At 41.0% G+C, this 72,089-nt stretch overlaps 1 protein-coding gene and 1 long non-coding RNA gene across 2 annotated transcripts; one reads left to right on the forward strand and one right to left on the reverse strand.

Annotated features, from left to right (window-relative positions):
- Nucleotides 1-15,150: 15,150 nt before the first annotated feature.
- On the reverse strand, nucleotides 15,151-30,899 carry LOC118496529. The gene is made up of 3 exons (XR_004899095.1): nucleotides 30,888-30,899; nucleotides 26,051-26,053; nucleotides 15,151-15,229 (listed from the first exon to the last, which is right to left on the reverse strand). It is a non-coding gene; the product is annotated as an uncharacterized LOC118496529 (long non-coding RNA).
- LOC116059078 (Ig-like V-type domain-containing protein FAM187A) lies at nucleotides 21,376-34,825 on the forward strand. The gene is made up of 5 exons (XM_031312070.2): nucleotides 21,376-22,070; nucleotides 25,327-25,604; nucleotides 31,077-31,439; nucleotides 33,034-33,269; nucleotides 34,563-34,825. Exons 1-5 carry the CDS (start codon nucleotides 21,873-21,875, stop codon nucleotides 34,787-34,789), a joined length of 1,302 nt encoding a protein of 433 aa, XP_031167930.1. The 5' UTR covers nucleotides 21,376-21,872; the 3' UTR covers nucleotides 34,790-34,825.
- The last annotated feature ends 37,264 nt before the right edge of the window (nucleotides 34,826-72,089 follow it).

The following is a 72,089-nucleotide window of genomic DNA, read 5'->3' on the forward strand; positions in this document are numbered from 1 at the left end:
CTAGCCAGCCGGGAATCAGGGATGCTGCTAGCCAGCCGGGAATCTGGAAGGCTGCTGGCCAGCCGGGAATCAGGGATGCTGCTGGCCAGCCGGGAATCTGGGATGCTGCTAGCCAGCCGAGGAACTGAGAGGCTGCTAGCCAGCTGGGAATCTGGGAGGCTGCTAGCCAGCCGGAGATCTGGGGGACTGCTAGCCAGCCGCGATTCTGGGAGGCTGCTAGCCTGCTGGGATTCTGGGGGGCTGCTAAACAGCTGGGACTCTGGGGGGCTGCTAGCCTGGCGGGATTCTGGGGGTGCTGCTAAACAGCCGGGACTCTGGGGGGCTGGAAAGCTCCGGGACTCCGGACAGCCTGGGGACACTAGAAAGCTCAGGGACACTACAAAGCCCGAGAACACTACAAAGCTCGGGGACACTACAATGCTGGGGACACTGCAAAGCTCAGGGACACTACAAAGCTTGGGGACACTGGTCAGCTCGGGGACACTGGGGAGCCTGGGGACACTGGACAGCTCGGGGACACTGGGCAGCACTGGGACGCTGGACAGCTCGGGGACGCTGGGCAGCTCGGGGACGCTGGACAGCTCGGGGACGCTGGGCAGCTCGGGGACGCTGGGCAGCTCGGGGACACTGGAGAGCTTCCGACTCCATGGGGTGGAGGAGGGGCTTGAACTTCGCTGGGTCCATGTTTTGGCTGGATCGTTCTGTAACACAGAAGGACAGAACGGACCCAAATGCAAAGTTCAAACAACAAAAAGGTTTATTAAACAAAGTGGGGAAGGTGAGGGGAGGAGGACGCCAGGAATGGAGACACGTGGTCTAGGGAAGGTTGGCGAGGGATGAGAGGGCAGAGGTAGGATGGCGAAGGATGAGAGGGCAGAGGTAGGATGGAGAGGGAACTGGGAGCAAGGGTAGGATGACGAGGGCAGGTAGGATGGTGAGGGAACTGGGAGCAAGGGCAGGATGGCGAGGGAACTGGGAGCAAGGGTAGGATGGCGAAGGCAGTCAATGGCGAGGGTACTCAGGGTAGCCGTAACCGGGGAGCCGAGGGAGAGACACTGGGGGCTGGGGAGCAGAGGAAGCAAGGAGAGGCAGGATACTCTGGGGAGCGCGGGAGAGCCGTAGCCGAGGAGCCGAGGGAGAGACACTGGGGCTGGAGAGCAGAGGAAGTGAAGAGGGGAAGGCTGGAGCGGAGGCAGGGTGGAGCAGGGAGCCGGGAGAGGGGAACCGAATGGTGATGCCAGCTGACTGGAGGCGGGAGCGCGGTGTGATGACTGCATGGAGAAACACAAGGAGAGGTAAGGACAGGCACAGGATAACAACAGGTAAGTCTACAACTATTAGAAGAGAGAGCTTGTAGCGAGTGTCACCAGTATGGCGGAGACAGCGAAGATAGTGAGTGGAGCCGGGGTTGAAATACTGAGCTTGATTGTAGATGACAGGCAGGTGTGTGTGGCAGGAGAGCGGTGATGTCGGAATGATGAACTGGTGTGCATAGTCAGCTGACAGTAGCAGGCAGGAGGAGGGGAAAACACAGGAGACACAGAGGCAGGCCCAACAGAAACATACAAAATAACTAGAGAACTGGAAACAAAAACCCCAAACCACAACAATTATAGTATCAACCATTAAAGGATAGTTGTACCTCAACTTTGACATGTTGGCGCAAAGTGTCCCATGGTCCTTTGCAGACTTATCATTAAAGAAAATCTTGAAGTGGATCTAAGGCCAAAAGAAGAAAAACAAAATATAGAACCAATGAAAAAGATGGATACCTGCACAGCAGCTAAGTACACAGCAGTACAGTTCTGTCTCAGTATAATGAATAAAATACAGGTCAAATAATGAAACTGAAATTAACAATTTGACAAATCATTGATGAAATTACTGTGCTCCATTACTTACTTCAAATAACACTCTAATAACAGTAAACATGCCAGTCTTCGAACTTAAACACCATCCCTTCCAGTCTGTCCTCCTTGGTGACCCCGTCAGCAAAGGCCCACTGTAGATTTTGGCAATTGGCCTCAGTGAGGCGGTCACCTGAAGAGTCCCAATCCTTCAGGGCCTTTTGGGACATTACTACAACAATTACACGAAAAGGACAAATACCAAAAGGATAGAAATATTAGTTTTACAAACACTACAAAAGGTCATATGTAAACAGGAAAGGAGGTGTTGCCCAATGGGCCGCGAGCTAGAGGGCCTTAGAATGAAACATTTTACATATTCTATTCATTAAGCTTCAACAGGTCGTGCACCCCAACGTTTTCAAAGTTAACATTCTTTTTGAGCATGGTCAGACCTCTCAAAAGTAGTTTGTTTGGTTTGGAGGTGGGGGGTCTAATGTAAGGCCCTCTAGCTTACGGCCAACTACTTCATGCTTACTTGTTCTGTATGTGGCGAAGAACATCTATCAACTCTGTGCTTTTGTTTTCATTTTTGAAAATGAGTCCCAATGGTTACAGTAATTGGAAGAAAAGTTATGAAACATTGTATTTTACAACACGGAATGTTAGTGGTACATACAGGCATTATTAGAATATTGCTTTTAGTTCTTACATCAGTGGAAAGTTGTGCTATTTCTTCTGCATACTCGTGTGGCATGTGATGTACCACCACCTTGGAAAATGGCTTAAAAGCGGCCAGGTACCGTGTCAGGATCCGGCTTCCTAGGATGATAAACTCTCTCCTCATATTCATTTGTGTCTCCAGCCCAAGGAGAGACTTATCTAGGTCGAAGTGCAGGAGGTCTGTTAGCGGTCTGTCATTGTCCAGGTAGTGTGTGGGGATCCGGTCTTCCACGGCTATGTGGTGTACCCAGTGTATGGATGAGTTACTGCGGAGGGTGGACTGATGGTGTGTGTGCATGTAAAAGTCCAAATTTTCAAATATGACTGAATATGTAGGTGGTGGAGTCAACTGTCTGGCAGGCGATGACAGGGAAGTGAGCCTCAAATCTTCAGTCGCCTGCTCTTCGGTACTGCTTTCTATCACTTCTTCTGTTGTGATGAATCAAACAAACATAAAGACATAAGACAACATCACCCCTTGCATGTAGATGAAATAACGTGTGTGTGTGTGTGTGTGTGTGTGTGTGTGTGCGTACGTGCATGCGTGCGTGCGTGCGTGCGTGCGTGCGTGCGTCACCTGACACCTGAAGATCCTCCATGCTCTTGAAGACTTGCATTAACGTCTCATCACTTAAGGGGTCCTCCTCTTCTGACTGGCTGACAGTGTTACACTGACCTCCCAGGTTCAGAAAAGTTTCTTTCTGCCCCTTCAAAAACAATAGACTTTCCAATGGCATTTGTGTGAGTTGTTGTGATGTCAAATTTATTCAGCCTGTAATGCAGGAGAGAGTTTACATAATATGCAAATGCAGAAGGACGGGGTTGTCTTCCCCTTAGTGCAATCCAGGCAGCAGCAGGACGAGAGTCTTCACTGGCAGTTGCTATGACAGACAAGAAGAATGGTGACAGACACTGCAGATCCATCTCAAGGCTCTCAAATGAAAAGTCTTTCAGGTCTTCAGGTGATGCCCTCCAAAGCATGCAATTATTGTTGGGGTTGCAGAGTGATTTGCATTATATTCTAATTAAAACTAGAATGCCGACTTTCACCTCCTCCAAAATATCAGCATTCTTCATTATTAATTTGGCAGCCTCTTTCCATTTTTTGTTGCTGATGTGTTTGACCAGCAGTGCCTCTTCTGGACCACACACCTTCTGTGAAGGGGGGTTTAATGCACTTAGTCTATGCCTACATTAACACTGTGATGACACCGAAAACCAGTCAGTATCTGGTGTTAGGGTTTGGGTTGGGTTCATCTGTGAAGAGAACACTTCTCCAAAGTACCAGACGCCATTGAATGTGAGCATTTGCCAAGTCAAGTCGGTTACGACAACGAACTGCGTCAGGTGGAAAGAGAGAGAGAGAGAGAGAGAGAGAGAGAGAGAAAGAGAGGGATGAACCCTAACAACAGATACTGACTGGTTATTGTGGCCAGCCTAAGGCACACCTGTGCAACAATCATGCTGTCTAATCAGCATCTTGATATGCCACACCAGTGAGGTAGATGGATTTTCTCGGCAAAGGAGAAGTGCTCACTAACACAGATTTAGAGGATTTGTGAACAATATTTGAGAGAAATAAGCCTTTTGTGTTCATAGAAAAATCTTTGAGTTCAGCTCATTAAAAATGGGCAAAAACGAAAAGTGTTGTGTTTAGAATTTTGTTCAGTGTATAATAAACCATCGTATTTTCATAAACGACGTGTTTTGTGTGCAAAAATCTTAATTTGTAAAGTAACTAGTAACTAAATTGTAGTGGAGAAAAAAGTACAATATTTCTCTCAAATGTAGCAGAGTATAAAGTGGCATGACAAAACTCAAGTAAAGTACAAGTACCTCAATTTTGTACTTACGTTGAGTAAATGTACTTAGTTACATTCCACCACTGATGACTTCAATGTCTCACTCTAATGTACTCGACTTTAGTCTCTTAGCACCCCCTCCCAGAAGGTAAAGACTTTCTTTGTAAAGCTTTACTCCACCACAGTAAAAGAAAGAGGAACAGTGAGTGGCAGATATAACAGACAGAGAGAGAGAGAGATGGCTGAAGGTCAGCTGCAAATGTCTTTCTAACAGCCTCAGAGACCTCAGTGTGCCCTGAAAAGGTGACACTTGTCCAACAGTGACAATGTAATTGCCCTCTCCACACTGAGAGCTGCAGAGGAGAAAATGCCTGCTGACCTTTCTGAAAATGACATTTATGTTATGTATCGTCATTATATATCATGTGTAAATGGAATGCATTTATAGCACAGTCCTACCTTTGGCTCTCATTCAGCCATTAACATTTGTACACCAATTGTGTAAGAATGTTTTTCTTGAGGCCAAGTTTCAATAAACCTCTTCCAAGGTCCATTTTATTAAATACGAGATCAATAGGCAGCTGTGTGGAGGAGAAAAGTAAGCAGGGTTTGCAGTTCTTTCTCAAGCTCTTATATTTCTGTCACCTTTTGCGTGTGTACAGTACAAACAAATTTGATGCTATGAATGCTTTCGAATGTCTGAAAATATGCACTGTTTTTGACCTATTTGAATGATTTTGGAGTTTCGCCCCTCCCTGTGACTGCATTGACTCTGTGAAGGCTGTTAGCACTTTCAACTTAGAGGAGACACTGGGGCAGACCTAGAACATGCCAGAGGGATAAGATATATTATCCATCTGACCCGGGGATGCCTGAGTTCCCCCAGTAAAGAGGTTGAGGACGTGGAGAGGCAGAAAGGTGTTTGAGCTACCTTGCATAGCCAACCACTACAAACCAGAACCACATAAGCAAAAATGGATTGATGGATGGATCTTATTTTTCTGCACACCCTCCACCAATTTTTATTCACACTATAGACACACTAAACACCCCTTCGGTCTAAAGCAGTGTTGTACAGATGTCACAGGTTTTACTTGTTGCCCTTGCTGCCACCTTATGGCAATGCCGCGGCAACGGTAAACGCGGGGATTAAGTTTAAAATGCACTTGGTTACTGTAGACGGTAGGTGGCAGAAGAATGCTTGACTTCGGTTGACAGAATGGTTGACAGGATTTTAGGAACGATACACCCTCCGACCACAAAATGGATTACAATGGCATAGTGGCACTTTTCGTATTTCCCCTCGTTGACTTCACAGGAGAAGAAAGTAGAAGAAACTAATGTAACTTTGGAGAATACGTTTGTAACATGAATGTATTATAATGAATGAAACTCACAATACTCTCTTTTGGTAGACCTGATAATCAACTTATTTAAAAATCACATTCATTCAGCTGTGGAACCACATAGTGCATTCTGATAGATATTTCCCACCTGACAGAATGAGATTCTCTACATTTAACTACATTTATAGAGGTAGTAGTCCATTCTGAAATATATTTGCAACCTGACAGAATGAGCTAATATACTTGAACTACATTTATAGAGCTAGTAGTCCATCCTGATTATTTGCAACCTGACAGAATAAGCTAATATACTTTAATTACATTTATAGAGGAAGTTATGCATTCTGAAAGATAATTCTGACAGAGTGAGTTATCATGCTTCAAAATACATTTATAGAGGAAGTAGTCCATTCTGATAGATATTTCCTACCTGACAGAATAAGCTACCCTACTTCTAACTACACGTATGGATGAAGTAGTGCATTCTGATAATTTACCACCTGACAGAATGATATTCTCTACCTTTAACTACATTTAAAAATAAATTAGTCTTTTTTGATAGAAATGTGCTTCCTGACAGAATATGCTATCAGAATCAGAATCAGGATCAAGTATTTGTTTTATTTATTGTATTTTAACTACATTTATAGAGGAAGTAGTGCATTATGATGTATATTTCCTACCTGTCATAATGAACTACCCTACTTTTAACTACATTTATAGAGGAAGTAGTCCATTCTGATAGATATTTCCTACATGTCATAATGAGCTACCCTACTTTTACCTACATTTATGGATGAAGTAGTGCATTCTGATACATATTTCCCATCGGACAGAATGAGATTCTCTAACTTTAATATATTGACTTAGTATCCCAGAATGTAGACGAAAATTCTCTAAGTAATGAGAAACTTTAAAATATTGACTTAGAATGTCAAAATGAGAACTTATCTCAAAATATTGACTAAGTATCTCACAATATTGACAAAGCATCTCAAAATAATAACTAAGTATCTTAAAGTAATGAGAAACTTTAAAATATTGAACTAGTATTTCAAAATAACAAGCAACGTTGAAATATTGACTTTGTATCTGAAAATATTGACTTAGTATCTCAAAATAATTGCTTTATATCTCAAAATAATTAGAAAGTATCTCAAAATTTTGACTTAGTAACTCAAAATGATGAGCAACTTTGAAATATTGACTTAGTATCTTAAAATATTGATTTAGTATTTCAAAGTAATGACAGTTGTAAAATAATGAGAAACTTTAAATATTCACTTAGCATCTCCAAATATTGACTTAGTATCTTAAAATATTGACTAAGTATCTCAAAATATTGACTTTTCTCAAAATATTAACTTAGTATCTCTAAATATTGACTTAGTATCTCCGAATATCGACTTAGTATCTCAAAATATTAAGTTTATATCTCAAAATACTGACTTAGTATCTTAAAATATTGACTAAGCATCTCATTATAATGAGCAACTTTGAAATATTGACTTAGTATCTTAAAATATTGACTTTGTATCTCAAAATATTGACATAGTACCTCAAAATATTGACTAATTATCGCTAAATAATTATAAAGTATATCAAAATATTGACTTAGCATCTCAAAATATAGACTTAATTCCTCAAAATATAGACTCAGTATCTCAAAATGAGAAATTATCTCAAAATATTAACTAAGTATCTCAAAATATTGTCTAAACATCTCAAAATAATAAGTTAGTATCTTAAAATAATGAGAAACTTTACAATATTGACTTAGTATTTCAAAATAACGAGCAACTTCGAAATATTGAATTGTTATCTCAAAATATTGACATACTATTTCAAAGTATATTAGACAGAATTAAAACATCTTGATTGATTAATACAAAGTATGCAACACATAAAAGATAAATAATGAACCACAGAATCATGTAATGACCTCATATCGAGGCTTCATCCTCAGCAACGCTACACAGCCAGCAGATTATATTCCCCAAAGTGCATCTGTCCTCCATTAACCGCATAGCATCTGCAGTGAAATAAATAAGACTTTCATGATTAAACCATAAAAGCTCTCTGAGAACTGGTTTTACTCCCTGCTGCTTAATCAGTAGTCAGGAACTACCCAGTATATCCACAGTGTTCTACCATTTGTGACTGTGTTCTTGAAATTTCCAAATATTTTCCAAATCAAAAGGAGAAAGTATAATATACTCCTCTACTGTAGACTTGGTTGCCATCAAACTTGTGACACACACGTGTGTGTGTGTGTGTGTGTGTGTGTGTGTGTGTGTGTGTGTGTGTGTGTGTGTGTGTGTGTGTGTGTGTGTGTGTGTGTGTGTGTGTGTGTGTGTGTGTGTGTTTGTGTTTGTGTGTGTGCAACTGCAAGTGCTCTTGGCCCACAGTACCAGCCCAAAATGGTGTCATCCCTCCTTGGATTTCTGCCTCTTTATTACTTGGCTCCATATCTCCCATATGTGTTTGGTTGGGGTTGTGAATTGATGGCAGTGAATGGTGTAGCATAAGATTCACATCATTTTAATACCAACAGATTCTCCCTCCCAACTCATCACATATGGCCGCTTGGTAAGGACCCCTTGGTGTTCCATTTTTGAAGCTCTGGGTACCCTTTGGCGTCATTTTTCTATGCAAATAGACTGTATTTATATAGCACTTTTCTAGTCTTAAAACTGTCTGGTCTTCAGATAAACATTATACACATTCAACACCGATGGCGCAGCAATTTGAGTTTCAGTGTTTTGCCCAAGGACACTTCGACATAGGACTGCAGGGGCCAGGGATCAAACCACTTACTTCCAATTGGTAGGCGACTGCTCTACCACTAAGCCACAGCCACCGTGCAGGGTAGCGTTATGTTTCCTCCATTAATTAAGATAAGCTGGTGTTAGAATCATTATATTATCAAGAATAGACAGAGACCACTGAAGATATAAAAGATATTAAAGTTAATTTTACTTGAAAACCCAACAAGGAGGCCTTTTCCTCACTAGAGAATAGTACAGACAATGACCTAACGAAAAGCTCTCTACAGTAGCTTATTTATGTGTGAAATACAATCATGAGACAGGGTTTGATGTCGTCAGTTTTTATCTTGTCAGAGTCGATGATGTCTCCCTTATCTAGTCAGGGAGCGCCTGTTCTTTCCTCAGCATCACACCGTGCTCAGACAAGGACAAGTCAGTGGCTCCCATGTTATCTTGTTTAGAGTATTCAGCAGTGATGGGAATAATGGCGTTATAAATAACGGCGTTACTAACGGCGTTACTTTTTATCAGTAACGAGTAATCTAAGTGATTACTCTTCCCATCTTCATAACACTGTTACCATTACTGCCAAAAAATGCGGCGCGTTACTATATTTGAAGCTCTTTTTTTCATCAGACCAACTAGATCTCTGAGTCTGAGCCAAAAGGCAAATACTTTTTTTTACTGTTCTTCCTTGGTTAGTGGGCAGTGCACGACGCAAGCGCATAAATGCTGACGATTGGCTGAGGTTGAGTAAAATGTCATGGTAAGCCAATCAGAGGTAGAGTTGGGCGAGTGTTCAAAAGCACGCATAGTCGGACACACAAGAACAACACAAGCGAGTCAGTCAACGAGAGAGAGACAGGTATGGCGTTATGAAATCAAGGAGAGGGTTAACTTTTCCTGCTACAGATTTTCCACCGTGGTCAGAAAGAACAGGGGAGACACATTGTTTCTCTTACTATGACTCTAGAACCGCTACTCGCTCGAAAGCTAATCACCGTCACTCTCTCACTTCTCTCTCGCTCTATCACCCACTCTCCACACACACACACACACACACACACACATGCCGGCTCGACGCACACACCAGCGCACAAGTATAAACATCAGGCCACTTACGTTATTTGCACTACAAAGAGTGTATATATTTGTTATTTATTTTTGGTATAGTGCTTAACAAGCATAATTTAATTTTGCCCAGTTGTGGCCTGTTGAGGTGTTGTTTATTTGTATCGATCCACTATATCTGCATACCCAGACCTCTGATTGACTGTTTACATCCCGTAAACACTCCCACAAGCACACTGACCAGACACACTCTCCCAAAGTCAATAATCAGAGATACAGCGCTACACGCCCCTCTGTGCTCCCTTCAGAGCAATCACCCATTCATAATCCCATAACCACCGTGTCCCCCGACTGAGACCGTTTAAACAAAACACTAACAAAAGAGGTGCTATACTAAACAACCTAATTGGAATTAAAACAACCACTGCAACGATAGAACAGAATAGGAAAATCAAATGTGGACTATTAAATATTAGATCTCTGTCATCGAAAGCATTATTGGTAAACAAATTGATATCAGATAACCACATTGATTTACTCTGCCTCACCGAAACCTGGCTGGGCCATGACGAATATGTTAGTTTAAACGAAGCCACTCCTCCCAGTCATAATAATACCCAAATTCCACGAGGCTCAGGCCGAGGAGGGGGAGTTGCAGCCATATTTGACTCGAGCCTGTTAATTAATCCTAAACCTAAACTAAATTATAACTCGTTTGAAAGCCTTGCTCTTAATCTTCAACACCCAACATGGAAAACAGCACAGACAATTATATTCGTTGTTGTTTACCGAGCACCAGGTCCATATTCTGAGTTTTTATCTGATTCTCAGAGTTTTTATCATGCGTAGTCCTTCAATCAGACAAAGTACTTATTGTAGGTGATTTTAATATCCATGTGGACGTTGACAGCAATAGCCTTAGTACTGCTTTCAATTCACTGCTAGATTCTATTGGTTTCAGTCAGAGGGTGCATAAGGCCACGCACTGTTTTAACCACACCCTCGACCTTGTGCTAGAATATGGCATCAAAATTGACGATTTAATAGTATTTCCGCAGAATCCTTTATTATCAGACCATTTTTTTAATAACTTTCGAATTCCTACTACCAGACTATACGAAATTAAATAAAAGTTTCTACACTAGATGCTTATCTGACAGTGCTATAGCTAAATTTAAGGAAGATATTCCAACAGCACTTAACTCAATGTCATGCCTTAATATAACAGAGGACCGTTATGTTAACTTTAGTCCCTCCCAACTTGATAACTTTGTAGACGCTGCTACGGCCTGCCTACGGACTACTTTAGACTTGGTTGCTCCTATCAAAAAGAAGATGATGAAGGAAAGGAAACTAGCACCTTGGTATAACTCCCAAACTCGCAAATTAAAACAAATCTCACGAAAACTTGAAAGTAAATGGCGTTCCACCAAACTGGAAGAATCTCGTGTAGATTGGCAAGATAGTCTAAAAAATTATAGGAGGGCCCTCAGAAATGCCAGATCAGACTATTACTCAATACTAATAGAAGAAAATAAGAACAACCCAAGGTTTCTTTTCAGCACTGTAGCCAGGCTGACAGAGAGTCATAGCTCTGTTGAGCCATCTATTCCTATAGCTCTGAGCAGTGATGACTTCATGACCTTTTTTAATGATAAAATTATAACAATTAGAGAAAAAATTCATCACCTTCTGCCCACAGCTTCTAACGACTCACCATTGGGCGCAGGAGGGCTAAAGAGAACGATAAGACCTGATACATATTTAGACGGCTTTTATCCTTTAGACCTCCAACAATTAATGTTAAGGGTCTCTTCAGCTAAGCCAACTACCTGTCTCTTAGACCCCATTCCAACGAGGCTACTTAAAGAAGCACTACCCGTGGTCAATACCACATTACTAGATACGATCAATATGTCCTTATTAACGGGTCACGTACCGCAGTCTTTTAAAGTAGCTGTGATAAAACCTATTCTGAAAAAACCCACCCTCGACCCTGAGGTCTTAGCCAACTATAGACCTATATCTAACCTCCCGTTTCTCTCCAAAATCCTTGAGAAGGTAGTCGCTAATCAATTCTGTGACTTTCTGCATAGGAATAGTCTATTTGAAGACTTTCAGTCAGGATTTAGAATGCATCATAGCACAGAGACGGCACTGGTGAAAATCACTAACGACCTTCTAACTGCTGCTGACAAAGGACTTGTTTCCATACTTGTCTTATTGGATCTTAGTGCTGCATTCGACACTATCGACCATACCATCCTGTTACAGAGACTGGAACATCTAGTTGGCATTAAAGGAATCGCACTAAGCTGGTTTAAGTCCTATTTTTCTGAGCGATCCCAATTTGTTAATATTAACGATAAACCATCCAAATACGCTAAAGTTAGCCATGGCGTTCCTCAAGGCTCAGTGCTTGGACCAATTCTATTCTCTTTATATATGCTTCCTCTAGGCAATATTATTAGGAAACACTCAATTAACTTTCACTGTTACGCAGACGACACCCAATTATATCTGTCAATTAAGCCAGACGAAAGCGGTCAGTTAGCTAAACTTCAAGCGTGCATTAAAGATATAAAATCCTGGATGACCCACAATTTTCTGATGTTAAACTCAAACAAAACGGAAGTTATTGTGCTGGGACCCAAGCACCACCGAACTTCATTATCTAAAGATATAGCTACCCTAGATGGTATTGCCCTGGCCTCCAGCACTACTGTCAGAAATCTAGGAATCATTTTTGACCAGGATCTATCCTTTAACGCCCACTTAAAACAAACCTCAAGAACAGTCTTTTTCCATCTTCGTAACATTGCCAAAATCAGGAACATCCTCTCGCAAAACGATGCTGAAAAACTAGTCCATGCATTTGTTACTTCCCGGCTGGACTACTGTAATTCTTTACTATCAGGCTGCTCAAATAAGTCCCTCAAGACCCTCCAGCTGATCCAGAATGCTGCAGCACGTGTTCTGACAAGAACTAACAAAAGAGATCACATTTCTCCTGTATTAGCTTCTCTGCATTGGCTTCCTGTAAAATCCAGGATTGAATTTAAAATCCTTCTCCTGACCTACAAAGCACTAAATGGTCAGGCACCATCATACATAGAAGAGCTCTTAGTACCTTATTGTCCCACTAGAGCACTGCGCTCCCAGAACTCAGAGCTACTTGTGGTTCCTAGAGTCTCTAAAAGTAGAATGGGAGCCAGAGCCTTCAGCTACCAGGCTCCTCTCCTGTGGAACCAGCTCCCAACTTGGGTTCGGGGGGCTGACACCGTCGCCACATTTAAGAATAAACTGAAAACCATCATCTTTGATAAAGCTTATAGTTAGGGAGTGAGGAGTTGCAGCATAGTAGAGTAGAGTAGAGGGAGGCAGGAAGTACAAGCCCGTTCCGGCAGGGGAGAGTATGAGCCCGGTCCAGGGCCCCTCTCTTTAGCCTGCCTCTCTTAGTTATGCTATTATAACTCTAGACTGCTGTCGGAAGCTCCTTCCAAGGACACAATGAGCTGCTCCCTCCTCTCTCTTTTCACTTGTCTCCTTTTGTGTGCATCTTAGTCCCAGAAATGCTTGTTACTAACCTAGCTCTGGGGAGTTTTCTCCCCGGAGTCCCTTTGCTTCTTCTTCACCCAGAACATCGCCTTGGAATTGGGTGGCACCTACACCGGGGTCCTGGGTGCAGCTGACGCTATGGACTTACTACACCCTGCTACGCTCTGCGATTCCCCGCAGTGTCCGACTGCGTCCTGCTGCGTCCAACCGCGTCCACCCAGGCTGCTGAGCCACACTACACCCCGTAACGCCCTGCTGTACCCTACTATGACATGAACTACTACGACTACCATTGTGATCACTGTTTCACTATCTTTATTATGACTATTATTGCCACCATTCACCACTCCCCCAACTGGTGCCATCAGACACCGCCTACCAAGAGTCTGGGTCTGTCCGAGGTTTCTTCCTAACAAAAAAGGGAGTTTTTCCTTGCCACTGTCGCAATAGCTACTGCTAATGCTTGCTCTTGAGGCAACCACTGTAATAGTTGGGGCTTCGTAAACTACAGAGTGTGGTCTAGACCTACTCTATCTGTAAAGTGTCTCGAGATAACTCTTGTTATGATTTGATACTATAAATAAAATTGAATTGAATTGAATTATATAAACATAATATCTACATACATGGCATTTGATTGGAGGCTAGTCTCACTTTGTCCCACAGCAACATTAAAATAGTTTAGATTTGTGTACATTGTTTCTGTTAATAATGTATTGTATTAAGTGTCCATTTCATTATAATATTCAGATTTATCATAAATAAATGAACATGCACATGTATTTTAAGTTCCATTAAAGAGGGGTAGGTGGAGGTGGGGGTCACATTTGAGCATTTAAAAATGTATTGAAAGTAACGCAATAGTTACTTTCTGAAGTAACTAGTTACTTTTGTGGGAAACCAGCTGATTTGTACATGTGGTCATGTGACCTGTTGCCAATCAGGAAGTGATAAAAAAGCTTATCAGGTTCAGTCATTAGTCCCTTACCTCTCGCTGAGCGCACTGCGTTGTGTGGATTCTCCTGTCGTGCAGGGTGATAGCCAGGCGCAAGTTCCCATCCTTCACGGAGTGAACTGGAGCTAATTGACGTTTACCACTGACGTGACTAATGAGCTGCTGTGGCTGTAGAGCTCTGGAAAATACTGCTTTGGAAATTCCCTCCTCCTGCATTAACTGTGCTATAGGAGTTTGTTGTGTTCTTGCAAAGGGGACCAGTCCAGTCACTGTTTTCTACGGTTATTTTACCATTTTGTGTCTTTTGTTTATTTGCCTTGGTCGATTAATTTTTGTGATTTCATTTACAAGTGGTCTGTAGAGATATTGTTGATGGAAGTTTTAACGTAGGTTGCTCTCCTCGATTTGTGTATATTCACAGCTTGATCCAGGCTGGGTCCATGTCAACACACTGCCTCCTCGTGGTGAGACTGCACTGGGTGACACTCTGTTGCGGTGTGTATGTAGCCTTAACACTGTATATTTTGTAGTGACTAGCCTGATAGTTTGTAGTGAATCTTGCATTATATTTTGTAGTGAATCGTGTAGAAATAAGTGTGTAGTGCATGTCCTTGTCGGTGCTGGGCCTTCTGTCTCCTCTTTCTGTCTCCCACAGTCGTCTCCCGGAGAAGTGTTCGCATGCTGACCCGACCTTCCTACTTTGAGGAGAGTAAGACCACATGTATCTGCCATCTAATTTATTATTTTATTAATCTGCCCTTGCTATTTTAATTGGGATTCTTTTAAACTTTTTGTAATAAAACCAAACGTATTTTTTTACAATATTTGCCTTCAGTTAATTGTTCCTGTTAGGGGAGAACTAGAGTTGGTCACACGACACACTAATTAACATAGTAAAGGGTTCAAAGGGTTCCTCCTGACCCTCAATAGGAGGTGGCGTTGTCAGGTCTGAAAGGTTTTATGTGCTCTGGCACTACACTTTCCTAATTTGTAACTGAATAACTAATTTAGTTACTTTTTGGAAGAAGTAACTAGTAACTGTAACTAATTACTTTTTTAAAAGTAACTTGCCCAACACTGGTATTCAGTATAATATTATTCTATGCAAACTGTTTAATAATAACAAGAGGGAAAGTATGCATCATAATTTCCCTAACAGCTGGGAAATGGTTAAGTGTGGAGAATGAATGAGCACCTCCTCCTCCAACAGAACCTCTTCTCACCGGCCTTTGATCAAAGCAGCTTAAGGGGTATTTTTATTTATTTTTTGTTCAACATGGACCCCATTTCCCCATGCATTTATGTCTAATAGACGAATGTGACCAAAAGTCTTTGAAATTGGTCTAGTATTGAGCGAGATCGCAGTGACCGGCCGGCGCATGACCGGCTGGCGCAAACCGAGCTGAAATGTAACCGAATGGGGCAATTGTGCACCCTCGATTTTTATCCACTAAGAGTGATTATTTTTGCCACTGACAGGCTCAGATTGTAATTAAAAGTGTCTGAAAACAACATCGATCTCATGAGGTGACTTCTTGTCCGAAGACAGCGGTATGGAGTGAGTCAAGGAAAAAGGCAATCCAGTAGTTTTTTGTTTTGGGCTAGGCAACAGAAAATTATAGGTTTGTGTTGTTATGAATACAGGTGGTCATCGAACTATAATGAAAACCAGTTACAGTTACATTGTCGAAATCATTTAAATATTGAACCACAGCACTGAAAATCTTCAGGACAACAGGAGCTTATAATATCTGTAACCTACTCCAAAACAACAGACCCCCTGAATGCCTTTTCCCCGACTGCTCCAATACTGGACCAATTTCAAATATTTTTCAGTCTATTAGACACACATGCATGGGGAAATGGGGTCCAGGTTGAATAAAACAAAGATATACTGAAATAATAGAAGAGGTTCTGCTGCACAGATTTTGATACTAAAATCAACTCCACACAGGTTTTAGGTTTTTACAAAGTTACAGAGGCGAAATAGGGAAAGGGTGAGGGTTCAGCTCAATACAAAATCATACCAAAGGCAGGACTATGAAAAAAACATCTAATATTGATCAGTCCGGGTTTCTCTGGACACGTCCTGCTAGAAGGACGGTCGTATTGATCTTTAAAAAATTGTTTTTGCATGCAGATCAGATGTCCTGCCCTTCCAGTACCCAACACCAGAATTTAAATTCAGCAAACAAAGTTCTCCATTTATGAGGCTAAAAGTAGTGCTGCTTTAAAGGTAATGCAGCATTGTCTGAGACCTCCTGATTGCATCTGTTTGAGTTCTCTGAGTTTGTTGTCAGGCTCCCTTTATTGAATCTTTAAAGAACAGCTGGAGGTAATAAACAAAAGGCAGAGGGCGGAGAGATCAATAAATAAAGTCTGGCGGTCCAATCCAAAATCTAATCAAACCCTGCACTGAATGCACACTCACAGACATGTGAGTGGTTGAGCAAACTCTCTCATGAATAAAATGTGCAGACAAGAGCAAGTTTAATGGAAGGCAACTTTAAACCGCAAAATTATCCAGTAGAAGGTCCCTAGTTTACATTCGGGAAAGCTTTGAAGATTTTAATGCACAGGAACAGGAAATGACAGGTGGTTATGTTTTAGGATTTTCAGTTTTCTTTTCCTCCCTAGATAACACTGAAAGAACAACACCAGTGGTACCTTATATTCTTAAATTGATTTTCTACATTGATGCAGCCGTTGGTTTTGCTTTATTTCAGAAGGCTGTGAAAATCATCATGCAGAGCTTTGAAATTCGCTGGAGATGATGAAAGCCTTGTCATCCTCTTCCTCCACGACCATAGAAACAGCATCACTTGTTCCAGCACAAATCCCCGGGCCATAGGAATTTTGACTCTTGTCGGTCGGGAGCAAAGGAAGGAGTTGGGTGACATTCTTCAGAGTGACAAAGTCCACAGAGGATGGTCAGCGTGGATGGGTGGGTCGACAAAACGTCAGATTTAAACACAGAATGCCTATGTTTGCATCCCTTTTCCTACAAACGGTCAACTGTTTCTTTAACCATGACAGTGGTTGTTACCAAACCTTAAAGTTACAATTTTGAAGACCCTGTTTCATTATTTTTAGGGGCACCATATGACATGAAGCGATACTTTCACTTGTTTTTTTAAGTTTCATCGTCTATTGTGATCTTTTTGTTTGGCCCAGTGTTCCAGTCGAGTCACCTACTGTACAATCAGAGTCAAGCCTCAAGTCCCCAGTGTTTGAGTCTGAGTCACCAATAAAGTGTTTATATAAAGCAATAAAGTCCAGGCCACTTATGGTCAATTTTGGCACGTCTGCAATTTAATGTTCCTAGAAATGAATTGAAGTCAGTGGCTGTCTGGAAGAAATTAAATCAATCTAAAAACTGATGGTATGAATTAAACATGGTCTGCAATAATGTTGTAAGAATGAGATTTGTAGGGAATAGGTTACATAATTCAAATTAGAGAGAAGGCAGAAGGTACTAAAGTCATTTTTCAAAAAGAAAATGTTTGTTTCGCTGAACTGACATTCAACTTAATTGTGAAATCCAACAGGGAGCAGGAGGAGAAACCAGTGCAAGGTGAGAAGGCTGCATATTAGATGTAATTAGATTAAACTTTAACAGTGGAGTAAATGTCAGTTATATAAACATGTCTGAATGTCATGTAGAGTTTACAGGGTGTAGCCTACACAGGATGGTGCAGAAGAGTAAGAGGTTTAGAGGGAGATAAATATAGGAAGGAAAACATTTTATGCTTCAATGAATTCTGTGATTTCATGGTTGAGATGATGGGAGAAGAACAAGTTGGGCTGAAGTGTTATGGTACCTGATATTGGACAATTTGTAGCTAGCGGTCAGACCTAACACGCTGGTGCAGGGTACAGAGGTAAAAACATGCAGTCTTCATGTTGTCCTTGGATTATGTTAACTTCCGTCTTTATGGAAGATTTATTTTAAAAAGAAATCAAACAAAGAAAGAAAGTGAAATACAATGCAATGTTATATGTATTTTATATTTCTGTTAGCCTTAACTATGTCATAATTCAATGAAAACTATGTAGGACAATTATTTACTTTTTTAGAACAGCTCAAACCTGCCAATACTAAATGCAAAGCAGTGCTCACACAGTGAAGACACACACACACACACACACACACACACACACACACACTTAGACTTATAATCAGGGTTAATGCTAATAAATAACTTTTCTAACTAATCCAGGTCACTCTACCTGAAAAGCAACAGTTACAACTTAATACCATATTAGAAAGTACAGGTAAGCAGAAAAGGTTCCCTTACTTTAACAAAACAATATAATAATATAATAAAATAGTTAAACCTAAACCATGACAAAACCTAGCCTTAGCAAAGTCATTTCTGTCCCTACACTAAACCAAAACCTAACATAGCAGTGATCCTGCTGATAGGGGCGTCAGAGCAGAATACACTTGCATGTCTTGTTTGCTTGCATTTTGTCATTTTATTTTGAGTAAATTTGTTGCATAAGTATAGTGCAGACACACAGGGATGTGTGTATGTGTATAGTGCAGACACACAGGGATGTGTGCGTGCCTGTATACATCCCATTGTGGGGACAACAGTCTGTTCACACAGTCACATTGCAGGGACTCACCTCCCGTGTGACTGGTCCCCACACGGCAAACCACTTTTATTTGAGTACGGTTAAAGTGGATTAAAGTAGATTTCTTTTCCATAATAAAATATAAAATTTGAATTTGACAACAAATTACAAAGTGTCTGTCCTGGTCTATTGTTTCCTGGACACTAGTGTTTGCATGTGTTTCTGATCTACAAACTCGATGCAGAAACAAACTATTGCTAGAAACAAAATAACAAAATAGCAGGTGCAAATTCTGAACTCCTGTTTAGGATGTCACTATTATGCAATTTTAATTAATTTTAAGCTCAATCTTATAAGATTGAACATTAATCTGGGGAGTATGCTCTGTATTTTCTCTGCACAAAAGGCGTGATCAACGGGTATAGTTCAAATGACTCTGTACACAATTGGATAGTCCTTCAACCAATCAGACCAACGATCCGGGTGACGTAGCAGTGACAGCGTCATCAACGGGTTGCTGTGCTTCGGTGGCCGGCTTGTTGAATGTAAACAAAAAGCTGCTTGGTCGCTTCTCTATCGTCATTGTGTTAAACCCAAAGGTTCATGTTTTTGTTACATTATATACATTTGATCCGGTTAGTTTTGGTGTCACATAGCAGTTATACAAGTGCACTGAAGAACTATACATGACATAACTACGTCCTGTCATCATCACATACATGAGCTGCGTCTCCTGATACTTGTAATTGATTGGTTTGAAGACGGGCTTCGCCGTCCTCTCGTATCGTCTCTCTGCTGCTGGTCTCCCCGTGCTACCTCAGCTCTTTTTGTTTTGTTGTGTTGTTGAGAAGCAAGACACGGATACTTGGGTTTTGAGGAGCTGCAGCATTTATTCAGAGACAAACTGAAACCTACACTGTACATTTACTACCACTTAACAAGTAAACTGCTAATTTATTCTCTGCTCTGATAGCTGACAGCTGTCTGCTCTGAGGGCATCCACTGTCACTCTCTTGCTCAACCACACACTAAATATAATGGACTGTATTTATATAGCGCTTTTCTAGTCTTAACGAATACTTAAAGTGCTCTAACATAGTACAGGCACCATTCACTATTCACACACATTCATACACTGTGGCCGAGGCTGCCATACAAGGTACCACCTGCTTATCATATAAACATTCACACACATTCACACTCTGATGGCGCAGCATCAGGAGCAATTTGGGGTTCAGTGTCATGCCCAAGGACACTTCGACATGGGACTGCAGGGCCATGGACCGAACCACCAACCTTCCGATTGGTAGGCGACCGCTCTACCACCATGTACACACTAAGCACTGAGCTGTTCCTGAAAGGAGCTATGCTTCGCTTATAACGCGACGATAGCCTGCCAGAACTTCCTGTATTTAGTCCGAAAGTCCGAACCATCCAAAAAAATGCTTTCACATTGGAAATGAACCGGACCATAGTTTGGTTTGATCTGGAACGAGACCACCTCATTTCATCGGATCAAATTTAGTCTGTTTGGTCCAGACTGTGGTCCGGGGGAGGTTTCACACCTGTAATTTTGGGTCAGATAAAAATTAAAAGTCTGAAAGTCTGGACAAAAAGACGTAGGTGTAAAAGGACCCCATTTTTTTATTTGTTGTTGTGTGACTGCAACATTTTGTTTCAAAAGGAGACATTAGTTAAAACAAAGGACATTTGTTAGCTAGAAAAATATACCTGAAACACTACTGATGGCGATTACCAAATGAAGCATGTGCTTGTCAAAAATAGACTGGGTCCGACACAGGCCATGTGATTTTTGTTGTTTTGGAAATGAATTAAATTCAATTTTGTTAATGGAAAACAGGTAGTTGTCATCTGAAGTGTTTACCCCTCTGAACACACACTTAGTCATCCTGCTGCCCTGTCACATTCTCTATAGTTCGGAAAATTCCACCCTGAAACTATTGTACCCAATGTTTACACACGCACACACACACTCCCGCAGTAAAAGCATCTCTCAGTGCATGCCTTCAGCCAAGGCTGCCAGCTTGCATCATACGAGTCTTGTTTGTGTCTTCAGGTGGTGAAGTTGGTCAGAAGTGTGTTGTGTTCAGTCATTTTGCCAGAGGCCTGATGACACACAGACTCTGCAGCTCAGCAGGGAGCCGCTTCATTGCACTCATTTATTTCTTCTCTATAATATTACAGCATCACCCTCCTGCAGCTTAACTCCTGCAGCAGTGTTGTGAAGACGTGCAGGATGAATTAAGTGTATGAAACAGAACTCACCTCACACCAACAAACTGAAGTGTGGCTTATGAGCTGTGTGTAGCTCTGGCACAATGGCTTTTCCTGAGGCAAACTATGTTTGTTTTTTTCATGGCAATGCTGCAGACTATAACATCTCTACAGGATGCTGTAGAGATATTTCATTCTGGACAAAACTGGTGGACTGACCGACCCAGAGTCATCCCTAGAGCTTAACACCAAAAGACAATAAGAAGCATATCGTGTTTGTCCAACAGGTCCGAAAAAAGTAGCACCTTTTTATAATAAACTAGCATGATGTGACAGAGACAAAGCATGACTGTGCAACATTTACAAACTGTGATTGTATGTAGCTTTGCAGAGTTGTTGTGGTTCATTTATGCTTCTGTGACAATTTTTAACCAACAGAACTATTATAATGCAAGTTCCATGTTGTAACCATAGCAACCAACCGCCAAGCCCAGCTAAGGTTTGTCTACATAGACCTGTTTTGACCAAATTGGTCTATTCCATCAAAAAAACAGCAGGAAGAGAATAAAGATGTTTAATTTTATTGAGAGGAAGAAAGGAAAAGCAAATTTAGTCAGAATGGCCTCAGAACAAAGGAGATACAAGCAGGATTGTTGCTTCTAATGTAGCCAACACAGGACATAAAGACAATATAAATCTTTGAGAACATCTCACTAGAGTTTGTGCTATGTCAGAAAGTGGAATAAGACTGGCCTTTGACATCAAGATGTTTGCGTTGACAACAGAAGACGAGTCCTTCGTGAGCTCATCAGATTCCATCAAAGCTGTTGTGTTTTGAAAGTAACTTTGTTCCACTTTTATTCTTCAGATGTGAAATAAGACAGACCAAACACACTGGAGATTTGTCTGTGTTTGTGCTGAAATACTTTATTGAAGTCCTGACTTTTGTAACTTGTAAGAACCTTCTTAATCCTCAGTGAAGCCGAATGCCTCCTCCATCCTCCTCTCCCATCCTCCTTCCCCTCTTCCTCCTCCTGTGTCCTGATGTGTGGAGCTATGAGGCTCCCGAGGATAAGCAGGATGTGTTTGCTAGAAAAGCGTGCCCTGCCTTCCTGACTTTCACCAACGCTGCCTACCTGTCCGGAGTCACTGTGGAGCTGCCATGCCAATGCAAACCACAAGAGGTCAGTGATGTGCTAGTATATATTGACATAGATTAATTTAGGGGATTGCTCCGGTGCCGCCAGAAATTCCACCGGATGTCCCTCATTTTCGGCCGGATGTCCATCACCTTCCTCTTTCTTTGTGTTGGCGTTCTAAACTCGGGTGGATTTATGAGGACTATGGTTAACTGCTCCTCAGATCTCTGCAGTGTAAATCGAGACAACTAGACTATCTGTCCAATCTGAGCTTTCTGTTGCAACGTACACATGTTCCACTAAAATAAGCTCTTTCCTGAGGCTATTTTGCAGAGGCACCGTTATTGCTTAGCGCCGCCGTGTTTTACGCTCAATGAACAGCTAAACACTTTCGATAAAATTTGTTTTTTGAGACTACATTTATGTCTGTGTAATGCTTCTTTAATCTTTCGGCTACCTCTGATCCAGGGACAACCGCTCGCTTTTTGAAAGCACATTTAATTATTCATTCATGCTTGAAACAAAGTGATTCACTAAAATATAATTGGTCAGATATACAGTTTTGGACTGATAGCTTGTTGAATGAGTACTGTCCTTGAAAATAATCCCAGTAAGAATTGGTTTGGTGAATTGCAGGTCAAAGAATGTCGTACAGTAGTTCATTGAAATGCATTGATGTGCTGTTGGAGAGTTCAAGTATCATTTTGTAGGGACATGCTCTGACAATTTTTGTTCTATCAGAATATCAGTTCAAATGAGTATGAATTATCTTGTAATGTTTACAATTCATTTAATGTCAAACTAAAGTGTAACTTTTACCTTCTAAAGGAATATCTTTTTAACATAATATCATTTACTTTTAACGCTACCTGAGCGTCGCCCAAGCCTTCTGCTTTCTCTCATCAAAGTATCATCATATACTAATCTGACATGTAAATGTTCATGTACATATATGAAAATCCACACGTAGATTCTTAGATGTGTATAGATTACGTTTATTTGCACTTCTGGGGCGATTCTGGGCCAGAAAAAGCACCGCGAAAAGACCGAAAAACTGCATAAGACCAGATATGTCTGGATATTACGGTGGCCGACAGGGGCAAACGCCTTGAAACTTAAGAAAAAACATGCAAATATACGATACACAAGCAAATGAAGAAAACAACTTCATTAATGCGCACTGCAAATAAAAAACGATGCAAAAAGAAAAGCACACAAACCCCGAAAAAAGAAGCGATGCAAAAAGAAAAACAACTTAATTAATTTGACAACACATACGCAGCATTCAGCAAACGCGCTGCAAATACCACAACACAACCAAATACATAAACGCGCTGCAAATACACACAACACAACCAAATACATAAACGCGCTGCAAATAAAAAACTATGCAAAAAGAAAAGCACACAAACCCTGAAAACAAAGGCAACAAAAAAACGCTGCATCCAGATTACACAACGGAAGTTCTCCAGGCCTCTAGAGGGAGCAGCTAAGTGGAACAGCTTGATTTTCGACCCCACGGGGAGAGAGAGAGAGAGAGAGAGAGACAGAGAGAGAGCCCGGACACGTTCAATCTCAGAACGGTGTGCACCGTTGTGAAACGGTGTGCAACTGCTTTGAGATCATAGACTGTAAATATTAAGTCTATGTTTGAGATATGTTTTCTCTTGTTTGGTGGGTGTGTCTCGGCTCAGGTCACAGGTGATGCTCAATCAGCAGAGACGTCTGTAAACTCGTGGTGATAAAACATTTAAAACTGCATCAGCGTTTAATGTTGACGTTTGTTTAAGCCATATTACATGAGAGGGTTTAATTTCGAGGTCCGAAAGGCGCATCACTGAAGTGTAGGCCTCCTCAAGTGTAATATTGTGATTATACAACAACGGTTACCAACAAAATAAGTGATCAATCTGTATTCATATTGTGGAGCAATTTGCTCTTGAAATACAAAAAACAAAAAACAGACAGGATTTATAGTCCCTCCCTGTTTAGTAAACCAGCCAATTTACCGTGGGATTTATCAAACTGAATAAATCCCGCCCGCATACATAAACACAAAACTGCTTTGCTAACTCCATCGTGTTGTAAGTAAGACATCTGCTGAAAAAGTTATTGTATTCATTAGCATGATTGCCGTACTGTTTAGTTCAAAAACATACAAAACACCAAAGTACGAAGACATAGCGGACCAGACGCGACCTTTTATTTTGAATAGTCGATGATCGGGGACTGCACCAGCCGGGAGGGCATGAGACAGGAGCATAGACTGTATATTATTAATATATTATATTATGTTATTAATAATAATAATTAGGGCTGTCAAAATAACGCGTTAATTTCGATTAATTAATCTGAGAAAAAATAACGCGTTAAAAAAAATAACGCAGATTAACGCAGATTAATCCATTCCATATTGACGTTTGACCCGGAGCCGTTCTAGCCACCATTCGACTGTAAAATGAAGGACGGAGACTGTGGGGTCGAAAATCAAGCTGTTCCACTTAGCTGCTCCTTCTAGAAGCCTGGAGAACTTCCGTTGTGTAATCTGGATGCAGCGTTTTTTTGTTGCATTTGTTTTCGGGGTTTGTGTGCTTTTCTTTTTGCATCGTTTTTTATTTGCAGCGCGTTTATGTATTTGGTTATGTTGTGTGTATTTGCAGCGCGTTTGCTGAATGTCTATTTGCATGTGTTTTCTTAAGTTGCAGGGCGTTTGCCCCTGTCGGCCACCTTAGGATATGGCTTATAGCAGCGAACAGCGTCCGAACATGTACACAGTTACATTACTTCTCTTAAACACTAGCTTTTTGCACACAGTCCAGTTTTTCACGACAATACTAATATCATGGCTTTTTACCAAAAGACACAGAGAGAGGATGTGATCCTAAAAGAGTTAATATATGGTTGAGTGAGTCACATCAATGGGAAACAAGTATTTGTGTGATGTATTTAGCTTAACATAACAGTGCAAGGAAACACCTAATTTCATCATACAATACCAGCTGTGTATTGTGGCTGGAGTTGTTCTCAAGCTGCTCTGCTGCTGCAGCTTCCCATCAGCTTTACAGACAAGTAGGATTTGTAGAAGACAAAGAAATATGAGAACTATGTAAAGGAAGAAATCAAGCAGTTAAACGGAGCTGGATAGAACAGAGGAGAAAAGAGAGAATGAGAAAACGTCCAAAACAGAGACTTAAATCTCAGTGTCTGTTAAATCAATTTGAGTCTCTGCTGTATTGATCAACTGAAAAACATTGACTGTCAGCAGATTTATTTGAGTTCTTTAATTCCCTGTGTGTTTCAGATCCAATCGGTTGTGTGGTTCTTCAGGGAACCTCTGGGCAGCTCCAAGGAGACCAGAGCCCTGACTGATCACCATGGCAACAAGCTGCTGGACACTAAACGTGTCCCTCACAGCGGCGACCTTAGGAGTCGATTCTCCATCCGTCTCTTCAGCCTGCTGATCTATAGAGCGGGGCCCGACGACTCCGGCATCTATATCTGCGGCTCCGCCCACAAAGACTACTTCTATGGTTACGACCTGGACATCCAGGAGGCACGTACGCTCAGCATCACCCCGAGGTGACGAGAAAGAGTCAATGACATTACACCAGTCAAACTGACACAAAATGTGTTATTTTACAGATTAAGTAGAATTGATTCGCTGATGTCCAGTGAACATGTATTGACACCCAAAGTCAATTATTTATGGACATCCAGTGTTTCCCACAGGTTGAGCATTTACTTGCTGTAGTATAAGACCATACAGATACAGATGAAAATATTGCGACACTATGCGGCATCTGACACAATTTCAGGGTAGTTATTAAAGCCCATGGTTAACCACCACTGTTGATTAATAGGTACATAAAGCACTCAACATATGTATATCATTGTTAAAAATGTCTCCAAATAGTGTTAAAGGCCAGTTTTTGTCGTTTTTGGCATTATTGGATTTTTTAACGCAATTCAATGATGATGTCACGTTGGGGAGACGTGCCTCAGCCTAGTACTAGAACTATGGTGACTGACTGGGATGAGGCAGAGGTGTTTTTACTGTCAGTGAATAGTACCAAGTGAAAGTCAAGTTTTTCTCTATATCTAGTGACGGTGATCATGTCGTTAGTTCAGATAAGTACTGGTAATCTAGCTAGATCTAGAAATAGAAGGCATCATGCTAGCTATGGGCTAACTTGCCAGTCCCACCTGTGAAATCCCCCGACGTTGTAAACACATTTTCGATTAGATATCTCACGTTTTGATGGTAGCCTACTAGCTCCAGTAACAGCATATTAGATATAACACACACTAGTATTTATTTATTACTTGGATGGGGATGCTGTTCGGCTTTTCACAAGTTTAGACAGCTAGCTAAAGCTACGCCGACGTTTCGCTAACGTTAGCGCAACAGCGTTAGCCTAGACGGCTAGGTAAATATTACGACTGCCTTCTGAGTTTCCTATATCTGCGTCCACGTTGTCAGCATAAGACATGTGGCGTTAGTGCTCCTTTTGTACCATAATTGTATTGAATGAAATGTTATGCTTCGCTCCTACGAGATGGGTGGGTTTTTCTTACGTTACACACAAAGCTAACTGGCTATAGTTAGCCTGTGCGTATATGCTAGCGGAATTAGCTAACGTTGCGGTGCCAGCCAGCAGCTTTGGCAGTAGTTTCAGCAAGCTAACCACGACAGCTAACACATCCACAAGCGTGTCTATTTCAAACATCACTGCAGGTTGACTGCTTTTAGCAGCAGAAGTTGATTGTGGCCGACAGTACTGTCGTGGTTAGCTCACCGAAACTACTGCCGATTGCCGAAGTTGTTGGCTGGTTACGCAACGTTAGCTAGCTAATTCCGCTAGCATACATACAGGCTAACTATAGCCAGTTAGCTTTGTATGTAACAAAAACCCACCGATCTCGTAGGAGCAAAACTTAACATCACATTTCATTCAATACAATTACATTACATATTGGTACAAAAAGAGCACTAACGCAACATGTCTTATGTTGACAACGTGGGTGCACATATAGGAAACTCCGAAGGCAGTCGTAATATTTACCTAGCTAGCCAGTCTAGGCTAACGCTGTTGCGCTAACGTTAGCAAACGTTGGCGTAGCTAGCTGTCTAAACTTGTGAAAAGCCGAACAGCATCCCCGTCCAAGCTGTGTTTCACTTTCCCTCCAATATTATTATACATAATAAAGACACATGGACTCGGTCGAGACCAAAAGCCATATTTTGCAACACCAGTTGCACAGACCGAGACCATAGACAGTGAACAGAAATGGGGCTTTCGTCTGTCGTCTCCCCAACGTGACGTAATGCAATGCATTGTGGGGGAAAAGAGAATCATTGCAAACCGCTGTAAAATAGTACTACTTTTTCGTATTTTATTCTGTTTTGTTATTATTAATCTCAACACTGTTCCCTCCTAACTCCTGTTAAATCATATAAGACTAGGGCTATCTAAAGTTAATTCTTGTTAATTTCTTTGGTTGGATCATTGTTCGTTTTTTGAAGTGTATTAATCCGTGATTTGAGGATCCTCAACACGCTTTACTGTACTATACATGTTGCACTCATTTACAGTAGATCTCATCTGTGCATTATTCTGTCATTCAAACACCTCTGAGTTGTAGTGAACTTTTACAGCCAATCTAATAAAATTATGAGTTTTATTCGGGCTCGGGTCCATAAATACAGTTAATCACAGGCACAGAGAACTGAAGGCTCGGTTAGCAACAATTAGCTCTGATTAGCAGTTAGCTCCAGTTAGCTCCGATTATAGGGTTACCTATTACCAGACGTCCCGGTTTGACCGGGACAGTCCTGATTTTCAGTTGTGTGTCCCGAATCCCGAGAAAAGCCTGTCGGGACGCTAAAATAGCCCGGTTTACACCAACCACTATGAAATTGTTCCGGTTGTCAGCGATTACATAGCTAACGTGGTCTTATTATAGCCCGATCATTAACTAAACCCACGTAGAAAGACTAATAAAGCGTCCAACATTTGGGTTTTAACAATGTGTGTCTGTGTCAGTCAATTGTAGCGGTCTGCGTCTGCATAATCTGTGCAGCCAGCATTACAATATATATTTGTAAACATTGTTGCAATGCCTCTTCTTATCTGTCTCATTTTAACCATAGACAGTGAAAGGGACACAGCGATGCTGGGTGGAAATGTTCGCACATTTCAAAAGCAGGGAGATTCCGTTCAAAAATGTAGGTCTCTTTTGTCAGTTCGCCATGTGTCTACCGGGCACAAATGCTCCTGTTGAGCAGATCTTTTCTCTCATGAACAACACATAAACTGACGAGAGGAACCGCATGACCATTCCCACGTTAAAGGCGCTACTTGTCACACGGGCCAATTTTGCTGACACTTGGGCGCAATTTCACAGTAGGCTTTCAGCCAACAAATTGATTCTTGAGCAAATTCACTCCTCTAACAAATATACCAAATGAATGTTTCCAATAGGGAAGCTATCTGCTCTATCAAATGAGATTGCATGTGTGTGTGTGTGTGTGTGTGTGTGTGTGTTGTTGGTTAGAATAACACTGGTAACACTTTACGGTAAAGGTAAATGAATTATCATGAATTCATGCATGAATTAATTGATGTATGTATTATTATGCATTATGTAATTAATGATTTATGTATTACTGCATTCCTTAATATCCCATGAATCATCAGGAATTGACGTGTTCATAGTCTGTCATTCGTTACCTCATACATGAACAACACAACTAAAGCATAGGTACATGGGCACATCATTATGAATTATGATTTATTAAGCATGATCATGATTATTTATTTTTCTGCAAAAAAATGTGGTCATCACTGCGCAAATTCTGATTTGAACACAACTTGTGCATAATGATGTACCCACCTTACCTAATGCTTTAGTTGATGTGTTGTTCATGCATGAGGTCATGAATGAGAGGCTATGAACTCATGTCAATTCCTGATGATTCATAAGATATAAAGGCATGAAGTAATGCACAAATCATGAATTAATTCATGCATGAATTCATAATTCATGTACCCTTACCATAAAGTGTTACCATAACTTTAGTTCAAGCCTGTAGCAGCAGTTCCAAATAATTTGTTTAGTGCCATGCAATGAAAAATACCTTTTCACAAAGTTTTTCGCAAGTTCAGTGGGTGCATTTTCCAAAAGAATGCTTTAATTCTGAAAAATAAAGAAACTCACTCAATGTCTTTTAATATTATTTCTTAGATATGTAGGCTACATACCAAGAACGTTAATGAATATTAACTGAGATACCCCATTATGTTGTGAGCAGTAGGCCTACGTGTGCTGTTGGCAAAATTGTGTCTAATCTGACTGTGTCTATGTCTGACCTGGGCTGGCACATTAACAAGCCGAAGTGTGTACGTGCACGAGCACTACGGTCACGCGCAAAGTGTCCCGGTTTTAGTTCCAGGAAATCTAGTCACCCTATCCAATTAGCTAGCTCTGTTATAAAGATACGGAGCGGAGGAGACTGCCGCGAAGAGGGGTAACAACCAGACTGATAAATGACGTTTGGGGAGTTTTCACAGCAGCATGGCCACGTTGTTTCTATATTTTTATTAGTACAAATTAATCCCATTGCAAGACCATTAGCAGCATGCTACTACTAACATAACGATAGCCTCTCTGAGCAAGTGCAACGTTGACTCTGTCATGCACGCAACTTCGCGAGGGGGAGGGGGACGGGCTGGAGGCAACTGGTCTGTTTGCGCTGTTTGGAAAGAAAATTGAATTAGGATTTTATCTACCTGGGTGGGTCCCCAAGTAAAACCTATGTATGGGAAACACTGATCAACATGGCAAAACATGTAGAGGATTCTTAAAGGGTAACTACCGTTTTTTTCAACCTGGACCCCATTTACACACCTAATGGGGCAATTGTGCTTTTTCTGCTCATGACTTGTTACTAAAAGTGTCTGACAACATTATCGATCTCAAGACGTGACTTTTTGTCCGAGGACAGCGGTGTGGAGAGAGAGAGAGAGAGGGCTGGCAGCTGCTCAGTGTTTCATGCGGTCAATAGGCTATAATACATCCATGGTTTTGTGTTATCTAAAAGATTTTCAATACAAACAATGGTTTGTATTTGCTCATGTCTCACAGCCCTGTTGATTAGAAGGGGAAATCCTCTGATGTGGTGACACAGCGTTGTGTCCGAGGTATATCACTGGACACATCCAGACCACAGATATCTGGCACAACGAACTCTTTGAGCATTTAGGGGCACAGCAGCCTACTCTGGCTCAAATGAATACAGGTGGTCATCAAACTATACCAACCTCATCCACATTGTCGAAATCATTTAAATATAGAGCCATGGCACTGACAATCTTTAAGATAACAGGAACCTGGGTGCCTGGTTAGCTCACCTGGTAGAGCAAGCGCCCATATATAGAGGTTTACTCCTTGACACAGTGGCCGCGGGATTAACTCCGACCTATGGCCATTTGCCTCATGTCATTCCCCTTCTCTCTCCCCTTTCAAATCTAAGCTGTCCTAAACAAATAAAGGCCTAAAATGTTCCCAAACAAAATAAAAAAGATAACAGGAGCCTATCATTTCTGTAGCCTTTTCCAAAACAACAGACTCCCTGAGCGCCTTTTTCTTCAACTCGCGTTCCACTCTCCACACTGCTGTCTTCGGACAAGAAGTCACCTCGTGAGATCCATGATGTTATCAGACACTTTTAATAACAATCTGAGCCTGTCATTAGCAACGAAAATCACTTTTAGTGGACAATGATCAAGCCGGCCGGTCACTGCAATCTTGCTCAACACTGGACCAATTTCAAAGATTTTTGGTCACATCAGTCTATTAGACACAAATGCACAGGGAAATCCAGGTTAAAAAAACAGTAGTTACCCTTTAATAACTTATGATTTCTAAATTGACAGTTTTATAGTAAAGATGTCTCCAAATGTGCATCCTATTTTCATTTATTTTGAAGAATGAAAAATCCATGATGAACCACTGATTTAAGTGATGCCAATTCAAATGTGATGCTCTTAGGCTCACTCCAGAAAGTATGAGCAAGAAGAGGAAAGAAAAGAAAAGACTTGGCTCTGCTCAGCCACTGTACCAGGTCTTCACCAGCTTCCAGCCCTGGTCAGTCTGCGATCGTTGTGGAGTACCCGGAGAGCAGGTTCGCGTCGGACTCTGCTACGTCCACTCCCACTACCTGCATGTGCGCTACAGACGGGCCAATCAGACAGTCGCTTCATGCGGCTCAGGGGCGGTGCCGAGGGCGTTTGGACAACTGAAGAGAAGCAGCATTGGAGCCAAGCTGGAGGTCAAAAGCTGTCAAGTCACTTGTCAAACTAAGGCTCCTCCATCCTCCAAAATCCTTGCTCTGATGGCATTTCTTGGGTACAAGTAAGCACAAAGAATATATAAAGGCACATGTGGAAGACAGGACGTGGAGCAGGTTGTCCACATTTTGAAGTGAACAAATTGGTCCCGATGGTCAGACCAGCTGCCATCGGTGTGAATGGGTGAAATTGTGCTTTGGATAAAAGCACCATATAAATGCAGGCCACTGAGATTTTCGAAGTTCCAGTGTAAAAGCTGTACTCATTTCATTAGTCAATATTCAAGCAAGACCAAAAGTGTAAAGCTGCAATATTCATTAACACCATACAGAAGGGCTGCAGGGAACAAATATTATACTGACGGGGTCATCCCTATGTTCCCTCAGCCCTATGTTCCCTCAAGGACTTCCCCCGAAATTAGGCCCTGTGTTCCCTCAGCCTTATGTTTCCCCATTTATTTTAAATTTCCCCTGCATCAAAATTAGTCCCTATGTTCCCTCAGCCCACTTACCCCTACCCTTGGTCTAATTTTATGTTTTGGATATGTGGCCATGTATTCATTGCTGTAGTAATACTGATTAGCTTTGTTTAGGGGTTAGGGTTAGGGCTGAGGGAACATAGGGATGAGGGAACATAGGGCTGAGGGAGCATAGGGTTAAGGGAACAGATGGCTGAGGGAACATAGGGTTGAGGAAACATAGGCTGAGGGAACATAGGCTTGAGGGAAAACAGAGCTGAGGGAACATAAGTCTGAGGGAACATAGGGCTGAGAGAACATAGGCTCGAGGGAAAACAGTGCTGAGGGAACATAGGGCTGAGGGAACATAGGTCTGAGGGAACATAGGCTCGAGGGAAAACAGAGCTGAGTGAACATAGACACGCTCCCATACTGACAATACTGTAGAGCAGGGGTCTTCAACGTTTTTTAGGTCAAGGACCACCCAGCTGAAAAATAAATGGAGCAGGGACTCCTTACTACATATATTGTATAAAATTGAGTTGCATAATAACCTGTGCTTACAATAACGTGTAGGGCGGCCTAAAGCCTTTTCACATACCTTTTTGTGGTGCATACAATACTAAGCTTTTAAAATAAAAATTGTTGGCATGATTTTATATTTATACATGATGTTTTAATGTTAACATGCGACACAGTGAATCCTTAAGCTTAACTGTAGTGTGAAACTGTGGATGGCTAGCTTATGGATACCATAGCTTACATTAGCTAAAACAAAATTTATCTTTACTAATATGTTGGATTCATTCAATATTTTCAGACATGTTTAAATTTTTTTTTAAACCATCAAACAATTATTTGGAGGCCCCCCTGCAGCAACTCTAAGGACCCCCTAGGGGTCACGGACCTCCTGTTGAAGATCTCTGCTGTAGAGCCTTACCAATACACTGCAACAAAGCTTGTCCTAAAGTTTGTGAATTTTGTTCACTGCTCACAGAATGTGATTCATGCTAAATCTACCACACAAAGCCTTTTTAGACCATGTGACAATGTTTGATTAAAAATAATTATCAATTATTACTAAAAAGATATTCTCCTGTTGCATCCACGCTGTGTCATTGCAGTTTGCAGTATAGCAGTAAAACATATGTACAGCAGTAAAATTTCTGTGCTGTATTGAATCTCTGTTTCTGTGTTGTAGTTCTGCCTCGCGGAGAGTGGAGGTGCCGGTGTTCTACCTGAGCCACCCTGCGGACAATGTCCTGACCCTGGGCTGTCCTGGGGCACAACCTAACATGGCCGTGGCCTGGGACCGAGGGTCTGAACCCATCTACCGATCTGAACACTCAGCTCTTAACCTGAGCGCCATGCCCCCCAGGCTTCTGATAGACACCGGACACCACCTGGTGTTTCAGCCTGCACAAACACAGGACTCAGGTATCAACTGCTCTTTTTAACATATTAATTCTCCCCTTCATGCATATAGGTAAGGGCATCCACCTTGCTATAGATTTATGTACTGAGTTCAATAATACATTATAGTTTGTTAGTGCTATAGTTTCTAAATGAGGTGTTATTTTGATGCCCAAATATGTAAAATTAGATAGCTTGATAGTATTGGTTTATATACTGTCTTTCATTTTTATTAAGCAGCATTAGTGATGATTTTGAAGCATTTATTTTAGATCCGGAGATACTACCAAACAGGCCAATTATATCTAACAGTGCTGGTATGGATGTATTTAATTGTTTTTAGAGCTATTCTATGATCTCTGTTGCCAATCCCCTGTATTTGCCTACTATCTAATTACTATTGCTAGTGGTTCAATAGTTAGTATGAACAGAAGTGGTGATAGAGGTGAACCTTGGGGGTAACCCCTTCATTTGTCAGAACCTCAACTATAGGGTTGACACGTAATAGTTTGATCCAGTTAAGGAAAGTGTTTCCAAAATCAAATTCGAGCAATAACGTCATATCAAGTGCTCTTTACTGTAATGAAACTAAACCTGTGTCTATCACCCAGGACAAGCAATTTGTTATTATCGATGTCTGTTTCTATCTAGCTGCAAATTCACAAGCTACTTTGGGGTAACCAGACGTTGAGAAATCTGTAATAATACATTTTATTTGAAGAGCACTTTTGATTAAGAGCTACAGAGTAAAACAAGATTAAAAACAAAAAATTTAAAGATTTACGAGAATGCCTGCTTTAAAAGAAAGGTTTTTTGGCCCTTTAGCTACTCACCTTAAGATACTTTGTGTAATACATTTTGATATAGTGAAACTACACCCTGCTGGCACAAAATGGCACCCTCTTCTCCCAGTCTTTGTTCTTGAATTGTATAGTTTTTTTTCCTGACATGGAAATGTAACATGCAACATATATACCTTTTACTATTCTCCTGAGTGCTCGGTTTGTTTCAGGGAGGTATTAGAAGTATGTTTGTTTCAGTTTGTTTACATGATGCTGTAACATGAGGCTGTTATAACCGGCGCATCTGCCGACGCAACGATATGTTCAGTGAGTGTCCGAAATCTCGTTTGGTCGTTCTCTAGCTATATAGTTCACTATTTAATAAACACTATAGGTAATAGTGAGTGAGTGAATAAATTGAACGGTGTCGAACACAGCTTTTGTCTCATTTCAACATGGTGTGACAACTTTTATTTTTACATAGTTTGTTTTTTATTCCAAGTTCTTTGACTAAAATATCCTTTTTGTTGATTAGGTGTATACCACTGTTGGCTGCAGGGTCACCAGGCTGCTGAGATACGTCTGCTGGTCTACGTCCATTTGGGGCGGGGACAGTCAGTGACATCACATCCTGACTTCCCGGCAGCTCTCAGGACTGTGTTAGGATCATATGCTGCCATGACAGCTGTGTTTTGCCTGCTGGTGTTCGGCAGAGCTGGAGTCAAACACCTCAGAGACAGCGGAGAAACACATGTGGATTAAACACTCATTTTAATAATTATACCTAAATAAATACTTTAAAATCATCTTTATCCATTTTCCATTAAGGTAAGAGTTGTAAGGTTTTACATTTTAAGGGGTACCCGTTTCAACTGAAAGCATGCACATGATCCACTAAAAAGCCTTAATAAGCAGAACCAAACGGAATCTATTTTATTACAGTTTTCAGCGGTGATCCAGAAAGAAAATCTTTGGAATTTAGCAGACAGTTTATCTGCTTGGGGTGGAGATGTGTTGACATTCTGAGTTTTATTTTAATTTGTTTAAAATCTGTGGACAATCTGCTTAAACTTCTGCGTCTGCAGATTCCGTGTGGCCCTGTTAATAAGGTAGGTTTACTGTATAATATGTCATGTGCAGGTTACATGATCAGCTCCGCTATCACCTGCAATTTGAAATTTGCACGTTGAAATCAACACAAAACTTCAATGAAAGGCTTTTGTGATCACATTGTTTTGTTTTTTTTCGGAGCAGACAAATTAAACCACACACACACACACCTCGGTGGTGTGCTTCACCACTGGACCCAGGGGCGCAACTACACAGTGTCAGAGGGGTATGCAGCAACAATTATATTATGGCAACCAAATTGTGACAATTGGCAACCTAATCATCACCCCTGGTTGATCAATAGGTTGGTCAACAGAACGTCAAACCATACTGGACATGTAGTTTTGTGTGGTCTAACTAATAGAACTCCTACCTGATGTCATCACTGGTCTCATCTCTACTTGATGCCATCGCCGACCTCATGTCTGTCTCATTCACTCCTTGCCTGTGTTTTTCTCCACTAAGACATATTGTCCATTAGTTTTTCCATATTAATAATATTAAGAAATGAATCTGTTGGTATCAAGTGGCTCCCCCTACACCTAATGTTAGACCTACCTGTTGCCTTCCCCTGTCTTTCCTGATCCACCATCCTCACACATGAATGAAATGAACTCACTGTTAAATATAGTAGCCTAAATTCAATTCTTATATCAGCCTAGTGATGGCATCAGATAAGACAACTATTATGCAGTAAGGTTGTGCTGCTGTTGAAATTACATTCACATTTTGTATTTTAAAAAGTACAAATATGGAGAGCCACTTAGCACAGACCTTTAAAGAGAGAGAGAGATGTGACCCTGTAATTACAGCTTCCATGTCACCCAACAGATGTAACTATAGCCTATATGTCTGACAGCACAGCTAACATAAACAGCTAATGGTAAAACAAAATCTATCAATGATTCCATGGTAAACCAGAGTTATTGCATAAGTTATGTTTTCCAGCTTCTTGTCATTTATTGTACATGCTACCTTATATTTACCAGTTGTTATTTTACCTTAATAAAATTGAGATATGTCATGCATGGGATTGGTACCATAGGGTTTAACCAAAATCTAAATGTAGTTATCAGCAATATTGGTTTGCATTAAGCTAGCCGTAAACCCCACTTTAGCTGCTAGTGTTAGCAAACACTAGCTAGTCTGAGAAGTCTAGGCTAGTCTGTTAAAGGATATTAAGGATTATGAAGGATATTAGAAGCACTTTTCCAGTGATGGCTGAGCGTTACTGCGCAGCCTCCAACTGAGCTCGAAGACATAGATGTGACGTGAGCAACCTGTCTGAAAGTTGTAAGTCTTCTGATAGCTGTGCCAAGATAAATCTCACTCATTCCCAATCTTACAGAGACGGAGAGCGTATATATGTAAGGAGATAACATAGGCAAAGGCTAATTTTTACTAACTAAAATGCTAGTTAACATTAGTAATTACACTTAAACAGCGAATGTAAGTCGAAACTGCCTGCAAGCTTCTCCTGTACTATACGGTAATTCCTCTAGAGAGTCTTTAAACACTTCAGATGAAAGTTATTAAAAAAAAGTTAAAGTTATTCGCTGTCAAAGTGGCGCCAAAATGAATGTCAGTCAATGGAATGCTAACGGGAGGTGATGGCTTAGTAGCATCAAAATGGCGCTGATACCCAGGGCTCGGTTTACAGCTATCACCATTTTTAGCCACTGGGGCACCATAGACAGGCTAGGGGATCTCATATTAATGTTAATGGGACCTTTAAGTCCTACCTGTTGCCTTTCACCATCCACTTATTTAACTGCTGTTGCATCCCTTGACATGCCATCTCCTTTTCCCCCTTTCTTTTTCTATTTTGAGCCCCCGACAGCTTTTTTGGTTCATCCATCTTTTTCCATAGACAACAACTCACTACTCGTACCTGCTCGCTCAGCACTCACCCGCTCCCCGCTCCCTCTTCTATGTCAACATTCTATGAAGGAATCTTATGAGACAGGGCGCCTACTCTAGCCTGTTAGTCCTCTAAAATGTTATATAACATTGAGGAAATGCAGAAATGATTTAGAAACGCACAACAGCATCTACATATAGAAAATACCAAAAACATAATTTCATTTTTTCTTTAATTATTATTATTTTTTACCATCCCTTTGGCACCCCCCATGGTGCTGCGCCCCTACGTACCGCATATAGCGCATACCCACTTTTTGCGCCACTGACTGGACCATCATCCGGCACCGATCAACTCAAAGAGACAGCGAGAGAAAGAAGATCAGACTAAAGCCGCAGAACCTTCATCAACCTGAGAAACTCAGTTTACAGACTTCAGACTGAAACACGTTCACACTGAAATACCTTCACACTGACAAAGTCTTATTCTTCTCTGTGTGAGACTCCGTTCTCCTTACAGACTCTTTATAGTCTTTACTCTTTTTCTATATATCATTATATATGTGTTTTAACTGTTCATTATATCTTGTATAATACCTTTACTTACTTACTTACTATGTCAGTCCCTCCAGGATTTCGCGGCCTTTTTTTGAGATTGTTGCAGCCCAAATGCCTGATTTCGCAGGAGCTTTTGTAAAAAATTGCGATAAAAGTTGTGATGTCTTTTGTATGTTTGTTGCAATGAAGTTGCAGGAGACAGTGAAAGTTGCAAAAAAGTTGCGATTTTTTTTTTGTATAATTCTTTCAAAACAAAAAGCAAACTTGTTTTGGGGAGAATAAAATTACTCTGGGCTGAGTTTTCCTAGTAACCTTACCAAAAAGGCTCAGGATGCTGTAAATGTTGGTATAATATGAAAATGGCTGGTGGATTTAAGACAAAAAATAATAATTTATTGAATGAATCAAATTTAAACATATCTGTCAGTGGCTTGTTGATCTTTACATCTTTAGTTATTTTCCTATCCTGGCCTGGGCTGGGACACACATTCATACGGTTTCATAAAGTACTGACTTCAACTTATCATTGCACTTACAATAACGAGCGTAGCTGTCCTCAGTTTAGGTCATGTGTCGTCTCATCTCCTTTTTCTCCTGCATCCACCGTGTGTGTGTTGTTTGTGTGTGTGTTTGTGTGAGCAGTAGCCCCACCCGCTGCAGAGAGCCGACAGCCAGGATGGAAACGGCAGCAACTTCAGCGACTTTTAAATTGTTAAAGTCTACATTGATGTTAAAATGTATCGGACGGTCTGAAATGTTTTGCACGGTCTTTCGCTGTACGTTTTGTTGGTAAATGAGTCACACACACGTCTCGTCTTCATATCAAAAACAAGGAAATGATCAACCGTTCTCACTCCCGCTTGGTCATTGGCTCTCAGAGTGCACGTGGGACTGCTGTGATTGGTTGAAGTCGTGGGAAACTTCAGGTTATTGGTCAACTGTGCGGAAAAGTTGCGGTGATTGGTCAAAATTGCGAGTCCCATCAAATTCGCGGTGATTGGTTCGCGAAATCCTGGAGGGACTGCTATATATATATATATATATATATATATATATATATATATATATACACATATATATATATATATGAATGATAGTGTCAGTGTATGGAATGAAAGTCTCAATATGTGGAATGAAAGTCTCAATATATGGAATAAGAGTGTGAATAATAATTAATACTAAATGCTTGCTCTTGGGAGAATTACTGGAATTGTTGGGTCTTTGTAAATTATAGAGTGTGGTCTAGACCTACTCTATCTGTAAAGTGTCTTCAGATAACTCTTGTTATGATTTGATACTATAAATACAATTGAATTGAAATGAATTAAATGGATTGAAATCTGAATATATTGAATGAAAGTCTGAATATACTGTATGGAATGAAAGTCTAAATATGTAGAATGAAACTGTATATATAGAAATTGGTTACTGTTTTCAATATCATTCTATTCCATATATAGATATATATTAAAAATAATTTCCTAAACGGCATATGCCATATTATATATATATACAATTGTATATACAATACAATATAGTATATATAGTTGTTTTTGTTGCTAAATCAATGAAGCTGGGTAAAAAGCACTAGCTTTTTTTGTAATGACTTCTGTAGCACCTGCAGGTGCTGAAGTGTCTCTTAAAAACCTTGGCGCTGTGATGGAGAGCATTGAGATAAACAGAGCCAGAGGAGAGATATCTGGGTTCGTACTGTTGGACAGAGGGGGCATTAGATGACGTCTGTCCATCCACTCTGAGAGCCAGAGGGATGAACACAGAGACACTTGTTCCTCCACAGCTGCAGCCGTCTCTTCAGTCCCTCTCATCCCTCCTTTATTCATCCCACCCTCCCCTCTCTCCATCTTTCTGCCCCAGCATCTCTAAATCAACTCTGTTTTCCACCGTAAAGCAAACAGACTGAAGGTCCAGCGACAGACCAGAATTTAACATTAAGCCTTTGGGTGTTTTATGCCAGGATCAGGCTACACCATTTTTTTGTCTTTCACGACAGTCACTGTCAGACTAGACAGACATATTGCCAAAAATTCTTGCTGTGTCATGGACAGAAGAGTGGCAACACTACAAGTATGACACCGACAAGCCCCCAGAGGGATCACCGCATGCTCTCGCCAACATCACCATAGGTCGACGCTTTGGTGGAACAGCAGCCTCTCAAAAATTCACGAAAATCTTTTAAACTGACCGTTGTCGATCAGAAATCAATACAGATTCAGCAACTGCATAGCCTATTTCTCGTTTAAAATGTTTTCAGAAACACGTTGAACTCCAAACAAGCAGCCATTATGGTATGTTTTGATAGCGCTCTCTCTTCCTATTGGTCAATTCAATTCAGTTCAATTACATTTTATTTATAGTATCAAATCATAACAAGAGTTATCTCGAGACACTTTACAGTTAGAGTAGGTCTAGACCACACTCTATAATTTATAAAGCCCCAACAATTTAAGTAGTTCCCCTAAGAGCAAGCATTCAGTGCGACAGTGGCGAGTCAATGTCAAGGAACACGTCGTAGAACATGTCACACTAAGGGGAAAAAGACAAAAAGTTCTGACATGCTACATGTTCTGCGTCGCAGTTATAAAGCGTCCCAGGTGTTAGATCACTGATCTTTGATTATGTCACACTACAAGGTAAAGACACACGTTTGTCAGTCCCGACCCTCATTATGGGGTACGACTTTGAACGTTTGTGACGTGTCTGTCGGGTCAAAATCGGGCTGAATTTGTGTAGTCTGATTCTGGCATTAAAGGCTTCCATCAGATTCTCACATTCTCACACACTTTGATTCATACAAGGAGAAAATTCAAGCTCAGATCCATTTACACCAAATACATTTACAGATCCATTTGGCGCAATAAAAGTTCGTAATGTTCGGGTGCATTTTATAAGAATACAGCATAGAAAATCTGCTTAGAAATATAGGAAATATTGGATGGGATAGAACAAAACAATGTAATTCTGCTAAATAAAACATCACATTCATAATTAATTTCTGGAGGGGCCGGTGCCACCCCTAACCTCTTCTAGCCCCGCCCCTGTCTGAACTAAGGCATCAAAGTTCATTTTTTGAACTTGAAAATAGTAGTTTGACAAAACATTCTCAATTCAAGATCCACTAATTTTCTTTATACAGAGCTTTCATATGTTTGAGTAAACTATATTGTTTAAAGTTTTGTTCTGTTAATTTGTGCATGTGAATTATTACTTTGAAAGCATGCCGGAAGCGGTTCATTAATTCAAAAGTACAAATTACTCTTTTGTGGGCATAAATCAGTTGGTGATTAATTTGCCATCCAAATTGCAAATTTCAGACTATGTGATCCATATTTCAAAAGTTTAAATTGATGAATAAACCATTTCTACCTTGTATGGTTGTGTGGTTTTGCAACATCACCAGTTTAAAGGTCCACATACTGTATGCAGAAACTAATTTAAATGAAAAGTTCTAATACTTCTGTGCATAATTCTATTCTTGAGATGACTGAGAGATGAATCCAGTTCAACACGATTATTTCCCCCTGTGACTGTTTGAGCGGAGCTCCATCGTCATTCATAATTATTACATTTAATTTTCCACTGGAAAACTGTCTCTTCCTCTATTGGCTGTTCTTTTTTTATACTTTACATCTCACAGTTGTTCTCGTCTCATGTTTGATTCTGTCCCTACTCAGTTTCTTTCTACATACAAATCCTCATCACTATCTTCCCCAGGACTCTAAACTAGTGATGTTACGCTCTGTGCCGAGGCTTCGAAGCATGTGTCGAGACATCCCGGAAGTTTTCCGTGAATTGCTTATCTAGGCTTGTATCGTTTTAGACAAATGACGTCATTGATGACATCCTAAGCCTTGCTGTCCGTCTATACCATGTGACTGGTTTATGAAGTGGTTCAAATCTACACGGTTTTATTACGCATCCCGGATCTACACGAGCACATTCACCACCCTCTTTCCAGTTGCCCCTCCTGCTAATATATTATGACCAAAAGGATTGATTTAGACAAGTTTGATAGCCACATTGCTCTCAAGGAAATCCGTTTCTTATACAGTTATGTTTTATATATTATACCAAAAGAAAATACACACTATATTGATATGAATGGATTAGGCTAAAATTGATTTTTTTCTTCATCGTTAAGTCTTTACTGGCGCAAAATACAGTCAAAAAGCGTCTCTGATACAGTGTATCACAGATCACATCGGTCATCTGTTATATATCTCCCTGTTTTACACTTTTTGACCAACAGGTGGTATTGTAAGCAAATGAAGCCTCGAGAAATAAGCCCTTTTGCGAACGAATTTGCTGGAAAGTTTCAAAGCTTCATGATGCTTCATCTCGCCATCACTACTATAAACACTGCTGGTTTCACTGTAGCTTTCAATCACTGATTTATGACTGGAATGAAAGGGAACACCAGTTAATAGGTTTAACATAGAGAAAGTAGCAGGACTTTTGGCAAAGAGGAGCAGGTGTGAGAAGCAACTGTGCTAAAGAAAAGGTCATTATAGAATTCAGAGGGTTTATCCTGTGGGGATCATGAATATGCTCAGATTCCATGGAAATCTGCCAGTTAAGTTATTAGATATTTGGTGTGCAGAGATGACATTTCACCCTGATGGTGGAGCTAGAAGAAGGGTCTTTGGGGATGATGAAAGCTTAATTTACCACAGCAGTCTTCATGAATCTCACTTCTCTTATTTGATATCTCCCACTTGAACCAGAAGTCTTGAATGCCATCCTAAAGCGCTTATTCCTGCCCGGATGAGCGAGAATGGAGGAGGGATCTCTGAGGAGCTATGAGCGAGGATACACAAGAGCATCCTTCCTGGAAGCCGTGCAGCTGAAAGCCGTTGCTAACTCCGCTCATACAGCTAATGAATTCAGTATCTCACCAAGGGGGAGGATGTAGATGATGAAAAGGAGGGGGCCGAGTACGGAGCCTTGGAGAACGCCTTGAGTGACTGTGGCTGTGGCAGAGGTGTGGTTATGGAGAGATGAAGTGGGATCTGTTGGAAAGGTAGGAACGGAGCCAGATGAGTGCAGTACCTTCAATACCGAGGTCTTTGAGTCTGGTGAGCAGGATGTTATGGCTCATGGTATTGACGGCTGCACTCAGGTCGAGGAGGATAAGGATGTTGAGGGAACTGGTGTCAGCAGAGGTGAGGAGGTCATTGAGGACTTAAAATGTGTTTTAGAGGGATCAGACGTCCTTTCATCTGAAGCGTCACGTGAATTCTTCAGCTGTTTGGGCAGTGTTAGCAACTCCTTCAGCTGCACTACTTCCGGGAAGGCTGCTCTCGTGTGTCCTCGCACATGTTTCCTCGGTAATCCGTCCTCGATGCTTGCTCCTCGGTCCTCGGGGCAGAAATAAGAGCTTTGAGACGGCCTTCACCTAGCAGGGACCGAACAACTTCTGGTTCAGCCGAGGACCGAAGAACTATCAAATAATGGTTATGAGATTCAGCCTAAGACGCGAGGAAGGGCAATAAGTGGAGGAACAAGGGATGCAATTTAAGGGAATTGAGCCAATGTCTTTGAAGACTTCTGAGCTTGCAGGCTCCCCCACTCTCTGTATCAACTCCAGCCTCACAGGGGGTCAACCTGTTAAGTTGAGTGATTTGGTAATCCTCTCTGAGCTTCAAGAGCTGTATTGGGACTTCATCTACTGCTTATTCAAAGCGACCACTCTTGTCCCACATTAAAAGCTTTGCAAAGGTTGATCACATGGAGGCAATTGTATTTGTCACAGAGGTTAGCTCCAACTGCTATTATTTGCTACAACTTTACTACAAAAACTTTTGTTCAGTGGATCAGTTTTAAACATTGCAGGTAGGAATGTTAAAAGAGGAACAGCATCAATGCACTGGTTAGATGACAAGCTGCAGGCGACAGAATGTCTGTGAGCACCAGCATACCGCTAACACATGATAGAGAAAAACAATCCCTTTTACCATGCCATCCTGTTGGATTGAAAACCATACGTGCCATTTACACAAATCAGATTGCTGTGGCTCAAGGCGCAACTGTCCAAACCCCTATCTGTTAATCTGAAGGTTTGTCTTCTAGAGGTGTTCTTAAAAAATAATAAAGGGGCTACTGTTTGCCCTCCCACTTATCAGAATAAAGATAGAAATACAGAAGTGTTCTTTATAGAAATGTCAAACAGAAAAATGCCCTTTGAGGCAATTGAACATTGCCCTCTGTCCCAATACTGCTTTTAATTTGACTATTAGAAAAATATTCAGATCAGCTTTAACCTGAACTCATTAAACAGACAAAGAAGATTCTCTTTATACTATGGATTTGAAGGTTAATATTTCAATATGGATCAAGATCACACAGTGTAAAAAGCGTATGCAAAACATGTTTAACACTCTTTTGAGCTTGTCCCCAGGTGTTCTCTGACACCTTTTTATACAAGAAAAGTAGAACATTGTGTCCAGAAACTCAGAAACCTTGAACATTTAATAAGCGTTGAGCGATTTGAATTCAAGTACGAGAAAGACATTTAAAAGCTGCTCATCACTGTCTGTGCACTCTGGGAAGAAGATTGCAGTTCACAGACTTCTTGACCATCCTCTCCGCTCTTATTTTGAAGTACAACCTCTCTGCTGTATTGCAGCCTCTCCTCACTCGCTGCACTTTCCTGTCTTTTAGGCAGCTCACTCTGCAGAACTTGATATGCACTGCTACATTGCCCCGGGATATTTTCTCATTTTTATTGAGATGCTGAATATAGGTTCACAGCACTTTCTCTCCAGTCAAACTTTTCTTGTGTGAGCGTGACTGGCATTTACAGGCTGATGCATGGATGTGTGTCACGTCTATGTGAGCTGCTAGCTTGAAATGCATGACAGTAATATAAATTCCATTAATAAAGTAACCTCCAAATCCTTATTTAGACAAGCATACGTGCGTTTGATGAGCTTTGGTTTGAAGAAACTTCACTTAGGTTCCAGCTTTTCTCTATTTGAATAACCAATTCTTCATGTTTAAAAAGCATACATTCTACACATGATTAAACTCATTAAAGCTAATGACTTGGGGTTACAATGCATGAAAAAGTAAGAAATAAACAATACATAAACTTTCAACTTATGATCCTTAGAAGAAACATATTCTTTTACATAATAAATATAGATTTTCTAAAATCTAGAGTCTAACTCAAACATTTGACCCTTGATGCAAAGATAGCCCCTTTAAAGGCATTTATTGACCATAACAGACTTGAATTCAGAAAGGACCATGAGAGAAATCCAAACTTGTAGAAATTATAGTTTTTTTATAGACATATAAGCTGAGGTCGGAGCTTTTGATTTACCAGCCAATCTGAGTTCAAACCTTCACTTAGAAGCTCTGGGTAACTGCAAAAGGTTTCTTTCAGTGTCTCTGCTCACCCTTGGACATGTGAATATGGAGAACCACTGCTCTGTTGCTCTGAAAGGAGCCAGTTGAGGTGGTTTAGCATCTGATCTGGGTGTTTCCTGGATGCCTTTCTGTGGAAGTATTCAAGGCATGTGTGACTGCATGGAGACACACTGTGATTTGACATCCAATCTGGGCTTGGGATGCCTTTATAACCCTCAGGAGGAGCTGGAAGAAGCAGGGAGGGAGAAGGGTGTCTCTGGGATACTTTGCTTCGCCTCCTCCCATCACAACCCAGACTAAAAAAAAACTGCTGCTCATCATGTGGACGGATCGAGCCTGGATCTTTGAATCGCTGTCCACTTCTCAGTTTTGTTCAGCAAAGGTGTGCTGTTGTACTTATTGACAGTGGTCAAAACAATTGACAAATCAGGTTTTTGTAGGCGGAATTTTAAACGAGGACCTCACCTTTAGTGCTATAGACAAAAAATAGCAACAGAACACTTATATACTTATACAATACTTACTGCTTTGGCAGAAGTTTTGTTCCTTCTGCCATAGCACTGCTGAACTAACCATCTGGCTGACCCTGTATAGATATGGTGTCGTTGTAAATGTGCCTCTTTCTATGTGTCTATAAAGCTGACTTTATGTTATCTGTTGATGTATTTGTCCGTATTTGTACAAATTAGGTTTTTGTAGGCAAAATGTTAAATGAGGACCTCACCTTCAGTGCTATAGACAGAAAAATAGCGACAGAACATTTACCATAAAAATTAAAACATTAGCACATCCTTTGATTTCCCACCAGCCTTACTTCAGACCTCATTTCAATCACAAACACTGTGACAACAAAGCTTACATTAATCGATGAAAACAGAACAAGCTGTAAATGGAGAATACTGCAAAACTGTCTGAATGCAGAGACATGTAGCACAAGATAGCCTGTGATGCTGCATATAAGCAGAAGGTTGATTGCTACTACTAAATTGTTCTTGCCACATGAGGTGAATGAGAAACTGTCCTCTCCCAGCACACCACTGTCTTATTTTCCCCCGTTACAAAACTTTCCTTCGTACTAAGACGACTGTAGCTGGCAGATGGACAATGGAGAAGAAAGTGAGGTAGAGAAATTTGGACCGCACACCACAGCCATTCATCAACTTGTTAGTGCATCCAGGCCAGCAATGTAGGATGTGTTGTGAGAGTGAGGAATAGTGGACCCAAATGCAGGGAGAGGCAGGCAGGCAGGAGATGGCTTGAGTTAGGATTTATTAATAACAAAAAACGACAGCGCAGAGGCTGGAAAAAACACTCAAAGAAACTAAGACAAAAAATACAAAAGCAACAGGAAAAACTCAGGCTGACGGCAACTCGGGCAGGGAACAGAGGAGCAAACTTACGGGGACAGGAAACAACGGAATACAAACAGACACCACGATACAAAACGATCTGACAAGAGACAAAGGGAACACAGGGGTTAAATACAAGAGGTAATGAACAAATGAGGGACAGGTGAAACACATCAGGGCGGGGCAGGACAATCAACAAAGGCAAAAAGTAAAACTAGACATGACAGAAAACAGACTATCAAAATAAAACAGGAACCACTGAAAAAAACCTGAAATCAACTAAACACAAAAACTTAACACAGAACACAATAAACCAGGAGATAACTGAACAGAAATATACAGAAAATACAAACACAGGGAACATGAACAAATAAACAATAAAAACAGAAATGAACAAACTGGTAACAGATCTATCCCAAAACCATAACAGAGCCCCCCCCTCAAGGGCGGATACCAGACGTCCATAACAAGAAACAACCCAAAAAGGGCGACTAGAGTCCGGGGGAGGCAGAGTGTCACTGGGGCACAGGGAGCAGAGTGTCACTGTGGCACAGGGAACAGAGTAGACAACAATAAACAATAAAGACAACAGAAATGAACAAACTGGTAACAGAACTATCACAAAACCATAACAGGATGCCTGCTGTCTGCTGCAAGATAATTGAACGGAGACTAGTTTCTTACCCTTGTTTTGCCCTGGAAATTCAGATAGAATATTTAAAACCTTTCTGCAGCAATGTTACCTGCCTGTTGCTCCAACAGATCAATGAAAGATAATTCCAGTTATTTCTCATTTGCTGCCACCTTGTTGATTGATGTAAGTTCCACAAATGTGACCACACTCAATGCAGCACTCGGTGTACCTCTCATTTAGCAGGGGGAGCTTACAATGTGGTCTCAGGAAACAATTACAGAACGCTCCCTGTGGAGAGTGTGGGTGAAATTGGGATATATATATATATATATATATATATATATATATAGTGTGATTTGTGAAAAAAGCAGAGGGGGGGATGTTTCTTGAGCATGCACAACAAAACAAAACATGCAAGAATGAAATCCCCCTTCCAATACCATAGATATAGAGCCAATCTGCCAGCTATGCCAAAACATGTATTTATGAACTTCATTATCCAATAGAAAAGAATCTCAAAATGAAATAGCACAACGTGGTGTCAACATAAAACACTGCGCTTTCAAATCGGAAAGGGGAGTTCACTTTGCGGCGAAAACAAAATACTTTCACCCAGGTCGCCTCGTTCATTCCTCTTAGTGTTTATACCACGATCTTTTTCCTAAACTTAACTAGTCATTTTGGTGCCTAAACTTAACTGTGATCGCTGCATGATGCTCACTTTTTCTGGCTAAACTCCACTACCATGGCCCCTGAAAGGACCATTATCTGGCGGTGCCTGTGGCCAGCTCACAGTCACCTATTGGCAGCTAAACAACTGCCGCTGTTAGCCGGCGTCCCGGAGCTTTTATTGTTCTATTTCTATGTGTTTAAGTTACAGCGCTTTGCTTTAATTAAAAATACTTCTATTTTAGGTATATATTGTTCTATTGGTGAAGTAGCATTGATCACTTTGAGGCGGGGGGGCACATTTTATCCCCACCGGAGATAAAAATAATTCAGCAGAGGCAAGGACATATCGACCAGAAAGGGGGAAATCCCACGCACCATGCCCCCCGGCAAATCGTAACCTGTATATATATATATATATATATATACACAGGTTACGATTTGTCGGTTACTGGGATTTTCATGCACAACCATTTCTAGGGTTTACAAAGAATGTTCTGAAAAAGGAAAAACATCCAGTATGCGGCAGTCCTCTGGGCGAAAATGCCTTGTTGATGCTAGAGGTCAGAGGAGAATGGTCAGAGTGATTTCAGCTGATAGAAGATCAACTTTGTCTCAAATAACCACTCGTTACAACCAAGGTATGCAGCAAAGCATTTGTGAAGCCACAACACAAACAACCTTGAGGCAGTGGACTACACCAGCAGAAGACCCCACCGGGTACCACTCATCTTCAATAAAAATAGGAAAATGAGGCTACAATTTGCACGAGCTCACCAAAATTGGACAGTTGAAGACTGTAACAGTGTTGCCTGGTCTCAGGAGTCTCGATTTCTGTTGAGACATTCAGATGGTAGAATCAGAATTTGGCGTAAACAGAATGAGAACATGGATCCATCATGCCTTGTTACCACTGTGCAGGCTGGTGGTGGTGGTGTAATGGTGTGGGGAATGTTTTCTTGGCACATTTTAGGCCCCTTAGTACCAATTGGGCATCGTTTAAATGCCACAGCCTACCTGAGCATTGTTTCTGACCATGTCCATCCCTTTATGACCACCATGTACCCATCCTCTGATGGCTACTTCCAGCAGGATAATGCACCATGTCACAAAGCTCGAATCATTTCGAATTGGTTTCTTGAACATGACAATGAGTTCACTGTACTAAAATGGCCATCATAGTCACCAGATCTCAACCAACAGAACATCTTTGGGATGTGGTGGAACGGGAGCTTCGTGCCCTGGATGTGCATCCCACAAATCTCCATAAACTGCAAGACGCTATCCTATCAATATGGGCCAATATTTCTAAAGAATGCTTCCAGCACCTTGTTAAATCAATGCCACAAAGAATTAAGGCAGTTCTGAAGGCGAAAGGGGGTCAAACACGGGATTAGTAGGGTGTTCCTAATAATCCTTTAGGTGAGTGTATATATACAGTATGTATATATTGGGATGGTTATGCCGACCTTACACCAATTGAGTTTTCAAACGATTCCACTGTCGCAGACTAATTTCCAATATCGGAATGAAATCCTGAGAGTCTTGCTAGAGTTGGGGCATCGTCTCAATTGTTTGGTGTAAGGTGGTCATAAAACTCAGTCCCAGTCAGTCTTTTTCGTGCCTTGACCTTCTGAAAAAAATCAAACGTTACCAGTTAACGCTAGCGGTAGTTTGGTTGGATTTTATAAAACAAATCTACTTGTAGTCTTGCCAATTTGTAACCCTGCAAGATGTCTTGATGATGACATATTATGACAGATAGTCTTTAGATTTGAGATGGTGTCTTTTCAAGTCTTTATGGTAGGCATAACTTTAGTCAACTCAAACTACTTTGTTAGTGTTTGTAAAAGATCATGGAAATGTGGATAGGAGGCAGGATGTAAGGAGTAATCTCTGTTGCTGTACCTCCAATAACTCACCCTAACCTCTTCCCTAAGAGGTTTTGCAGCGCTGTAAATAGAACATAATCTTATTCAGAAGCATCAACATCGACCACACAGCCTGGCTCCCCATGAGGATGTGGTGTTTTTGCCTAGTAACTCTCCTAGTAACAGGTTGACGGAGCTGCTTTATTGCTGTCGAAATTAACAGCAATTCCTTTGAGGACTTGAGGCATTAGCTGATATAACAAAATATACAATATTTTCTCTCTTATCCCTACTGGTACATGTCCATTAAAGTGAGTTTTATTTTTATGTTTCCAGCTTTTAAGATGTCAGTAACTCAGACTTTTTTGCCTCCACTCCAATACTATGGAGATTAATGTAATTTATTTGCGGTGCTCAGACCATTAAATGGCATATAAAAAGTTCAGCAGCAATGTGTCATTCCAGATTACCCGTAGAACACTCTATTAACAATTTCCATGGGGACTACTGCAGTAGTGCCAATTAAAAACTGGTGACCACGAGGTCTGTGGAACATCATTTTTTTACATTTGTAGCCACACTAGTAGGTCCACCACTCTGGCAAGACTCATATATCTCAACATACAGATTCTTATGGACTTTTGTACATTTATACTTGATTCCCACAGTATGAATCTGATCGCAGCCGGTTTGACCAGACAGACTGGATAACATGGGTGCTGAAAAAAAACATCCATGCTGTTTTGAGTGAGATACAGGTTTCTGAATGTAACCTGCCTTCATTCTCCGGGTGAGCTGTTCAAAATCTGCAGAGCTTTCTACGTCACTAGCCGAAACGATGGGTTAGCCCCCTCGTTCTCAATGGCAAAACACTGCTACAACACACACAAGTTCACCATAATCTACAAAAGAACTACTTACATGTCCCTGTTCTGCCGGTATTCCACGCAAAGTTGGAAGTGCGCCCTCGTTTAGAAGAAGTCTCCCGGCTAATCCTGCCTTGTACTGACTGAAGTTAGAGAAACAGCTAGCTAGCTGATGTGTACCTAGCTACTGCGCATGTGCGACTCCCAACAAAGATGGTACAGAAGTGAGATGTCTCACTCTGTAGCTAAAACAGAGACCTGAACACACAGGGTGAAAAGAGGAGCTGCAGCAATGTGCAGTACAACAAAAATATGGTGTTTTTTTTTTTTATTAAACCATGTAAACCTATTCTGATATAACCTCAAAATACAATTATGAACCTGAAAATGAGCATAATATGGGCACTTTAATGGCCTTTGCTCAGGGAGTACAGTAGGTAATGTCAAAGATGAATGATGGGAGTCAGCTTGTCAGTCGTCCGTGTCACATGTGGTGGTGGAAAAGACATTTTAATCGATCTACCCAGGACCCATTACGGCTCATGTTATATTCAATTCAATTCAATTGTATTTATAGTATCAAATCATAACAAGAGTTATCTCAAGACACTTTACCAGGGCTGGTGGCCAAAGACTAAACCTGATTAGGCTAGGCAGTGAGGGGAATTCATTCTTCAATCAAGGCATTTCCCCACCACAAGGTCCAGCAGAAAATAGACTGAAAAATACCAACAGCAAGACAAAAGACACAGCATGGCTCATTTTGTGCATGTGTTATATCACAGCCTTTCTCAAACTTTTGTGTGCCAAGGCCCAGTAATGTTTGGCCCTCATCCTCTGTGCCCCACTTACGTAATGTTTTGGGAAAAGAGAGACTATTTGTTCATTTTATGAAACATTTAATGAATTATTTACAGTTACATTTAGAGATGCACAGAGGTTAGAGAAGCACAATAGTGGCCCAGAGTTTCCCAGTATCTGCCCCCCTGGTGAGCTGGTACAAACATCTGGACCAGTCACAGCTGCATGGCCTGGCAGCCCAATGGCATAGGTTTTGTTTCCAGATTTTGTGAGGAGACATATCATTTTGAGCATTAAACACTGAATTTTTATGCACTTATTTCTACCCTTTTCTACATCAATTTATGCTGGAAACAATTGAAAATATAGAAAAATAAGGCCCTCAGGCATTCTGTATTACTTTCAACTATTCTCTTGTAGATCAACTTTTTCTAATTTAACGTTATCTCTGCTGAGTCACATGTAGGCCTAATTTACTCTTCCCCCCTCTTTTGTGTCTTTTGTTGGGGAAGTAACCTCTTTAAATGTGCATGTGGCACTTATTCATGTGAATCATACATTAATTAATTTTAATTAATTTATAAACCCCTGGACTTCAATAGCTCAGATGTGTTTCAACAAGATTTCTGCTCATATTTACAACTTTGTGCACATTCAAAATATAACTCCAAAATATAACTCTGTGTTCTCCGAGATTTGGAGAGTTGTAATATAGTCTACTGTCCATGTTATTGCTCCGCTGATATGGTAGCCTAATTCTCATCCATTTGGGTCTCTGGTCTCTGACAAAGTTTAGAGAAGTGGCTGTACGCTGCTCTTCATCGGAGGTAGAGCACGAATGCGTCAATGCCCACAGCAAGCGAGCGAGTCCACTAGAATTAACTGAAGTTGCTACACTCACCAGCCGTGCTGCTCACCTCTATTTTTACAGAGAGAGTGGACACAAAGTGATGGACGGGTCTGTATTTATTAAATACTCAAAGCATACATACCTGAAGCCAGGGAAATGCAGGGGGAAATGCGCCTGGGATGGCTAGTGAAGTAGCATCGCAAATGTGAGAACATTTCGAAAATCCCACAGGCAGGGAGCGCTCTTGAATCCCCTCACTGTCTCTGAAAGCATAACTAGTCGATCACGCGTGGCTCAACAGGTAGATCTACAGATAAACTTATCTTTCAGGCATTTGACCGACGGGGTTGACACTTCAGCGTAAGAAATCGGGGGTGTGGCGTGTAAGCGTGTGAAACCAATCAAATGCGTGTCTCACGGCCAATGCGTGAGAGTTGGCAGCCCTGCTTTGCAGATAGAGTAGGTCTAGACCACACTCTATAATTTACAAAGACCCAACAATTTCAGTAATTCCCCCAAGAGCAAGGAATTAGTGTGACAGTGGTGAGGAAAAACTTCCTTTTAGGCAAAAACCTGGGACAGACCCTGGCTCTTGGTGTGCCGTGTCTGACGGTGCTGGTGGGGATACAAAGACACTGATACAGATATAGAGAAATATGACTATGATTCATAATAATTATAGCAGTTGGTATAATGAACAGTGGCAATTATAGTAATAATAAAGATAATTGCCCTCATTTATCAATTTATCGTAGAAACCAGCGAAGATATGAGCGCAGAAATCATCTTACGACAGGCTTCACGTGTGATTGATGAAACCTTCGTATCACACCAATCAGAGCGTAAGAATGGTCTTATAAATACAAAGATAACTACAACGGCTGGAAACAATCGTAACTTAAATATCACGCCCCAATATATGCTCGGTTTTGAGGCCTCGCCCCTACAATTAATGACATGGCGAGATGTAATCCTGGTTAAGAAGCGGCACTTTTCTGAGGTGGAGATTGAAACCGTGATATCTCAGCTTCATTTGCACTATTTGGCAGCCTGAAAACTGATGTTAAAGGCTGAAGAAAGAATGCGGTATGGAAAGAGATCACTGATGTGGTCAACCGCGTTGCTGTAGTAAATCGGACTCCAGCTGAAGTTTATTTAATTTATAGCATACATCCTTGAGATACAGTTGTGTTCAAAATAATAGCAGTCTAACATCACTAACCTCATAAATCAAATGTTTTGGTAGAAGTGATATTTCTACATGGCAAATAATTTACTAGTAAGTGTTGTAGAGTCATAGAAAACGAACAGACAACAGTCATGACATGCATGCTGCTCATTCTGTGTAATTGAATCTGTAATTGAAAGGGGCATGTTCAAAATAATAGCAGTGTTGTGTTCAGTTCGTGAGGTGATTGATTCTGTGAAGAAACAGGTGTCAATTATGGCCCATATTTAAGGAAGGAAGGAAGCAAATGTTGTGCATGCTGGTTATAGTGCATTTCACACTGAAATACTCAGCAAAATGGGTCGTTCCAGACATTGCTCTGAGGAACAGCGGACTTTGATTAAAAAGTTGATTGGAGAGGGGAATCATATAAAAAAGTGCAGAAAATTATAAGCTGCTCAGCCAAAATGATTTCAAATGCCTTGAAATGGCATCCAAAGCCTGAACGACGTGGGAAAAAACGGTCAACTACCATTCGAATGGATCGAAGAATAGCCAAAATGGCAAAGGCTCAACCAATGATCAGCTCCAGGAAAATCAAAGAAGACTTAAAGTTACCTGTGAGTACTGTTACGATCAGAAGAAGGCTATGTGAAGCAAAGCTATCAGCTAGAAGCCCCCGCAAAGTCCCATTGCTGAAAAAAAGACATGTACTGAATAGGTTGAAATTTGGCCAAAGGAGAAATGGCGCAACATTCAGTGGACTGATGAGAGCAAAATTGTTCTTTTTGGGTCTAGGGTAGAGTTCAAGCCACAGTACACTGTGAAGACAGTAAAGCATGGTGGTGCAAAAATCATGTTATGGGGATGTTTCTCATACTGTGGTGTTGGGCCTATTTATCGCATACCAGGAATCATGGATCAGTTTCAATACATCAAAATACTTGAAGAGGTCATGTTGCCTTATGCTGAAGAGGAAATGCCTTTGAAATGGGTCTTTCAACAAGACAATGGTCAATGTCCATCCATCCATCCATCTTCGTCCGCTTATCCGGTGTCAGGTCGCGGGGGGAGCAGCTCCAGCAGGGGACCCCAAACTTCCCTTTCCCGAGCCACATTAACCAGCTCCGACTGGGGGATCCCGAGGCGTTCCCAGGCCAGGTTGGAGATATAATCCCTCCACCTAGTCCTGGGTCTTCCCCGAGGCCTCCTCCCAGCTGGACATGCCTGGAACACCTCCCTAGGTAGGCGCCCAGGGGGCATCCTTACCAGATGCCCGAACCACCTCAACTGGCTCAATGTCAATGTGACTATTTTTATTATTAATAAATAATAAAATTAATTAATAGATGTGTTGTGTCCATACGCAGTGCATCGTGCAGTACTGATTGTCTTTATTGATTGTTTTTACAGCTGCTGGAAGCGAGACAGAGTGTGCTGGATGGATTCTTCGTCCTTTTCGCAGCCAGCAGAAGTACAGGGCAATGCACCACAGACGTCTGCAAAACAGACCGAATTTAGACAGAATGCCGCCAGTTACCTTTTATATATATATATATATATATATATTATAAATCAAAAAATTCAAACAAATATTGTTTTAGATGTCATCCTGGTTCAAACAAAACACAACAAACAGTATGAACATAATCTTGAGGGTCACAGGCTACCCACAAACAGGTTGTACACCTCTATTTTCTGCCCTGTTAAATGACAGAGGAACCACAAAACTAAAAGTTATTTTCATATGGTCTTCTTTGCAGTGGCTTGCTTGGCGTAACTTTGAAAATGGCCTGTTTGATATACAAGGTTCTACATTCCCTCGCTCCTCCACCATTGAAGGACTTTATCAAATCTAAAGAAAATTTGCAGAGGACCACTCGAGCCTCTACTAAAAGAGACCTGATAATACCCCACAGGCGTACCACCTTTGGTCAGACGGTTCTGTCTGTCCGAGGTGGGAACCTGTGGAATAGTCTTCCTCTAACATTGAGAGAATGCCCTACATATAGCTCGTTTAAAGTCCAGTTGAAAAAATGGCTATGGGCAAACCAAAGTTGCAGACATTAGTGGGTATGTTGTATCTTTTTCTGAATTTCTTTATTTTGTAATGTGTATATGGATTTTTGAAGTTGAATGAATTTTTAAGTCATATGTGAATATTGTATATAGGGCTTTTGTTAATTTATTGATAAACGATGTACTTACTGTAGATGTAAATTTTATTATGCAATGTTCTGTGACCTGTGTGATCTTAGCCCGTGGGACTACGGATGGAAATTAACCCTTGGCTACAATCCGGCATGTTTACATGCATGTATTCCATGTTCATTAACATGCACTGTCCCAATCAAATAAATAAAACTTTCGTTGTTGCATTTTTTTCTTATGATGCGTCTCACATCATGCATGCTGATGTCAGGTAACTTTGACAGAACATGGCCTGTGAGTTAAAACACACAAACAAAACATTACTTTATCTTATTTTTTCTATCACCCCAAATTCACCATCCAGAATGAACACATTAAAAAAGTCAAAGCAGCATTAGAGATTATAGTTTTACATTATGTTTGGATGTTCCATTTTTGTTCCATGTTGGAGATAACAATAATTGAACTCAACCACCATTACCTCCAACATGGAACACTGCAGTCATTTTGTAAAAAGAACTGTATGAGTAATGTGTAGGAATGTATTTCCCTTAAATTAAATGCACTCACCAACTATAGCTTCAAGTTTTGTGTTATCAAGTTGTGGCTTTGATTCCACGTCTTTATGTGTCCCTGATTGTCTCCCCGTCAAACTTGAATTGGACAGTGTTTCTCTGCCGTAGACAAGCACAGCAAGGTCCCCGATGTAGGCCGATGAATTTGCAGTCCGTTGACAGTTAAGCTTTCGTCTAAGGACTTTGACATCAGAGCCTGGCACAAGAGACACCTGCAAAATAATTAAGTGATCAGTTAGTTTGCAATTGGTCATACATTGTTGTTACAGAACGAAGATATGAAAATATAATCATACACATTTCCTGGGACATGTACCTATTCATCAACTGTGCAATATGCATATTAACTACGTTGTTATTCCCCGACCAGATAGGAAATCTTGGAGGCATTCCCACATTTCCCAATGAAATGATTAATGAGGGTGCTACTGTGCCACGCTGCTCTGTAGTATCTCCATCCACATGAACCTTTCCATTAGGAAATGCAGGAATGCCTCCCTGATTTCCTGTTTGGTTAGGCAATATACATAATAATAAGTTAATATGCACATTCACTACACAGTTGAACATGAAGATTTTCCAGGTTATGTGTATAGTCACCGCCAAGTTGGTTACAGATTTACTGGGAAATCATATAATCAACATATTCCCACATGGACGGTAACATATCTATGCATGATAGGTGGTTACCATATCATCAGACACCATTTCAGGAGCCAGTGAGGATCGCGCACACCGTTACCTGGAATATTCTTCTCTAACGTGCGCTCTCTGCCCAACAAAGTGGAGGAATTACAACTGCTGTTGGGGGGAAACAGGGACTTTTCTTCATCTGCTGTTTTGTGCTTCATGGAGACGTGGCTCTGTGGAATAATACCGGACTCTGCGCTGCAGCTGGCAGGCTTCCAGCTTTTCAGAGCGGACAGAGACACGGACCTCTCTGGCAAAACTAAAGGTGGAGGAATCTGTTTCTACATCAACAGCGGTTGGTGCAACGAAGTGACAGTGATCCAGCAGCATTGTTCTCCTGACCTGGAGTATTTCACCATAAACTGTAAGCCTTTTTATTCACCCCGTGAGTTCCATTCATTCATTCTGGTCGGTGTTTACATCTCACCACAGGCCAACGTGCAGGACGCGCAGCGCATGCTTGCCGACCAGATACTGTGTGTGGAGCGGACCAACCCGGACTCCCTAGTTATTGTCCTTGGTGACTTTAATAAAGGGAACTTCACTCATGAACTCCCTAAATATAGACAGCATATTAAATGCCCGACCAGAGAGGAGAACATTCTGGATCACTGTTACACCACAGTCAGGGATGCTTATCACGCCGTCCCCCGTGCTGCACTGGGACACTCTGACCACGTCATGGTCCACCTGATCCCCGCCTACAGGCAGAAACTAAAGCTCTGCAAACCTGTAGCGAGGACGTCAAGGAAGTGGACCAGTGTAGCTGTGGAGGATCTCCAGTCGTGTTTGGATTCTACTGACTGGGATGTGTTCAGGACTGCTACCAACAGTCTGGATGAGTACACAGAGGCTGTGACATTATACATCAGCTTCTGTGAGGACTGCTGTGTTCCATCAAGCACCAGGGTGAGTTACAACAATGACAAACCCTGGTTCACAGCCAAACTCAGAAGGTTAAGGTTGGCTAAGGAAGACTCGTTCAGGAGTGGGGACAAAGACAGATTTAAAGAGTCAAAGTACAAATTTAGCAAGGCAGTGAAGGAGGCTAAAACATCGGTACTCTGAGAAGCTCCAACGCCAGTTCTCAGCTAATGACTCTGCGACTGTCTGGAAAGGACTTAGGCAGATCACCAACTACAAGCCTAAAACCCCCCACTCCTTCAATGACCGACACCTAGCCAACAACCTGAACGAGTTCTACTGTCGATTTGAAAGACAAAAGGACAGTCCTGACACCATCCCCCACGACACCTCCCTACAGCTACAGCCACTGTGCATCACCTCCACCTCGCCCACCTCAGCAGGGTCCTGGGCCGCCCCACCAATGCCCTCCTTAAAGGTCCCCTCCACCTCCACCCCCCCTCCCACCTCAGTGACGACTCTCTCCATTCACGAGAGGGACGTCAACAGACTCTTTAGGAGACAGAATCCCAGGAAAGCTGCTGGACCGGATGCTGTCTCCCCATCCAGCTTGAAGCACTGCGCTGACCAGCTGTCTCCAGTGTTCACAGACATTTTTAACACCTCACTGGAGACATGTCACGTGCCAGCCTGCTTCAAGACCTCATCCATTATCCCTGTCACCAAGAAGCCAAGGATCACAGGACTTAATGACTTCAGACCCGTCGCCCTGACCTCTGTGGTTATGAAGTCCTTTGAGTGCCTTGTGCTTTCACACCTCAAAGCCATCACCGACCCCCTCCTGGACCCCCTGCAGTTTGCCTACAGAGTCAATAGGTCTGTAGATGATGCAGTCAATTTGGCCCTCCACTACATCCTCCGGCACCTGGACTCCGCAGGAACCTACGCCAGGATCCTGTTTGTGGACTTCAGCTCTGCCTTCAACACCATCATCCCGGCTCTGCTTCAGGAGAAGCTCTCCCAGCTTGGTGTGCCTGACTCCACCTGCAGGTGGATCACTGACTTCCTGTCTGACAGGAAGCAGCATGTGAAGCTGGGGAAACACGTCTCCGACTCACAGACCATCAGCACCGGATCGCCCCAGGGCTGCGTTCTTTCTCCTCTGCTCTTCTCCCTGTACACCAACAGCTGCACCTCCAGTCACCAGTCCGTCAAGCTTCTGAAGTTTGCGGACGACACCTCCCTCATCGGACTCATCTCTGATGGAGACGAGTCCGCCTACAGGTGGGAGGCTGACCACCTGGTGACCTGGTGCAAGCAAAACAACCTCTAAAGACAGTGGAGATGCTTGTGGACTTCAGAAAGAACCCAGCCTCACCTGCCCCCATCACCCTCTGTGGCTCCACAGTTGACACTGTGGAGTCTTTCTGCTTCCTGGGAACTACCACCTCCCAAGACCTCAAGTGGGAGCTGAACATCAGCTCCCTCGTGAAGAAAGCACAACAGAGGATGTACTTCCTGCGGCACCTGAAGAAATTCAACCTGCCAAAGACAATGATGGTGCACTTCTACACAGCCATCATTGAGTCCATCCTCACATCCTCCATCACCATCTGGTACGCTGCTGCCACTGCCAAGGACAAGGGCAGGCTGCAGCGTGTCATTCGGTCAGCTGAGAAGGTGATTGGCTGCAATCTGCCGCCGCTCCAGGACCTATACGCCACCAGGACTCTGAAGCGTGCTGGAAAGATTGTGGCTGACCCCTCCCACCCCGGACACAAGCTCTTTGAGCCACTCCCTTCTGGCAGGAGGATGAGGTCCATCAGGACCAAAACCTCACGCCACATAAACAGTTTTTTCCCCTCCGCCACTAGCCTTATTAACAAGGCCCGGAACCCATCCTGACTCTCTCCACACCCCACCTCTCATGCCACTGTACCTACTCTGCTGTAGCGTTCCTTTTTCCTTTTTACTACTGTTTAACTTATTTTACTATTTATTTAAATGTATTTTATCATTATTAATACATACTGTGTGTATATGTTTATACTTATATTGTTCATATTCTTTTTATCGTTCTTATATTTGTATGTGTGACATGCACCAACAACACCATGACAAATTCCTCGTATGTGCAACGTACTTGGCAATAAAGCCCTTTCTGATTCTGATTCTGATTCTGAGAAAGACACGCAGAAGCTGCTGAGTCTAGAGATGTTGTGGGTGTTGACCAGGTGGATGCAGAAGTTGATGTCTGATATGTGACTTTTTCAATTACTTCTTTCAACTTTGTTACTCCCGGAAGCTCTGTTAAGAGAATGAAGATATAAATGATTAGAAGACCAGGGTGCAAAAGCTTTAAGTCTCATGACTGCATGTTGAGACAAACTCCAATCATCACAATAATCAAGAAAAAACATACATTAGGTTGTCTGCAGGTTTCAGTAAGCTAAATATAAAACATGTTAAGACTCTTTTAATGCCACCTAATTATATTTAATTTTTTACAATGTAGTGCCATTTGTGGCCTTTTCCAAGGCTCTTACTAATATTATTCAATGACCTAAGGAAATCTTCCAGTTTACATGATGACTTTTAGAACTCAAAGTCTGTGGGAACAGCTGGATTTTTTTTATGGAACCTATAAGTCCTTAAAGGACTAGTTCACCCAAAATAAAAAAGCAAAGTAACCCTTCGCCACTGCTGCCCTGCTGGCTTGGTGGATGCTGGGGGTATATTGTCAGGGTTCACCCGTTTTTTTACTGGTAATCTTTAAATTATATTTCAAGATATGATCTCTTGAAGTTAAGTGTTGAATGGACAGACAGAACAGCCATTCTTAGGCTGACTTTCAGTGGGCAAATATTTTTTCACTTTTTTTGTACTGCAATTTATCAGTCCAGATAGTTTCAGTGTGATTTGGTAAGGGTTGGATATTTACGCTACATTCACTTTCTGCAGTCACCCAAATACAATGGATACCATGGAATGAAGGACACCAGTCAGCACTGGCTAACTGTCTTTACTTGGCTGGTATTCTTTGGTTGCTTTGAAATCCACAAACATGTACCCATTCAACTCCATTAGATTAGGGTGATGGGAGACAGTAATCAGAAGGGAAATACTAGAATCAACTGTACCACAGAGAGTTCTGATCTAGCTCCATTCAGTGAATGAAAAAAGTATTTGATCCCCTGCTGATTTGGTAGGTTTGCTCACTGACAAAGAAATGATCAGTCTATAATTTTAATGGTAGGTTCATTTGAACATGAGAGACAGAATAACAACAAAAAATTCCAGACAAACGCATGTCAAACACGTTATAAATTGATTTGCATTTTAATGCGAGAAATAAGTATTTGACCCCTCTCAATCAAGATTTCTCAAGAAGATTTCTGGCACCCAGGTGTCTTTTCTACAGGTAACAAGCTGAGATTAGGAGCACACTCGTAAAGGGAGTGCTCCTAATCTCAGTTTGTTACTTGTATAAAAGACACCTGTCCACAGAAGCAATCAATCAATCAGATTCCAAACTCTCCACCATGGCCAAGACCAAAGAGCTGTCCAAGGATGTCAGGGACAAGATTGTAAACCTACACAAGGCTGGAATGGGCTACAAGACCATCGCCAAGCAGCTTGGTGAGAAGGTGACAACAGTTGGTGCGATTATTCGCAAATGGAAGAAAGACAAAAGAACTGTCATTCTCCCTCAGTCTGGGGCTCCATGCAAGATCTCACCTTGTGGTGTTGCAATGATCATGAGAACGGTGAGGAATCAGCCAAGAACTACACGGGAGGATCTTGTCAATGATCTCAAGGCAGCTGGGACCATAGTCACCAAGAAAACAATTGGTAACACACTACGCCGTGAAGGGCTGAAATCCTGTAGCGCCCGCAATGTCCCCCTGCTCAAGAAAGCACATGTACAGGCCTGTCTGAAGCCAATGAACATATGAATGATTCAGAGCAGAACTGGGTGAAAGTGTTGTGGTCAGATGAGACCAAAATTGAGCTCTTTTGTATCAACTCAACTCGCTGTGTTGAAGAATGCTGCCTATGACCCCAAGAACACCATCCCCACCGTCAAACATGGAGGTAGAAACATGCTTTGGGGGTGTTTTTCTGCTAAGGGGACAGGACAACTTCACTGCATCAAAGGTACGATGGATGGAGCCATGTACAGTCAAATCTTGGGTGAGAACCTCCTTCCCTCAGCCAGGGCATTTAAATTGGGTCGTGGATGGGTATTCCCGCATGATAATGACCCAAAACACACGGCCAAGGCAACAAAGGAGTGGCTCAAGAAGAAGCACATTAAGGTCCTGGAGTGGCCTAGCACGTCTCCAGACCTTATTCTCATAGAAAATCTGTGGAGGGAGCTGAAGGTTCGAGTTGCCAAAAGTCAGCCTTGAAACCTTAATGACTTGGAGAACATCTGCAAAGAGGAGTGGGACAAAATCCCTCCTGAGATGTGTGCAAACCTGGTGGCCAACTACAAGAAACGTCTGACCTCTGTGATTGCCAACAAGGGTTTTGCCACCAAGTACTAAGTCATGTTTTGCAGATGGGTCAAATACTTATTTCCCTCATTAAAATGCAAATCAATTTATAACGTGTTTGACATGTGTTTATCTGGATTTTTTTGATGGTATTCTGTCTCTCACTGTTCAAATGAACCTACCATTAAAATTATAGACTGATCATTTCTTTGTCAGTGGGCAAACGTACAAAATCAGCAGGGGATCAAATACGTTTTTTCTTCACTGTAGTTTACTAAAATAATCAAAAATCAAGATTTGAGACTAAGATTGGCCAATTAATGTTTTTTCAAGTGATGGCTCAAAATCCGAAGGTTTAAAGGTTTTGATGATGCACCCCATCTATAAATATTAGCTAAAAAAGATTTACAAATGTTTCTTTGTCAGAAATGGTGAAATACTTCCACACCACTGACATTATTGTTGGAGCACTGTGCATCACACACTGATTGAATGCATCATCATCGATATATGGTGGATTTAGTCATTTTAGAATTAAAATCAAACATTATCATAAAGCATCTTATAAAGCAATCAGAACAGTGAAAAAAACATGTGAGGCAACATAGAAATGGCATTACTTTTAATTAGTGACGTAAAAACACTGATTACATTTAAATGTGGCACATTTCTCCCATACTCTATGGAAATGAAGGGACAACTTGTTGCAAATATGAAGTTAGGCAAATTTTAAACAAATTCAGCATTTACGTTAATTCTTAAAAATAATTCCTTATTGTTTTTCGATGAAGAGATCAAGTGAGGTCAGAACAATGAGAAGGAAGGTTTGGCTTTCCAGTTTCAGTTTTCTGCACATCAATAATGAGTAAGTGAATTACCTGTTTTGTTGGACTTTCATCCTCTTCCACATCCTTCATCCACCTACTGTTTGGCTTTGTCTTCCTCTTGCATGTTTTTCAATGAAGCAGAAACACTTAATGTCAGATAACATCCATTATAATTGGACTTTGGGTTAGATTTTTTGACCGTTGTTTAGGTACATTAAACCACGTTACGCTTTTTCACGTTAGGACTTAAATAAAGCCCATGAGAACCGTGGAGAGTCAACCCACAGCCGTGAAAATGTGAAGCAGATACTCGTCATACGGGCCAATTTTGCTGACATGAGGGCAATTTCACAGTAGGCTTTCTGCCAACAAATTGATTCGTGAGCAAATTCACTCCTCTAACAAATACACGGAATGAATGTTTCCAATAGGGAAGCTATCTGCTCTATCAAACAAGATTTGTGTGTGTGTGTGTGTGTGTGTGTGTGTTGTTGTGGTAACACTTTACGGTAAGGGTACATGAATTATCATGAATTCATGCATAAATTAATTGATGTAGGCTATGTATTATTATGCATTATGTAATTAATGATTTATGTGTTACTGCATTCCTTAATATCCCATGAATCATCAGGAATTGACGTGTTAATAGTCATTCGTGACCTCATACATGAACAACACAACTAAAGCATTAGGTACGTGGGCACATCATTATGAATTATTAAGCATGATTATTTATTTTTCTGCAAAAAAATGTGGTCATCACTGCGCAAATTCTGATTTGAACACAACTTGTGCATAATGATGTACCCACCTTACCTATTGCTTTAGTTGATATGTTGTTCATGCATGAGGTCATGAATGAGAGGCTATGAACTCATGTCAATTCCTGATGAGTCATAAGATATAAAGGAATGAAGTAATGCACAAATCATAAATTAATTCATGCATGAATTCATAATTCATGTACCCTTACCGTAAAGTGTTACCATAACTTTAGTTCAAGCCTGTGGCAGCAGTTCCAAATAATTTGTTTAGTGCCATGCAATGAAAAATACCTTTTCACAAAGTTTTTCACAAGTTCAGTGGGTGCATTTTCCAAAAGAATGCTTTAATTCTGAAAAATAAATGGTCCCACATGAAACTCACTCAATGTCTTTTAATAGCCTATTATTTCTTAGATATGTAGGCTACATACCAAGAAAATTCATGAATATTAACTGAGATACCCCATTATGTTGTGAGCACTAGGCCTATGTGTGCTGTTGGCAAAATTGTGTCTAATCTGTCTGTTTCTATGTCTGACCTGGGCTGGCACATGATCACGTTAAAAAGCGTGTGCGTGCACGAGCACTACAATCACGTGCAAAGTGTCCTGGTTTTAGTTCCGGGAAATCTGGTCACAAAAGGCTGGACCATCTTTCTTTTTTCTGCCTTTGTTCCACTTTACATTCATCCACCCATCTTCATCCTCGAGTCTGGGGCACTGTGTGCTCATTTTTAAGGGATTTTTGCTGGTCTTCAATACTCTTCCAATCAATTTTTCCAACTTCCACAGTCTTGTCCTTGAAATAATATATGGCAAATGCCACTGTGATGGATAACTAGTGTAAACACTGACAATTACGTTTGTTTTTGCGGTCTCCGGTGACCGTTAGGTGAGATCCAAGATGCTGAAACGTTGAGATGAGGTGAGATGCGTGCAAACCACAGCTCTGTGGCGCAAACGGATTGCACGGCGTACTATCGCGAGAGGTGCATCGAAAAGCATTTTGGGATTCGTCACACTCTATGGTCGCACTTGTGCAGAATGGCCGCCATCTTTGACAGCTAGCTACGGCAGTTTGCAATGTAACGTTAGTCTGAGCAAGCTACCTCTCTGTCCAGTTTGACGTTGACACTTGACAGCAGTTGTGTGCAACGTGCGAAGTAATGGCAAAACGTCAAGGACCTTACAAAAGATACTTGCGTGGCACAGAAGCAATTCCAAAGAGAACAAAGTTCAGATGGAATGCAAAAGTAAGTAACTTTGGTAACGCTTTTATTTCTGTTCAAAGTCAGATTAATTTACACAGCACAGGTGTAACGTAACTTAATAACATTACTTATCTAACGTTACTCTATCAGAAACTGCTTCAGGAGAACTTATCACATGAGGCTTTATTTTGTATGTATCACAATGAAGTGTCTACAAATAGCTATATGACTAAAATGTCTCTGTATCTCTCTCTTTAAATGTAGAGCCAAGAAGATGGCAGGTCAAATGCAAATAATGAAGATGGTGATGAGAGTTTGCTAAATGTGGTCAGTATGAGGGATGACAACTTGCAACTAATAGTTATTGTCATTGTCGATTAACGTTAATAATTTCAATGTTATAAGTAATGACAAATGCCCATCACAAGTTCCCAGTGCCTAAACGTCTGCCTAGCTTCCTGAATCAGATCAGCAGCCAGAAAAAAGATTTTACTTTTTTAATGTATTTTCCATTTATAGGAAAGGAGGTAAAGCAAATAATTCTTAATATTTGTAAAGCTATAACCAGCACATGTTTAGTATTTTTAATTGATAAATGACAAAAACTATTCATTTATAATGTTATAATGAGTTAAGTTATAATAATTATAATAAGTTATAATGAAATTTCTTTGACATTTTACCCTTTGTGTTTTTTCCCTTGTTAACCTTTAGAATGACAATAAGGATGACCGCATAAACACAGGAGATGACATGAGTCATGCATCCAACAGTGAGGATGAAGTGGACAATGAAAACTTTTCCACAACTACACTGTTGGATACTGATATTCAAGAGGTAAATACACAATTACACAGTTTTAGTCCCACTGGCATTGTTATAATGTCTTTCCTTCCAACGTATTGCTCCAAGGCAACAAATGGTTCTTTTTCTTAGAAAAAAGAGAAAGTTCTCTGCGCTTCTGCGGACAACAATCCGGTGCAACCAAGGCAGGACAAAAACGGTATAAAGTAACAAAAAATAGCCGGTGCAACACAGATGTCTTCTTACTTGATAGTTTTAATACTTAAGGTGCAAAACAGTGACTAACGTTTCGATGTAGAGTTCAGAGTCCTTGGAGAGAATGGGCAATGAAGCCCTTAATAAGAATCATCAACAGGTGCGTAAGGGGGGGCGTTAGCTGCCTGAAGATACACCCATCTCAACCAAGGTGTTACACTCAATCAGTCATTAAAGGGCAAATGCCCACACACAGTTCAAAAGTGATTAAAAAACAATGTTGATAAGTAACAATGTTGATAGTAACAAATATAAAATGTTCACAATACAATGGAAATAAAAGTATATTCATCTTAAATACTATACTTTAACATATTTTGACTTTAGAGAAAGCAAGTTAAATTAAATTCTTCATTTAAACCTAGAGGTTCTAAAGTGCTGAGTGTATGTATCCAAAACGCTTCCCTGCATAGGAGTTTATTAATGTCACCACCCCTGGATGGGGGTGTGATTTTCTCGATTCCCCAGAACCTCAGTGATGCAGTGGAGCCATGATTGGCCTGCTTATAATGCCTCGCCATGGCATATGTTAAATTCTGGGTGCGAATAGCTGTCTTATGTTCAGATATTCTTAGTTTGAGTTGACATTTTCTTTGGCCTATATAAGCCAATCCACAGGGACACTTTAGAAGGTACACTACATGTCTACTGTTACAATTAATAAATGAAGAGATTGAGTATTTCTTGCCAGTGCGAGGATGTGAAAATTCCTTTGCATTGGTCGAGTTAGAGCATTGCGCACAGTTACCACATTTATAGAAACCCAAGGGTGGGTTGGGGAGCCAAGTGGTCAGAGGTGGGTTAGACATGTCTGAATGGACCAATCGGTCACGAATGTTGCCAGCACGCCTAAATATAAACCTAGGCGGATTGGCGCATATGTCTTTGAGTGTCGGGTCACTCTTCAGAACATGCCAATGCTTGCAAATAATATTTTTCATTCTTCCTGCTTCTGGAGTGTAGCCGGTCGAAAAAAATACTCTAGTGCGCAATGCACTGGCTTATATAGGCCAAAGAAAATGTCAACTCAAACTAAGAAAATCTGAACATAAGACAGCTATTCGCACCCAGAATTTAACATATGCCATGGCGAGGCATTATAAGCAGGCCAATCATGGCTCCACTGCATCACTGAGATTTTGGGGAATCGAGAAAATCACACCCCCATCCAGGGGTGGTGACATTAATAAACTCCTATGCAGGGAAGCGCTCTGGATACATACACTCAGCACTTTAGAACCTCTAGGTTTAAATGAAGAATTTAATTTAACTTGCTTTCTCTAAAGTCAAAATATGTTAAAGTATAGTATTTAAGATGAATATACTTTTATTTCCATTGTATTGTGAACATTTTATATTTGTTACTATCAACATTGTTACTTATCAACATTGTTTTTTAATCACTTTTGAACTGTGTGTGGGAATTTGCCCTTTAATGACTGATTGAGGCTGCTGACTTCAGGCAGCTAACGCTCCCCTTACGCACCTGTTGATTCTTATTAAGGGCTTCATTGCCCATTCTCTCCAAGGATTCTGATGAAGATGTAACTCTACATCGAAACGTTAGTCACTGTTTTGCACCTTAAGTAATAAAACTATCAAGTAAGAAGACATCTGTGTTGCACCGGCAATTTTTTGTTACTTGATTCTTTTTCTTCTCTTTTTGACAATGAGACAATGAGAATGACCGAATAAACACAGAAGATGACATGAGTTTTGCTTCCGACAGTGAAGACGAAGATGATGAAGTGGACAATGAAATCTCCTCCACAACTAGCCTGTTGGGTAATGACATTGAAGAGGTAAATATGCAAACACCGTTTTTACTTTTCGTTAAATAAATGCCTACCCTTTTAATTCATTGATATTATTTCAAGTCATCTTTTTCCCTTGTTAATCTGTAGAATGAGGAAGACCTATCAAATTCCAAAGTGAACATGCTTGATGCTGCCAGGAGTGAAGATGAAAAAGATGTGGACAATGAAGACTTGATGGAGGGCAATACTAGTGAAGAAAACACATCTGACTTTTCTGTGGTATGTAGTAAATGGTCCAATGACATGGTGTTAGTAGTTAGTGTAATAGCTCATGTAAAAATAGCACGAGTGCATTTGTAGACAATATAAAATATTGTCCAATAATTGGTTGGCAGACAAAGATATTTGTAACTATATTTCGCCACCTTTAGGACTCATATCATGTCATACCTGGGTAATTAGACGCTACAAAAGTTGAATAGTTACCTGTGTGTGTGTACCTTTCATTTGGGTTTGCAGCTCTGTAGGATATAACATTTTTATCAATTTCGTTGTAATCCACATCAAGAATTTCTAGAAATAAAATAAGGCATTCCTGATACGTTTTGCTGCTCACATCTTTATTCTCTCTCTCTCTCTCTCTCTCTCTCTGTGAAGATAGAGCAGGTACTGGTGACAAGCCCTTGTATCCTGGTGCACCTCTTTCAAAAGGAGAAAGTGTATTGATGGTGATGTCCTGTTACGGCATAATTTAACCAGGGAAGCACTTACTCACTTACTGGAAATGTTTAACATAATGTTTCCTGGTCTGACCCCATCTTTACATTACCTTTTCCACAAAGAATTTGGAAGTTCATCTAAATTTGAAATTCACTTTTATTGTGAAAGCTGTTTAAAATGCTTTATTAGCATTAGCACAGAGTTAATGTGACTCTTGCAACACAGTATTTGATGCCAATGCAAACCTAAAGAATGGCTTCTATTTTCTAGTGTTGCCCTTGTATGCACAGATTAAGCAACCTCTGCAAGAACATGGTGTCAGTCTTAATGAAAAAACTAGAACCTTTGGGGTTCTCTCTGACATACAGTCTGGTGAAGAGTATCAAAAGTTAAGTGACAGTGGAGTTCTTGGAAAAGATGACTTGACACTAATTTGGAATTGTGATGGCGCACCAGTGTTTAAAAGTTCTAAATGCAGCATTTGGCCAATTCAGTGTCAGGTAATTGAACTGGAACCAGAAGTGAGGAAAAAGCACATTTTGATATCAGCGTTACAAAAAAAACAAAACAAGGAAAGATTCTGCTAAGTTCAGAATGTTGGAACCCCAACCAGCAATTTCAAACACAGAATATACTTCACTCCCCACACATGTTGCATGTTACGAGCACTGTCAGTGCCAAGTGTGGTTAACTTTTCCTTGATTTTCCATTCTTTTACGACATCCAGAAAATGATCAGCACACGCTAAAGCATAGTGTCACTCTTCTGTTTTACTTACAGTTAGTGCGAACGATTGAGGATTCCATTCATTATCAATGAAGTACGCTGTGACGCCTAAGTAGTTGTCATTGTTCACAAAAGTCCAATGGTCATCTGTAAGAGCGACGTTCTTTGCTTGCTCAAGCATGTTGATCTTCCGTGCCCTCTCGCTTTCATACAAAGTGTGTATTCTTGACACGATGGTTCCTCTCGAGGGGAGATCATAAGAGGTGTCTCCCGATGCAATATAGCTTCTCACTTACAGGCTTCATTATTCGGCCGCGAGTACCGCACTCCTGTAATGTAGCTAGATTGCGAAGCACTTTAGATTTAGCTAGGGTAGGTGCTTTGAGGTGATATTTCAAAGACAAATTACTTCTGTGTTATTTAACTGTGTTATTAATTTAATATTTAACGCGTTAAAAAAAATTTACGAAATTAATTTTGACAGCCCTAATGTGTATGTATATATATATATATATATATATATATATATATATATATATATATATATATATATATACCACACCATACATTATATATATATATATATATATATATATATATATATATATATATATATATATATATATATATATACATTAGGGCTGTCAAAATGAATTTCGTACCATGTACCATATACATATGATTGGTTGGCAGTGATCTGCCAACCAATCAGGAGTGATTTTTCTTGTTTAAAAGTAGTGGCTTCAGCCAATACTGAGTGAGGAAATTCAAGCCAGGCCATACACTCTCTGGCCAGGAGAGGTTTCGCTGCTATTCATATGCTTATTAGAGCCATTAGCACCTCCGCGGGAGCTCTCCACATACGCCATGGTTCGTTTCCGACAATATGTGGCACAGACAAACGCGACGTTCACAGCCTGTAAATTGTCGTTAACTGCCGAAAATTAGGGAGATTTACGGGAGTTTATGGGCATTTACGGGGACGAAAATCCCACTTTTCATGCAGTGTCATTATTAGAGACTGAAGGTATTGACTGGCGAGATGTACAGGGAAACTGTCATGTTTCTAAAGTGTCTGTGGTAGTTTGTAGCTCTGATTCGATGGCTCGTCCATTGCTTCGTAACATAAAGCAGTTTAATGGCTTTTATGGGTGTGACTTTTGTTATCACAAAGGTGGTAAATCCTATCCATATGATCGACCTGAACCCCCACTTTGAAATGAGAGTGATCATTAATAGTAAATGAGCTAGTGTTTGGAGTCAAAGGGCCATCTCCATTAATGCAGCTTAGTCACTTCCAAATGATAAATGGTTTAATTCCTGAATATCAACACAATGTGTGCCTTGGAGTCACTCTGCAACTGACTACGTTGTGGCTTGATACAGTGAACAGTGAAGCGCCCTAGTACATTGGCAAACAAATTGAAGAGGTTGATTCGCGACTTGTAAAAATAAAATCTCCTGTTGAGATAACTAGGACACCAAGGTCAGTGAGTGAAAGGAAGTTCTGGAAAGCTTCAGAGTGGCGAGCATTTCTCCTCTTCTATGCTCTGCCTGTATTGAAAGAATACTGGCATTGAATTTTAAAGACTGTATAGGAAAGATTGCATGACTTACAACATACACTTGCTCACACACATCACACAAAGTGTTAAACACTGGGGGCCATTATGGGCAACGTCAACCTTTGCTTTTGAATCCAATATGGGCACTCTGTTGAAGTATTTCAGAACACGGTATGTCCCTTCACAAATAGCTAGAACATTTCTATTGTAGAGAGAATTACCAGAAAAGGCCAAGCATACTATTAAAATAACCGCAAATAACCTCAGACTTATCACCCCCTAGCGTTATGGCAGTGAAATGCCCCGCGATGCAAAGCAACCCTGACGCAGAACTCCGAAAGGGAGTTGACGCAGAAGCATAAAACAGCCTTTAGTCTGTCAGTTTTGAATAAACCCACTGCAGAGACCAGAAAGGTCCTGGACTGTCTCATTGCACCAGAATAAGAATGAACCTTATCTGAAGGAGCTTTTCTTTTAAAATCTCATCAGAGGCTTCACCCTTTCCTATTTCATTAGACCCACTATGATTGTCAACACCTTTAATTTCCTGCCTGTTTATCCCTTCATTTAACCTTGTCACCATTTGCATTTTTTATCTTCCTTTCGTTAGTTTATTGCACATTCGTCTTGCCAATATGTTCTGTCACTTCCACTACTATCCAAGGCATTTCTTGTGCTTATTTTTCTTTTCTTCTGTCGTTACATCTGTCGCATGCCTCCTTTTTCCCCTCCGTTTACCATTTACTCCGCCTTTGTATCTGCATTAAATTGCCTTTCCAATTTTCATACTTTTTCTCTGCCTTTTGGGATTCATTCATTTTTAATTGCAGTCATGGATTCAGCCCTTAGACAGTTTACGTGTGACTGTTTAATGTGCAGCTAAGTGTGAAGGGAAACACTTAAATAAACATTTGACTGACATTATGAATAAATTAGAACTTGAACTGCTGTGTCCTTAAAATATTCTAGGCTACATTTACATTGCTACGTTTTGGTATGAAAACGATTATCTTTTGCTATGTTTCCCCCTCTCAATCACACTGCTCTGGCGTTTCCGAGGCCCTAAACCGGAGACATTTGAAAATACTTCTGACCCGTTTTGGTTTGGAATCTGCGGGGTTGTGTTGCAGTCTCATTGGCCGCAAACAGAGACCTTTGGCAACACCGACACTGACACCAACGTTTCTCAGCCTGATTGGGTGTTATCGGTCAAGCTACTAACGTTACCATGGTAAACCAGCAACGGTCGGAGTATACACGCTGCCTCCTGTTTATGCCCTGTATACGAGAATGTTGATGAGATGTATGGTTTGGGCGTGTTAGTTTAAATGGAAATTAGTTCTTCTTCTGGAGCTATAAAACAATTGTGTGCACAGAGATCGCTTTTGGCTCAAAACATTGCTTAAAAACCAAAACGTAGCGATGTAAATCTAGACTAAAGGAGAGGACACTCAAGAGCTTGGATGAAATCGATTAGGAACGTTTTCTACAATGAGTCCATAGTGGATATAAATGCCATCGTGTATC

This window comes from Sander lucioperca, chromosome 12 (genome assembly GCF_008315115.2).
Source record: "Sander lucioperca isolate FBNREF2018 chromosome 12, SLUC_FBN_1.2, whole genome shotgun sequence".
Lineage (NCBI taxonomy): Eukaryota > Metazoa > Chordata > Actinopteri > Perciformes > Percidae > Sander > Sander lucioperca.

Bases quoted from the DNA above. Each gene is read 5' to 3' on its own strand.
- LOC116059078 (XM_031312070.2), top strand. From the start codon at position 21,873: ATGCCTCCTCCATCCTCCTCTCCCATCCTCCTTCCCCTCTTCCTCCTC. The intron at 22,071-25,326 runs GTCAGTGATGTG...TGTGTGTTTCAG, and splicing joins GCCAATGCAAACCACAAGAG to ATCCAATCGGTTGTGTGGTT. The intron at 31,440-33,033 runs GTAAGCACAAAG...TCTGTGTTGTAG, and splicing joins ATGGCATTTCTTGGGTACAA to TTCTGCCTCGCGGAGAGTGG.